General features: G+C 34.9%; 4 protein-coding genes across 15 annotated transcripts; 3 read left to right on the forward strand and 1 right to left on the reverse strand.

The window, feature by feature from the left end:
• Positions 1-15646: 15646 nt before the first annotated feature.
• On the forward strand, positions 15647-22131 carry LOC115992629 (telomere repeat-binding factor 4). Its single transcript, XM_031116855.1, has 6 exons — positions 15647-15988; positions 17640-17839; positions 19792-19876; positions 20901-20984; positions 21447-21726; positions 21825-22131. Exons 1-6 carry the CDS (start codon positions 15839-15841, stop codon positions 21854-21856), a joined length of 831 nt encoding a protein of 276 aa, XP_030972715.1. The 5' UTR covers positions 15647-15838; the 3' UTR covers positions 21857-22131.
• A 1369-nt stretch (positions 22132-23500) lies between these two features.
• LOC115991961 (glycylpeptide N-tetradecanoyltransferase 1-like) lies at positions 23501-26815 on the reverse strand. Of its 3 annotated transcripts, none has more exons than XM_031115964.1 (2): positions 26678-26815; positions 23501-25083 (listed from the first exon to the last, which is right to left on the reverse strand). In XM_031115964.1, exon 2 carries the CDS (start codon positions 25080-25082, stop codon positions 23778-23780), a length of 1305 nt encoding a protein of 434 aa, XP_030971824.1. In that variant the 5' UTR covers position 25083; positions 26678-26815; the 3' UTR covers positions 23501-23777. The 3 variants fall into 3 exon arrangements, with proteins under 3 accessions (XP_030971824.1, XP_030971826.1, XP_030971825.1); XM_031115966.1 differs by having other exon boundaries at positions 23528-25118; XM_031115965.1 differs by having other exon boundaries at positions 23528-25123.
• Positions 26816-30710: 3895 nt separating this feature from the next.
• On the forward strand, positions 30711-45516 carry LOC115991570 (TMV resistance protein N-like). 10 transcript variants are annotated; one of them, XM_031115372.1, is made up of 11 exons: positions 30711-30971; positions 31843-32382; positions 32677-33760; positions 33871-34146; positions 34251-35333; positions 35412-36178; positions 36282-36348; positions 39556-39634; positions 40324-41170; positions 42789-42867; positions 43597-45516. In XM_031115372.1, exons 2-6 carry the CDS (start codon positions 31871-31873, stop codon positions 35883-35885), a joined length of 3429 nt encoding a protein of 1142 aa, XP_030971232.1. In that variant the 5' UTR covers positions 30711-30971; positions 31843-31870; the 3' UTR covers positions 35886-36178; positions 36282-36348; positions 39556-39634; positions 40324-41170; positions 42789-42867; positions 43597-45516. The 10 variants fall into 10 exon arrangements, with proteins under 10 accessions (XP_030971232.1, XP_030971234.1, XP_030971233.1 ...); XM_031115374.1 differs by having other exon boundaries at positions 39556-39610; XM_031115373.1 differs by lacking the exon at positions 39556-39634.
• Positions 45517-65193: 19677 nt separating this feature from the next.
• Positions 65194-70277, forward strand: LOC115989905. The gene is made up of 5 exons (XM_031113779.1): positions 65194-66093; positions 66208-67197; positions 67765-69228; positions 69318-69465; positions 69529-70277. Exons 1-5 carry the CDS (start codon positions 65194-65196, stop codon positions 70275-70277), a joined length of 4251 nt encoding a protein of 1416 aa, XP_030969639.1.
• The last annotated feature ends 1812 nt before the right edge of the window (positions 70278-72089 follow it).

Genomic DNA, 72089 nt, shown 5'->3' on the forward strand with positions numbered 1-72089 from the left:
CATCCCAAAGCATTCTTTTATAGGCTGGTTAGCTTTGAATAATAAGCTACTGACTAAAGAAAGGTTGGCTAAATGGGGTTATACTAGAGCTTGCCTGTATTTTCTGCAGAAACTGTCTCAAAGATAGGAACTTCTTATTCTTTGGGTGCCCATTTGCTAAAAGAATTTGGGAGAGTGTTATGAATTTCTTCCTTGTATCAGATCCTGAATCTGAATGGGATGAACAGGTAGCATGGGGGCTTGCTCACCTAAAAGGCAAAAGTTTTTAAGAGTATGTGTGTAAATTGGCTTGGTGGTCTTCCCTCTACCATATATGGCTCCAAAGGAATGCCATAATGCATGCTAGCAAAGTCATGTGTGAGGAGCAAATTTTGAAAAGCATTAGAAGAAATGTTAGTGCTCGATTGGATTTCAAAGCAAACTTCCAGTATTCTGCAATGAACTCCATTATTGGCAAAAATTGGGGCCTAGATCCTGCTGTGATGCTATGTTCTTAGTTTTATTAGTTGTTTAGCTGCTGCTTAAGTGTTCTTGGTGTTGGTGTTTTGTTTCTATTCTAGATTTGTTTAGGAAACAGAGTGCTCTGCTCTTTGTTTAGCTTTGGTGCGGAGGCCTTTAGCCTGGGCTGTGTGCTTGTATCTGGTTTGACCGTTTAAGTCTTTGAGTCCTTTTTTTTTTTTTTTCTTCAATAATATTCACTGAATTACCCAAAAAATAAATAAGGATAATGTATATAATGGTGTCTGCTAGCTATGATTACAAAACAAAATAGCTCAACCAGGTAAACATGTTCAACTAAATATAGATTAAGCATCCATTTTTTTGCTAAACAGATTAAGCTTCCATTACAAAGCAGGGTGAAGGATCAAACATATAGAGGCAGGTGGTACTATTATACAATCTTTTGAAACAACTCATACTAGACAAGTTTGAAGACCATAATGAATAAAAAAACAGGCAAAATTTTGTTGGGCTATGTGTAGCTGGTTTGTTTTTTTTGGCCCATCATGGACCCATTGTTTGGGCATTTATTTTTCACTTTAGAATTAAGATTTGCTAATGTATTGAGAAACTGTACATGCCTCTATAAAATCTCTTTGACATAGCAAAATTATTACAATCCTATGGATGTAGGCAAATTTCCGAATCATGTAAATCTTGTATCATGTAATTATCTTTGTGCTATTTTTCTTCAAATTTTCGTTTTTCACAAATCTAGGAATTTGAGTAGATTCCTAACAACTAGTATTAGAGCTTGGTTTGAGTGGGAGGCGATGGCAGAAGATGAAGGAAAGGACTTAGGAATCAAGAAGTTTGATAGCACAAATTTTGGGTTTTAGAGAATGAAAATTACGGATTATTTGTATGAGAAGAAATTACATCTACCACTTCTAGGGAGCAACCAAATGATATGGAAGATGCATATTGGCAGGTTCTTGATAGACATGTTTTGGGGGTTATTTGATTAACCCTATCATGATTAGCTGCACACAACATTGTGAAGGAGAACACCACGAATTTGATGAAGACTTTGTCTAGTATGTATGAAGAGCCGTCAGCAAATAACAACGTGCATCTAATGTGGTCTTCTCCTTCACAATATTGTGTGCAATTGATCTTGACATGGTTAATCGAATAACCCCCAAACCTGTCTATTAAGAAGTTGTCAATTAGCATCTTCCATATCATTTGGCTACTCTCCTAAAGTGGTAGTTGTAATTTCTTCCCATATATATAATCTTCAATCTACATTATTCAAAATCCAAAATCTGTGCAGTCAAACTTTTTGATTCCTAACGCCTTTTCTTCATCTTTAGCCGTTGTTCCCACTCAAATCAAGCTCTAATATTAGTTGTTGAATTTATCCAAATTTCTAGATATGTAAGAGATGAAAAAATAAAAGAAAAATAACACACAAAGACAATCACATGACACAAGATATACATGGTTCGACAATTTACTTACGTCGACGAAGTTGTAGAGAATTTACTGTGTCAGAGAGATTTTACAGAGGCATGCAATATAGTTTCTCAATACATTAGCAAACCCTAAATCTAAAGTGATAAATAAATAACCTTGGGCCAAAAACAAACCAAACTCCACATAGCCCAACAAACTTAGCTATAATTCCTTAGTTGTAGTTCGTTAGGTTCCCAAATTAAATTCAAACACAGCTGTATTGCAGTGTTATCTTTTTATGAGAAATAAATTTAGTATAATTATTTGTTTGAATATAATTAAAGAACTTAATGTACAACACCTAAGAAACTTAGATAGCAGAGGAAGGGGATCTTTTTAAGACAGTCCAACTTAAACATACCTTGAATAAGGACTCTCCAAAATGATGTTTACCAAGGAATTAATGCAATACCCCTTTATCTATTTCTATTATTTTAATTTGCTTCCTTCAGCCAGAAGAACGGTTTGCAGTCATCAATCTGCAAAATCAGAAAAAATGTGTTTGATCTGCACTACTTCATATCATTCAACAGCCGCTTGCTTGCACAAATGAATGAGATGAAATGAAAGATTTTTTTAAAACAAAATCAGGCTGATACCATCAGCACTATATATTATCTACATGCCTCAATCCTCCCACCTTACAGATTGTACAAATGATCACAATAGTTCCTAACTTTTCTTGCCCACTAAACAGATTAACACTAATCACAATCAACTTGGGTCCTTCAAATCATTCCCAGTCTAACATAAACTAATCCAACCATAATTAAAACCCAGATCTGTATTTGCAACTTTATGCATAGACATGTCAAATTTCACATCATAATCAATAAAAGTAACCACTGCTAATAGTACATAACCCGTATGGTTCTCAACCTAAAGAATAAAAACCATATATCATAACAGTATTCAACAAAAGAGAAATCATAAGTTTTTCAAACTATCACTTTGTTTGTTTTGATGTAAAATATTTTCAAAAAAATATTTTCCTATTTTACTGTGTTTGTTTTGCAGTAAAATATTTAGTCAAAAGTAAAACATTTTCAGTCAACTAAATCAACTAGACAAATTTTGGTAAAATATTTTACACTTAAAATTTTGATAAAACATTTTACATTTTCTTTCAAGCTCTCACCCCGATACTCCATCAGACCTCACTCCACTGTCCCTCTCACGTTCTCTCCCTTCTCACTCTCAAGTTCTCCCTCTCCACTCTCAAGTTCTCCCTCCCCACAAACCAGAGCCACCAAGCTACTCTCAGTTTTGTCAACACCACTCATCTCCGGCAGCTCTCATCGCCAGCTCCACCTCTGCCATCGTCGCCTGACTCGCCTCCACACCTCCACCCACCGAGTTTGGTTCAACCACTCAAACCCATTGACTCTTGTTTCGATCTGACCATACACCAACTCTTACTCCACTGATTCTCTTAACACCACCACACCGGCTCTACCTCCACCTTCATCAATTCACCCACCGGTTCTCAGATCTAGTTTACTGAAAATATTTTACCAAAATTTGTCTAGTTGATTTAGTTGACTAAAAATATTTTACTTTTGACTAAATATTTTATTGCAAAACAAACACAGTAAAATAGGAAAATATTTTTCTGAAAATATTTTACGTCAAAACAAACAAAGCGATAGAAATTGCAACAATTAGGAACAAAGATCCGCTATCTTTGGCCTGTTTCATTATTTTTCATATAAAACAACCAAAGTATATAAAAGGCAAAACTAATTAAACACATGACATACTGCATTTGGTGGAGACGATTTTTGTTCCAACACTATTTTTCTCTGATTCTGGGAGAAAAGGAATAGGAATAGGCCACCATGGGTACACAAAGGTGTTAACACTGCCCCACGGATAAAAGTTCATGTCAGAAACTGTACAGATCACTTCTTGAGTGTGACTCTGCATGTTACAGATTATCAAGTACTGGTTCAATTCCAAAGATTTTTCATATAAAGTGTGGCATAGAAAACTTGGATATATAAGATTATAATCCTAGCCACGCCGCCACATAGATGATAGAAGTAGAACAGCAAAAAAAAGGGTATGCATGATTCGGTCATTAAAAAAGATTTTTAATACTAAAATAATCTATATATATATAAAACCGAAGCCGTAGATGCTCCCACAATTTTCCACATCATCATTATTTTTAAATATCAGCATTATAAAACAAAAATTCTGATTTTAATAACTATTTCTCCCCGCTACTCCTCCTTCTCCTCCCTTATAAAAACCCGATCAACTCTTTCTCCTCCCATCTTCCTCTATATCCCCAGCGCAGCACAATCCAAAACCAAATCAAAACAGTAAGCATAAGCACAAACCCAAACCAAAAGTTTCATCAACTCTTTCTCCTCCCATCTTCCTCTATATCACAAGCGCAGCACAATCCAAAACCAAATCAAAACAGTAAACGAAAGCACAGGCCCAAACCAAAAGTTTCTCCCCCCCAAAAAAAAAAAACCCCAAAAAAAAACCCATGTCCCTCTTCGTCATCTTCCTCCTTATTCCATCCACCCAGAAACTCCATTAAAACACCTCTGAAATTCCAACGACCCAAAAACTCTATTAAAACACCTCTGAAATTCCAACCACCCAAAAACACCCACTAACAGCAAAACCCATGGCCATCCATGGCTACCCACGACCCCATGGCTACCCACGGCCACCCACAACCCCACGTCGGTCTGAAGCCACCCACGCCGATCTGGAGCCACCCTCGCCGATCTGAAGCCCTCCTGAAGCTCACCCACCCAAAGCCGATCTTGAGAAGAGAGAGGCTTCACCGTGAGTCATGAGAGGAAGAGAGTAGAGAGTGTGAGAGAAAGAGATGAGAAAAAAAAAAAAGAAAAAAAAAAAGAGAGGCTTTACCGTGAGCCGTGAGCCAAGAGAGGAAGAGAGCAGAGAGTGTGAGAGAAAGAGATGAGAAAGAAGAAGAAAATAAGAAGAGAGAGGTCAGAGGAGTCTGAAGTGAGAGGAAGAGAGAAGGTAGAGAGAACGCAGAACAGAGAGAAAGAGAAACAGTGAGAGAGATGACATTTATGACACCATCACATGCCTTATTATTCACAAAACTGCCATTACAACATTTTATAAAAATATTTCTTTTAAATAAATAATCAGATAATCATTTTTAAATATTTTAACTTAATAATAACAATAAATAAATTATGGCATAAAAAAAAGTAGTAAATAGATGACTTTATTTCAATTTAGGAAAAAAAAAAAAAACTTATTTCAGCCCAAAAATAATAGAAGTAATAACCATATTATTATTGTCTAAAGTCTAATTGAAATGCACAAAAAAAAATTGCATAGATAGGTGATAGCTTAAAAACTTCATTCATTGTTTTTTTTTTTTTTTTTTTTTTTTTTTTTTTTTTTAATTTAAGTAATAGCTTAAATTCTTCATTCATTATTGAAATTTTTTTCATAATCAATAGTTTTCCCGTGCATCGCACGGGTTAGCGACTAGTTTATTAAAAAACAAAGAACAAGAAGAAAAAAAATACCATTCAGCAATAATAGATCCATTCTAACCTCAACGGGTTTGTAACAATTATACTTTGGTAAAACCTACTGCACATGCAACCACTTATAACTGAAAACATGGACAAAGCCATTTATGAATTGCCCCCTTTATTTTTTATTTCTTTAAAGAATAGAACTATTTATATAGATACTAATTTTAGCTTACATTTTGACCATCTTAATAATATTATTTATTTTTCTTTATACAAGATAGAAATTCTATTTTTGCCTAATCTAAGTGTATATGTGTGTGAATTTCCTTACTAGAAACTGAAACTTAGACCATTGTCTCCTACACCTCACAAGTACTTATACTTGTAGAGTTATTGATCATTATAAGAGAAATGTTATAGTTACAACATTTTTATAAACGATTGAGGTAGCAAATCCTTATTAGTTGATATCTGGACCTACTACATACATCACATTTTTACTTACTAATAACCACTCATCACAATAAAAATTTGTAAAAAGTTTTTAGATATAGTATTTTCCTCTTTTTAAAAGCCATTTTTAGATCTAAAATCTAAAACAAAATATAAAAATCCAAAAAATTAGTCTAATAACAAAAATTATCAATAGCAAAACTAAAAAAAAAAAAAAAAAAAAAAAAAAAAAAGACAACTGATTTAACCAAAAAAAAAAAAAAAACTTGGTCCTTTAAAAAATGTTAAATAATATAATTTTATCATTGCCAACAAAAGACGCTACACATAAAAATAATAATAATAATAATAATAAAAGAAAACTCTTGCTGGCTAAGGCGACCACGCAAGCTAAAGTCACTATGGCATCCATGTAACTAACCGCAGAGCCACCACTTCTAACTCTAAGTCATGACTCCGTCTTTGATTAAAAATGTGACTTTAAATCATGATTTCAAACTTAAAAAATGTTTGGTTATAATAGGCCGTGTGTGTATGTATGCACATAAACATTGCCCTTTATACTTTTCTCTCTTTCATAGTAATATTTTGTGGGAGAGAAGGAATTGGAGTTGGGCACCATGGGAGCACAAAGGTGTAGATACTGCCCAACTTATAAAAGCAATCATCAGCAATATCATGGATCAGTTTTAGCCTTTTCTTCTTTATGTTGCTCATTATCAACTACTGTTTGATTTCCAAATACACAACATCACCATCTCTAGGATCATGAGCTAGAACCCTTAATCCATAATCCAATAAATCTTTCTTCTTCACAATCTCTCTCAGCCAAGCGTTTGCTTGAATCCATATCCTGGAACCCAAACATGTGCTCCGAACGCCACATGGCGCCTTCCTTATAATCCTTCAACTCCAACACAGTTAACCCTAGATGATCAAAGAATCGTAAAACCATGCAGATTCTCAGGCACCCATTACACACTCCCATGCAATCCACCATTTCATCAAGGCCTATCCCTAGATTAATGAAACAACACTCACAATTGTTTGGATCAAACCCAAAAATGCTCCACTTTGAACTCTGCCAGAAAATCATTCTACCAAATGCAACAACACCACCAGTACTCCTCAAAAGCAGTCTTTTATGGCCACGTATATCCATATAGCTGCGCTCTCCAAACCAAAAGGTTGTTGTTGTGGGCGTGATGACATCTGTACCTCACACCATTCACCTGTATCAGATGAGAAGATTTCCACTATGATATTATTATGAAGATCAAGAATTAGACGTACCACTCTGTACCAACTCTCCATTCTATCATGGTTATTATAACCAGAATCACAAACCAACCCAACATGGAGCCTTCCAGGTACTTCACGAACAGGAGGGAGTTTCAGCCACTGCATGGTAATACAGTTTACGATGTAGTAATTATTAGAAGAAACTCTACCGAGGCACAACAAGATGTCTTTACATGAAGCTACTACATCAACAGATTCTCCGATAGTACTAGTATTGAATTCACCGTACTTGAATTTTTCCTTGATTACATAGATTTTTTTGCTGAGTTGCTTATCTGGGTACTGAAAAAGAAGTGTCACTGGCAACTCGTTGTGGTGACGAGCCGCGAAAACTCTAGGCGTAGAGGTTATTAGAGTGAGCCAGTGCTTGGAGATGCACTTGCATAGAGCCAAGGATTGAAGAGGGAGTCTATAGAGAATTTCGACTTTGAGACTTTCTAGTAGGGTATCCATGAGAAAACTTTGAAAAAAATTATTGTGGGTTTAGCGCATTCACGTTCATATTGTTAACGTATATTGTGTTATGGGCTTTAGGCCCAACTAGGTTACTTGTATAGCACACTTGTACTTGTACTACACTTTACTTGTACTGCACACATATGCCTCCTATATAAAGGTACTGATGTATATTCTTTGATTTGAGAAATACAATACTATTGCATTCAGTATTTCTAACATGGTATCAGAGCCATCACTCTGACTTTTTCTTTGCAGTCTTGTCTCTCATTGGTGTTATTCCAGACTCACAATTGCTTCCGCTATTACAACTGCTGCTGCAACCATTCGCCGTTAAACCTCTGACGCATTTCAGTCATCGTCTCTGGTTCCGGACCTGCAGTTGCCGTCGTTCAGAGTCTCGAGACCACTGCCATACCGTCACCGTCGTGATCCTTGCCCCGATTGTGTTTTTGCAGGTACCACTAAGATCGTCCTTTGCCGATCTACCACCTCGTGGAATCTGACCACCATCGGAGCTCACACGCGCCGTCACGCGCTACCTAAATATTCTGCGCCAAAGCTCACGCGTTCCACGCACCTCCACGCGTCGGTAGCCTGCCGCACGCGCTGACACGCGCCTCCACGCGTCGACATCCTTATTCACGCGCCTGCACGCACCAGATCTGCACCTGCTGACGTCAGCCCTAAGTGACGTCATCACTGCCACGTCACCTGCTGACATCATCGTCCACATCTGCTGACGTCACCCACCAAGTCAGCGTTGACTTTTCGTTGACTATCAGTTGACTCTGACCGTTGACTTTGACTGAGGGTTGACTTTTTTGTCAGAGTTGACTTTTGTATTGCAGGTGCTCCTTACCCAGTTTTTCGCGTAGATTTCATTTTTGCAGTCCATTTTTGCATATTTTGCTTCTAAATGAAGAATAAGGACAAGTCTTCTTCCTTTTGCAACAATCGTCGTCGACAATCCAGCAATCGTTTTTGCAATTTATGTAAACGATTTGGCCACAGTATTGGGACTTGCTATCATCGCAACAAATCAGCTGTTTCAATTTCTGCTGCTACTGTTGCTAACACTGAGAGTGACCAACCAATGACTCCCGTCTTTGCACAGTCTCAGTCTTCTGGATCCACTTTCACCATTTCCAGAGATGACTTTATAAACATCATCGCTAATGTCATTCGTATGGTTGGTAATGCATCTTATTCCTCTTCTCTCTCAGCTCTATCTGGTATGTCTCCTACCTCTTGGCTTATGGATTCTGCTTGTTGCAATCACATGACACCGCATTCGTCTTTATTTTCTGAACTTAAACCTGCACCACACCCTCTTAATATTCGCACAGCAAATGGTTCCATAATGTCTGGTCATAATATAGGCTCTGTTTCGACCTCTAACCTCTCGGTTCCTGAAGTCTTTAATGTTCCTGACCTTTCTTACAATTTATTTTCTGTGGGACAATTAGCTGAGTTGGGTTATCGCATTATTTTTGATTATTCTGGGTGTATTGTGCAGGATCCAAGGACGGGACAGGAGCTTGGGGCCGGTCCCAGAGTTGGGCGTATGTTTCCCGTGGACAACCTTCATCTTCCACTTGTTGCTCCTGTTTCTGTTGCTGCAGCTATTGTAGTTTCTTCTGTTCCTTCCCTTGCACTTTGGCATGCTCGACTTGGTCACGCATCTTCCTCTCGGGTACAACAATTGGCTTCTAGAGGTTTGTTAGGTTCAGTGTCTACCGAAAATTTTGATTGTGTCTCTTGTCAGTTAGGAAAACAACCAGCTTTGCCTTTCAATACTAATGAATCAATATCAACTGATATCTTTGACCTTATTCATTCTGATGTTTGGGGGCCTTTCTCTGTCTCTAGTATTGGTGGGTCTCGATATTTTGTTGTCTTTGTTGATGATTACTCTCGCTATAGCTGGATTTTTAATATGAAACATCGTTCTGAATTATTGCAAGTATATTCTAATTTTGCAAAAATAGTTGAAACTCAGTTTTCCAAATGCATCAAAATTTTTCGATCTGATAATGCTCTTGAGTACACTCAATATGCTTTCCAAACTGTTTTGCATTCCTATGGCACTGTTCATCAACTAACTTGTCCAGGTACCTCTTAGCAAAATGGTGGAGCCGAACGAAAACTTCGTCATATTCTTGACACTGTTCGTGCTCTCCTTCTCTCTGCCAAAGTTCCTGCTCCTTTTTGGGGTGAAGCTGCTCTTCATGCTGTTCATACTATTAATCGCATTCCAAGTCCTGTTATCCAAAATCAAACTCCATATGAGCGCCTTTTTGGGTCACCTCCAAACTATCACCACCTTCGCTCCTTTGGTTCTGCTTGTTTCGTTCTTCTTCAGCCACATGAGCATAACAAACTTGAGTCTCGGTCAAGGCTTTGTTGTTTTCTTGGCTATGGCGAAACTCAAAAGGGGTATCGGTGTTATGATCCTGTCTCTCATCGTCTTCGTATTTCCCGTAATGTTGTCTTTTGGGAACATCGCCTCTTTGTCGAGCTCTCTCACTTCTGTGCCTCCCTATCTTCCTCCTCTGTTTTAGATCTTTTTCCAGATGAGGCACATGTTCCTTCTGTAGCTGCTCCTGATCCTCCTGTGGTTGCTCCTGATTCTCTTGTAGACTTCTCTGTCCAACCACCAAATATCACTGATCCCTTTCCTAGTTCACCCTTTAATGAACAGGTGGAAGATGAACAGGTTGAAGACGAGTTACCCAACCCCAACCTTGAGCTTAGGTCCCCTGCTCCTGCTCCGCCTGAAGATCTTGCACAAGACATTCCACCTCGTCACTCAACTCGGGTAAAATATATTCCTGCACATTTACTTGACTATCATTGTTACACTGCTCTTGCTACACTACACGAGCCTCACACCTATCGTGAGACTTCCACTGACCCTTTATGGCAGATTGCAATGAAAGAGGAACTTGATGCATTATCTAAAAACCATACTTGGGACTTGGTGACACTCCCCCCCGGGAAATTTGTGATTGGTTGTAAGTGGATCTACAAGATTAAGACTCGCTCTGATGGGTCCATTGAGCGCTACAAAGTTCGTCTTGTTGCAAAAGGTTTTACACAGGAGTATGGGATTGATTATGAAGAGACCTTTACTCCAGTTGCTCGTATCTCATCTGTTCGAGCTCTCTTAGCTATTGCTGCTGCCAGAAAATGGGACCTTTTTCAGATGGATGTCAAAAATGCTTTCCTTAATGGGGATTTAAGTGAAGAAGTTTATATGCAACCTCCTCCTGGTCTCTCTGTTGAATCAAATAAGTTTGTTACCTTCGGCGTGCTCTTTATGGCCTTAAACAAGCTCCACGAGCTTGGTTTGCCAAATTCAGCTCTACCATCTCTCGCTTAGGTTACATGGCCAGTCATTATGATTTTGCCTTATTTCTTCGTCGTACTAACAAATGCACTATTTTACTTCTCCTGTATGTGGATGATATGATCATAATTGGTGATGACCTCAGTGGTATTCAAGAACTCAAGGATTTTCTCAGTCAGCAGTTTGAGATGAAAGATCTTGGCCATCTCAGCTACTTCTTGGGTCTTGAAATCACTCATTCTACAGATGGACTTTATGTTACTCAAGCCAAGTATGCTTCTGAACTCTTGTCTCGAGCTGGACTCACTGATAGCAAGACTGTTGACACTCCAGTTGAGCTTAATGCGCATCTGACTCCCTCAGGGGGGAAACCATTGTCTAATCCCTCTCTTTACAGACGATTGGTTGGCAGCTTAGTTTATCTCACAGTTACTCGTCCAGACATTTCTATGCTGTTCATCAGGTGAGCCAGTATCTGTCTGCTCCACGATCAACTCACTATGCTGCTGTTCTGCGTATTCTTCGGTACCTGAAGGGCACCCTCTTCCATGGCCTTTTCTACTCAGCTCAGTCTCCTCTTGTACTTCGTGCATTCTCTGATGCTGATTGGGCAGGAGATCCCACTGATCGCTGGTCCACTACAGGTTATTGCTTTCTCCTTGGTTCTTCTTTGATTTCTTGGCGAAGTAAGAAACAAACTTTTGTGGCCCGCTCCAGTACTGAAGTAGAATATCGTGCCCTTGCTGATACCACATCTGAGCTCCTTTGGCTACGATGGCTTCTTAAGGATTTAGGTGTGTCCACATCCTCTGCTACTCCCCTTTATTGTGACAACCAGAGTGCCATTCATATTGCTCACAATGATGTCTTTCATGAACGGACTAAACACATCGAGATTGATTGTCATTTTATCCGTTATCATCTTGTCCATGGTACTCTCCAGCTTTTCTCCATCTCCTCCAAAGATCAACTTGCAGATATCTTCACCAAGTCACTTCCTAAAGGACGCACTCGTGATTTAGTTGACAACCTCAAGTTGGTCTCACATCCACCTTGAGTTTGAGGGGGGCTGTTAACGTATATTGTGTTATGGGCTTTAGGCCCAACTAGGTTACTTGTATAGCACACTTATACTTGTACTACACTTTACTTGTACTGCACACATATGCCTTCTATATAAAGGCACTGATGTATATTCTTTGATTTGAGAAATACAATACTATTGCATTCAGTATTTCTAACACATATAATCAGTTTTTTTCAGAAAGACTTATATAGATCTAGTTTTTATAAGCTAGACTAAAACTAATCTTATCTTCTCTTCTCTTCTCTTCTTAGTAATAAAGGGGTGGATAGAATAGTATTTTTAGAACAGTTTCTTTGTTTAGTCGTGTACGTAGCTAATATTATATATTGTTTATAATTAATTGTTAAACATTAGGAAAAACAATAATTTTTCTACAATCTCTCGTAAAAAAAAAATAAAAAAATACAAATCCTATCAAATTAACAATTGTGGGATGTATAACATCATCAATCGATCCTATCGAAGAAAGAATTGTAGGATGTATCATATCATCTTTGAAATGTATAAATTGGGTCTTAGAAGCTATGTTTGCATCAAAAATAGCTATCTTCTTTGCGATAGGTACACTTTCATTAATTATTAGAATAATGTAATTTATTAATGCTCCATTACCTTGGTTTCAAGGAATTAAAAATCCTACTTTAACGAAAATTCTATTCATTTGTTAGGGTTAAACTTTCTTGAATTATTAAATTAGTTTATCTTGGCCAGGATAGTTTTATACTTTTATTTAGTTAAAGCTCTATGAGCTAAGTTTGAAGAAATTAAAAATTATACTTCAACTAAAATTCTATTTATCTTTTTAATTGATATGATAATTTTAATTATTTGAAACTCTATTATTTAAGTTTCAAGAAATTTACAATTCTACTAAAATTTGAGGAAGAGAAACATTGTACTTGTGAGAATTGGTGTTGTACGTGGAAGGGTAGTGGAGAGAGATCACTTGATGTTGCCTTGTCATGTTGAAAGAAAATTGTGGAATATGGATTTTGCTATCTTTGACATTGGAATAGTCCTAATATGGAGGGCTATCCTTCACTACTTACTGTGGTGCATATGAAGATGCAATAAGCTTTACGGGTTTCAGAGGACAATTCTAGAGTCCAAAGCGGATTTTTTAAGAACTCCATTTGAATGGGTGACAACATCAGTATGATGTCCATAATAGCATCAGCATTTGCGATGCCAAAAAATTTAGCAATTTGGTACTATAAAAAGCTACTTTATCACTTCATTTTACAAAACACTCATCAGTAGTTTTACTTTAGCATTCAACACAATAAAATAATATAAATAATATAATAAAATAATATATCTACTGCAATAAACAACAATTAGTGTGTGTTTGGATACTAATGAAAAATTAAAATTATTTTACTATTCAGCTTATTTTTGCTACTATTCATGAGTTCACTGTACTTTTTTTACTATTCATAGGCCCCACTGTACAATTTCAACTAATTTTTACCTTTATCTACATTATAAGTTTTCAGTTTCAGGCTTTCAACAAAATAAGCGGTATCTAAATAGACCCTTACTATCACCAATACAATCAAATAATATTTTTTTTAATATTTTTTTTTCTTTTACCATCTTAGCTACCTTGCACAACCATCTTTAATTGGTTGTGCACTGTGGCTCAAAGGTCAAAAAAATTGGCTTTACCTCTATTGATGTAGTCCACTTTGCTATATCTTAATGATAAATTTAGCATTTTAGCAAAATGCCTACACCAATACTAATGCTTTAAGTCTCAACTGCGTACTCAATGCTTTTCTAGTTTCTAATAAAATTATTACATAAAAAAATGAATTATATCTATTGACACTAATAATATCACCTAACTTTTCACACTATTCCCTTTTTCTTGTGTTTTTATTATTTAATCCTAAACAATTCTGTTGAATATACGAAAAACTATGAGTTGAGTTATTAAGGGGCCATTTGGTAGAGGAGTTTAACAACATATTTTCAGTTTTTAAACAATATTACACTCATTTCTACACATTTTTTCATCCACACGTATTTCCAAAAAATACAAACAACATTAGTAAAATAACGTTACCAAATAGCCCCTAATATTCTAAAAGAGGCGATAAAGATGGTATATTATAATCAATCTATAATAAAAGTAATATAACAATAAAAACTAGTAAAAATAAAAGGGAATGAAAACCTTTGGATTTTTATGTAGCAGTGCTAGCTAGAAATTGAATTTAAAACTTGGTAGTTGGGGATGAAGATTTGAATCTTGATGTTAAAAATACAAATAATAAAAGTAGAATAATGCTACATACTTAAAAATTTTCACAATATTTTTCATAATGGTTAAGTTGTTTGCTTTTACTTATATATTCTCATACAGGTCCACCATTCATAGCATTTTTTAACCTATCACAAAGAGCAATAGTAGCAGGTTACCTATATTTTCTTCCTATTTGTTACTTTCCCTATTTTAGCCAACCACTTTTTTCTCACCTATATTGAATTTTCAATTCTAGAACATATTTCATTTTAATGGGCATCACATCATATTCCCCAATTATTGGTAAATGGGTATGGGTTAGTTAATGACTTTATAACCAATCTACCAAAACTAACCTGAATCAACTCAACCCATCAGGTTGAGTCAATTTTTAGGGGTTGATGAGTTGGTTAGGTTGTGAAATTTGTTTTTACAGTGGTTCGGGTTAGGTTTGGGTCATAAGATTCACAAATTCACTTAACCCGATGCAAACCACCTATATTTAATATATATTATATAATTTATTATTTACTTTTTTTACCCTTCTTTCTAAATAAAACTCAAACCTTGAGTTCTTCTCATATAGTTTGTGTTGATTTGGTGTTATGTTCAAGATTATTTGGTTATAAATTTATTCTTTTTTGTAGTGATGTTGTTCTAATTCTCAATTTAATATTAATAATAATAATTAAAAAAAAATATTTCCAACCCATAGATCCAATCTAATTCATGTGGGTTGAGTTGGATTCCTGTGATGAGTTGGATTGGATTAGAATTTTTTTAACCTGCCAATGAGTTGAAAAAAGTTGGATTAGGTTAGATTTCTTTTAACTTGCCAATGAATTGAAAAAACCTCTCAACCTGACCCAATCCAACTCATACACACCCCTATATAAGGTTTTTAGGTGTTTGATAACATATTTTCATCATTTTATCCCATTTTAGGCAATTTGCTACTAATGCTAACTAGATGCAATGTCAAGCAGTGTCAAATTTTATGTGTATAGACTCTGAAAAAAAAAATAAAATAAAATAAAAAATTGTGACTCATAAAAGTAACGTAATATATATGAATAATGATAGTACTACAACCAAAATTCACAATTTTTGCAACAATCCATCCACGTGGTAAGCCGTGAGTATTAGAATAAAAGTGATGAATCTACAACATTACCACTCATAACTTCACGTGATCAGGTTGTGAGTTTTGTGGTGGTAATAACATTATTCCGTAAAATATTCAACCAGTAGTATTTTGCCAGGTCAGCAAATCAAAATTTAAAATGGTAATGAAAAATTTTAACTTTTGTTTTTATGAGTTTCTTTTCTGGCAGCGGTGCTCTGCTGGCTACGGTTACGGACCACGAGGAACGGGAGGGGAAGAAGGAGTGAGGAATAGTACTACACACCCAAAACAAACGCTCTCACAAACAAACTTCTTCTTCTCTACATATATATAGAGAGAGAGAGAGAGAGAATTTTTCTAGAGAGAGAAAATGGGGAATCAGAAGCAGAAATGGACGGCGGAGGAGGAAGAAGCACTACTGGGCGGAGTAGCGAAGCACGGCCCTGGAAAATGGAAGAACATTCTCAAAGATCCTGAGTTCGCTCCTTTCCTCACTAACCGTTCCAACATTGACCTCAAGGTCACTCCTTATTTACCTTTTCATGCCACTCCCAATGTCTTAGCTTATCCACTCTCACTTTTAGGGATTTTTTTTTTTTTTTTTTTTGGTTTGGTTCTGAGGGAAAATTGGATTTTTTTTTTCTCGGGAATAGTTTTTGGAAATTAGGGTTTACTAGGCCTGTAATGGTGTCATCAAACCCTAAATTTTCAGCATTGTAGTGTCGTTACTTGAATTCTTCTATGCTCATGAACGTAGAGTAATTTTAGTTATATAGAATGAGTTCTCAGCTCTTAATTTGTAGGATTTTTGTTTTATTTTTGGCAGCTAAGGTGCTGTTTGGTTCGAGGGATATTTGGATTTTTTGTTTCTCGAGAAATTTTTTGCAATTTACGCTTCTATTAGGCCCCAGTGTGAAGCCTTGAATTTTCAGCTTTGTAATGTTGTTACTTGAATTCTTCAGGATTGTTGTTTATGCACAAACACATACTCTTATATAATAGAGCGAAAGAGTGAGAGCAATTTATTTATATAAAATGACTTCTTAGCACTCAATTTGTAGGATTTTTTTTTGGCAGCTAAGGTGCTGTTTGGTTCTAGGGAAAATTTGAATTTCTTTTTTTTTTGGAGAAAATTTGTGCAATTTACGCTTGTATTAGGCCCCAATGTGAAACCTTAAATTTTCAGCTTTGTAGATTTCTTAATTGAATTCCTTAAAATGTTGCACATACAAGTTAGCAAGTTGTGAAAATAGGGGTTTTCAGTTTCCATAGCATTATTGATTTTGTTATATGTATAACGACTTATCCGTGGGGCAAATTTGGAAATAATTTCACTTTAATATTAATTATTTAAATTTGTCACTTTGACACTGTTTTGAAGGTTTTTGGGATCTAAAACTTTTCTAAAGATCATGTTAAACTCGATCTCCTCACTTTAATGCTTAAAATTGTATTTTCAAAACAAGATTTTGTAAAAAAGACCATTGCCAAATTCAAAACAATGTCTATTTAAATAATTATTAAAATAATAATATTTTGCAAATTTTCCCTTATCCACTCAATTTTAGGGCTTTTTTCGGTTTACATTTTGGACCCTAAGGTGTGTTTGGTTATGAGGGAAAGTGTTTGTTTATTTTGCCAGGAACTTTGGTGTAGTTTATGGTTCTGTGTATTTATATTGATAGGCTGTGATTGCTTAGAAAAATCCTAGGTATTTGGCTGTTTGAGTCTGAGCTATGTGTGTTTTAAACCTAACATGGAAATGGTATTATAGAATGCATGTAAAGCAAAAACCCTAAATTTGTTCTCATAACTGAGAACTCCTTTATTCTAGGTCGAAATGTTAATCCTAGACTGTTTTACTTGAAACTCTAATTTTTCAGCATTTTAGTTTTCTTAATTGAATTTATTTATATTTGTTATCTAGTTCTGAGAAACTTTAATGGTGTCATAAAATCAGAAAAAAAAAATGTTATATATATATATATATATATATTAGTTAAGCTTTTGTGAAGTAGAGCTAATAAGGAAAGGAAGAAGTGTGTTTCAAATATGGAGAAGTGTTTCAAGCCTTTGAGTTATTGTATTATTGTAGTTTATTTCAATTTACTTAGCACAAATCGATTTGAACCTCAGTGCTGTTATCTGACTCATTCTTGATTACCTACCAGGACAAATGGCGAAACCTGAGTGTTAGCACTGCTGGACAAGGCTCTAAAGAGAAATCGAGGACCTCAAAGATAAAGGCTATAACAGCTGCTCCACTCCCCAATGTTCAACATTCTGCTCCTGCTGCTCCACTTCTTCTTACTGCACCCCCTGATACTGTCATGGATGATGCCCCTAATAATGAGGGGAAAAATGCTCCACGGTAAGTGTTTGTCTTCCTCCTCTTCTCCAACTCCTTTATATGACATGTATAGTATGTGAATGTTATGCCAAGAATTAGTTGTCCTTTTATTTATCTCTTTTTCCCATATATTAAGTAATGCATGAGTTGTGTGTACCTATCAGAAGAAATCTATTTCTAAAGTATGGTGTTCTCAAACTTTTATAACTGCCATTGTTTTTGTTGTTATCTTATATAATTCCTCATAACTTGGTTGGAAAATCTGGCTAGATGGCCACCAGAATTTCTAACAACTGCTTACCAAAATATCTTTAAATAAGGGCGTAGTGTCACTTTGACATTTGTATATAACTAGCAACTCATGCAATGCACATGTAGTTTTCTTTATTATTTAGTTTTAAATATCTTGTCGACAAAATATGTAAAATCCGATTCTTTTATTTGTATGGTTAATACCTAAAAACCAAAATGAAATCTTTTTTGTAAAATAATGTTATTTTCACCAAGTATCTAGACCCATCACCATCAAGATCATTTCAAAGATATATAAATCAAAGCAAGCAAAGGGGAAAATTTTGCAATATAAATATAAAAGAAATCAAACAATTTATCAGTTATAATTGTTATAAATTTAATGATTGTCATAATTTAGTAAATATTAATCAACATGTGTCTTGATCTACATATCAAGAATACTGAATTAAAAACACAATATCAATAATCAAGATGAATTGCATTATTCAAAGTCGAAAAAAATTCATAGAAATTAAGCTGTAATCAAACTATTTTAGTATTAATCCACACAACCTATCTTAATTTCAAAGATGGGATCAATTTTTGCAGTTGTTAGTATGATAGGAGTAGAATACAAATTTACATGTGTTTCCAAAACATCACCTTTTGTAACTTAGTTTAGGTAGGGTTTAAAGTGCGAGCCCATCCAAGTATCCCATTATTTTTAGCCCATATACCCAGTTTTTATGAGCAGAAGTAGTCGCAAAAGTGTTGATCAAAAGAAAAGGAAGCAAAACATAAATTATTTGTCTCCTTGAAAATAAAATTTTCTTTAAAAGATAAAATAAAATTGAAATTTTGGAATGATAGTTGTTTATTTGATTATTATAGAACTAAGAGTTATTTAAGTCTTATCACATCCATATGAATCATAAATCTGAAGGATAGATTTATTGCTATTCGAAGCGATAATTTTAAATCAGAACAATGATTTTAATTTTCAATTAATTATTGGTAGAATAAGGGTTGTCAATTAAGAAAGTAATAACTTATCCTGGAAACTCACTCTATCCTTTCTCAAAATAATAGAGTTTTAGTTAGCTTGGTTTTTTCTTTTTTTCTTTTTATAAGTTTTTTAATTGTAGGACGATATTTTGTGTAAAGTTAGCTATGCCACTTTGCAGAATGTATGACACTCTAGAGTTTAAAATTGAACTTTCTCTCAGCTTCCACTTTAATATGCTATAATAGATAATAGATATGATCTGATGGAAGGTACTTACTAGAAGGTTAACAATGGAAAGGAATGGGGAGCTAACTATTTGATTCCACCAATTTGATTACATTGTTACATGCAGCTATTATTACAAATCAGATTTTAAATTACTCTGCTTTTCATTTCACATGTTCAATCCAGGATTTGGAGACAATTCATATAATATATGATAATTTGATTTCATCATTTGTTATTCTTATTCTTTTGAAGCATGTCATGACTATGAATCTAGTTTCAAACAACTTGAAGTGGAAAGCCTGTTGTTTATATGTTTTTGACATGCTACAACTTTGCTACCTTACTGTCACAATTATACAACATTTACATAACTATTATATTCTCTTTGCATTTAGTTTGAAGCCATCCGGCTATGTATGAGAATGACAAACATCTTTTCACAACTTTTTTATTTTATCAAGGTCTCTTCACGGGGCACTTGATGCTGTTTTCTTTTTCTTACCAGGTACAATGCAATGATTTTTGAAGCTGTTTCAACAACAAAAGATACAAATGGATGTGATATAGGTGCCATTGTTCACTATATTGAGGTCAGATGGAGGTCTCTTCTTATTTTTAATCCTTGTATGTCTTGGAAAATATTTTGTCCTGAAGGAAGCTCCATTAGGATGTAGAATATCCCTGCCATGGTTGAAAAAACCATCCCTGCATACAATTAGAATCAGAGAAGAAACCAAATTCTACCAAACATTGAAGTTGTGCTAGAAAGACATGAAATGCACTTCTTCAAAGCCTTTCAAGATGACAGGAACTTAAAATCAAACTGATTTGGTTGCACACTTTGAATCTAATTCTGCAATCACTATTTACTGCAAGCTTTGGCATTAAAATACAATGTTGTGAATATGTTGGCCAAATGTCCCAGCAGAGCCAGTGAATGCTTCACAGCTTAAGTATTGTCTAGTGCTCTCTTGCAAGAGAGTAAGTAGAAGTCATTTCCTTTAGGATGGGGTAATGTTGATGATATCAGATCAAGTGAAAGGATATGCTAACTTTTTGCCTTTTATGAGATTACTTATCAAAGATCAAGTGAAAATATATGCTATCTTTTTTCCTTTTATGAGATTACTTATCAAATCAACTACAGAATGTTTAGACTTTGGAACAGTGTTTTCTTCATAAAAGCAAAACTCTTACCATCAGCCGAAGTGATTTCTATATATTTCTCTCTTTATTGGCCACATAATGAATGATGAATTCTTAACTTCAAATGTAAATTGTAGCGTGATGGGGTTATTAAACCATCATGGATCATCTAGGAGCACCTTATGTATACATCCAGTGTACATCGGTAGCTCCTCTTCAATAAAAGTTTATTACTTATCCCAAAAAAAAAAAACATTGTCATGGATCATCACCTATCTATTACCTTGATGTGATTATACTTAGTTGAGCTGAGTATTGGCTATAAGAAAAAGAAAATACATTTGATCAGATCACTTTGTTTCATGCATTTCACTTTAATTTCCAATCAACAAATACTCTCTCTTGCAATCAAATTTTCATTATACGTGAGTTTGGAAGAGATTGTAACTCCTGATTTACATATTGCAGCAAAGGCAGGAGGTGCCACAAAATTTTAGAAGATTATTGAGTTCAAGGTTGAGGAGGCTCGTTGCACAAGGCAAACTTGAAAAGGTGATTGATTTTCTTGAATATTCTTCTCTCACACATTCATCAAATTTTAGAAGATTATTCGAGGTTGAGACCTGCAAATATTGTCATCTTCACTTCTTTTATATCAATATGACAAAGATTTCTGTTTCTCTTTTGGGGTGGGATTGGAATGACAGCTGCCGCTTCATGATACCAACGACTTGAACAACCTTACTGATACACAAATTCTAATTTATTTTTATGTTTCATTTATACAATATATATGATTAAGGTCATATCACAATGAACCTTTTGTGTGTGTGTGTGTGACACGCACAAGGTTCATTGTGATATGACCTCAATCAAAGCAACTTTCAGATTTGTCATGCATCTGCAGCGTGTTCTGTTCACATATTTGAATTAACATCAGCATCAATAGTGTGGAATTTCTTGACAGGAAGCCTGTTTTTTTGAAGTTCCAACTTTCTTCCATATAAAATGCAGGTCGAAAATTGCTACAGGATCAGAAAAGATACCTCGTTGGGAACAAAAACACCTGCCCCAAAACAAAAGGATGTCAGGCCACGGCAGCTGCTGAGCTCTGGGCTAATGACTACTAGTGAGAGTGTGGATGATGCAGCTAATGCTGCTGCCTATAGAGTGGCCGATGCGGAAAACAAAGCGTATATGGCTGCTGAAGCAGTTAAAGAGGCAGAAAGAATTTCGAAGATGGCAGAAGATAGCGATTCAATGCTACAGCTGGTGAAAGATATTTATGAAAGATGTAAAGCTGACATTGCCCTCCCTACTGTAGTCATTGTTATGTTTCTAATGTCTTAATTTATTTAACCTTGATATGTTTCTTTGGGCTTATTGTTGCAGGTTCGCGTGGTGAAATTGTCCTCTTGGCCTAGGTTATCAGTTGTAATTTGTTCTTTCTTAGGGGTAAAACATCAATAGAATGAGTAGTGAAATTGTTGTAGTTTTTTCAATGTGTATGTAAATTTCATTGATCCAATGCAACAGTCTTAAATTGTTCATGTCTCTATGCCTCAGCATTTTTATAAATACAGCCAGGTTGGGGCAAGGGGGAAATTGGAATTATTCCTGAGGGAGCTACATAGAAGAATCTAACTGCTTGTTGTTTGTCTTTTGCATTTTGGTTATGCTTATTTTTTAATTTTTAATATCCCCTTCCTGGTTGTAATTCTCCCCAGATTGAAAGCAAAAGGCGAGGTACACCTACCTTACATGTAAATAAATGTGGGCAGTTATGTTCCAAGATTTTGATCGACAGGCATCATTTCCGGCATGTTGGTACTATTAATTTCTTATGTGTAATTCTATTCTTTTACCCATTTTTTTCTTTGGCGGGTAGATAATACCAAGCCATCTGCCATGTCTGTGCTTCAAATCTCTTTTTCCCATTTTGCACCCAATCTGAAAATTGCATTGGACATGTTGAAGAATGGCAGCTATGCTGTGCAATCCAATATCCTTTTCCGTATCCCTTAATATTTCTTACAGACACGAATTCTACTAAGTACAAAATATAAGAATCCATTCTGAGCAATTCTGCCCAAAACAAAATAGAAACAGGCAAAAGTTGAGGCTTCCCAGAAGTTGCTTTAACAGTTTCTTTGTTGACCGAGTACAAGTTATAAGAATCCATTCTGAGCAATTCTGCCCAAAACAAAATAGAAACATGCAAAAGTTGAGGCTTCCCAGAAGTTGCTTTCACAGTTCCTTTGTTGGCACTTGGCAGTGACAAGGACATGGGAAGTGGGAGCAAGTTCCGTGCATCTTTTTCTGCAATACATCTCAATTCTAATAATTTCCGATACAAAAAGTTTTAAGTACACATTTATTCACACGCAATATACCTGTGTAAAAATAATGCTAAACCAATCATAACTTACTATCAAGGTAAGCCCTGATAAAGATGTGTTTAGCATAGTTCTTTACCATACATCACACTTGATAAGTATACCATACACGATAAATTTCAAACTAGTGAATACAGTCTCATCTCCCAGCTGTTAGCTTCTTCAATAGGCAATGTTATCTTGTCTCCCCAACCACCAAATACACAGAAATATTCTCCAAAGAGCCACAGCATTCTCATTAAGAATGCTAAATGCTATAAATGCTAAATTTTAACATCAAATTAGTAAAAAGCACCAAAAAGCAAGCTACAACAAACATGTTGAACTTAAAAAAAATAGCAACAAAGATGAAAGCTCACTGTAGCTTCAATCTTTAAAAAAATATTATTATTTTAATGCTTGTGGTGGAAAAGGTGGTTTGTTTAGTTGTTTTTTATTATTTTAATGAGTAGTTTATATTATTTTAAACGAAATGGTAAAAAAATAGAACCTTTAATGTTAGGTGTATTGTAAAATGAGTTATTAAAATTGATAAAGTGGTTTTTTGAGATGCTAAATGCTAAAATTTTTAAAAGCTTTGATGGGAATGCTCTTATGTAGTAGAATTGATAGTAAAATTGTTCAAAAGATATCAGTTCAACCAAAATCTAACATAATTCAGCAAGGCAACAATGAATAAATATGACAAGCAAGCAGCAATTACTAAGAACAAAATTGATTTTCAATTTTCCAATCATCTTTCGGTCCTAACAATACATGAAGCGCATGAAATTCCACAATTTCCTAGAAAAATCAAGCAAAAAAAAAAAAAAAAAAAAAGTTCACAACATTTGTTAGTTTCAATGGCACAATAAAATCTACATTGATTTCCAAAAACAATGCAACCTTAAAACAAACTTTACCAAAGGTAGTTCTAATCCTTGCCACAATCAAAATTTCAGAGCTCAAACTATAAAAGCACAAGTCCAAGCTCCGATGACTTCAGTGCTTGTTTTATCCGATAGTTGTAAAGATAATAGTGCAGTTTTCCATCACCTGGACCAAACTTCAGTTCCTTCAAGAAAGATTCATTTTGCATGACATCCAATGCATTGAAAACATCATAGTCCTTCTGTTTTGCCATGATAAGAGCATCATTCATCAGTTGAAGCAAAGGAGTGCTCGTGGCAACATTATAATATGAATAAGCTGCCTTCAAAATTGAATAATTCTGGTTCCCCAGGATAGATGAAGGAAGTGTGTAGAAACTGCTGAAATCAGTTATTTCATGAGTTTCAGGACTTTCAACCAGATAACTATCCACGACGTCCTCCTTTGGAAGCAACCAATGCTCCACATCATTTTCATCAAAATCCGGTGCAACAGCAAACTGGCTCAAATAGGTCCTAAGTAGCCGTGTAACTGCAGGAACATCATGGAGCTCCATCTTTCTGAAACCTGGAGTAACTGTTGACTCTGGTAACTTGTAGAGCTTGATTGTTCTACTCATTGTCATCCTCGCACCAAGTCTTGAAAACCCAACATCAATCAGCTTTTTTGGATTCAAAGATCTATGCCAATATTGGCAAGTTGAAATTGGTGTTGGAAGAACCACTCCTGCAGTATAGGCTGCTTGCCACATGTTCTCCAAGTGGACCCTCCTGGTCACCTCTTTGATCATGACAGGAGCAAGTCTCTTTGATCTAAGCTTCTTATGCACACAAAGGAAATTAACCTCTGCCATGGTGACAATATCATCACGGACCCGGATTCTGGCTGGAACGCCAGTTATAAAAGCAACCAACTTCTTTGAACTTTTGACACGGACACCAATGTGCCAACTCCTGAAATAACCAGGAGGGCGTAAAGCCCAGCGAAGAAACTCTTTTGAATAGTTAAATCTGAACATGCTGTCATCATCCTCAACATAGTTATTAGTGAGAAGGATATACACTTCATTGCACGTCTCTTCGGAATCCATATCACAAGTAACCCATTCATAAAGGTTGGGAAGGTTGTAGGGTTCTTGTTTGACTTCAGATAAAGGAGTTGGGGGTTCAATCGGGCCCTCAGGCAAATTGGAATCCCCTACATCCTTAAATTGCCCAACTGGTTGGGTTTCCCAAAACTTATGTTTCTTTCCAAGAGAGAGAGATTCTTGAACCTTTCGAGTTAAAGCATCAAGTGTGAGGTCACTCTCAGAAGGTTCGTTCCCATCAGGATTCGGGTTTTGTGTTTCTTCAGGTGATCCAGATGATGCATTGCTATCAACCATTCTGAGTTATTTTGAAGACAACACCACCAAAAAAACCTTCACTATACAAATTATATTCATTTAGCACAACAACTGAAACAGTGATACAATTTAAACATTGTTCCATTGCTGCAGAAAATCAAAATAAGAAAAAAATGACATACTGTCCTAGGTTTCTATTATAATATGAGCCTCCACTCACATGTGCCTTATGGAACCATTTTGGCTCAGCTGAGTCTAGGCTGCACCATTTTTCATCGATGACCTAACAGAAAGTAACATAGCAGCATTCTATATTTCCCTCAATTTTCTAGAGGACACAACAAAGGATACATAAACAGCGATTTTAAGTAATAGTCTACCTATACAAAACGATCCCAAAATCTACAGAAAAGTAAGAACAAAATTAAAGAAAAGTTTCAATCAATTGCCGAACAAGTGAACCATTCACTTTCATGTTAGGTTATGGTGCCGCATTAAGCACTTAATTTATTTATTTAGTTATATTTCAGTCAGGAAACAAAAACAGCTAAAATAAGATTCTAAGATTCACATTTCTATCTTTTATATATATATATATATATATATATATATATTCCTCCATATTTTTAGCTACAAAACTGACGCTAAAGGCTTTTCAATCCAAGTTTTGTACTTGGATCAACAAATTTTTAAGACCAAGGAGCATCAATTTTAAATAAAACCAAAATGCTTATAAATATGAGCAACCCCTAGTGTCCATTTTAATTACCTGACTGCATTCCAAATGAGAATTCACTATAGTGATTAGTGACCCTATTCTAACCATTTAGCTAACCAACATACACACAAAACCAAACTGCTCAAACAGTAAAATCCAATTCAATTCTTTGACTTTCCTTCTCTTTTCCTTAACTTTCTCAGCAACCAAACCGATATTAATGGAGCCAATAAGATTAAATCCACATTTCCATCATTTTCATTCTCCATACATCACAAAACCAAACAACTCAAATAGTATAGTTCTTTCCTCAATCAAATTCTTTTACTTTCCTTCTCTTTTCCTCAATTTTCTCGGCTACCAAACAGAGAGTAAAGAAATCAATAAACCCTGAACCGAGAGCAACAAAACGAATATCCATATCACAGAAAATAAATTCAAGAATTGAATCAAATCACCAAAACAAAATCCAAGCACCACTGCAATCACAAAACCAAATCAACAAACAGCAAAACAATCAAATTCCTCGAATCAATTCTTTTACGTCATATTCTTCACTTTTCCTTGCTTTTCTCAGCTACCAAACACATCTTAAATTAAATGCAACTCCAATTTGCACATATAAAAAAAATTTAAAAAAAAAAAACACTACTTCCAAGATCTCCGCAGTACTAATCGCCAATACAACGCCATTAACACGATCATGATTAACTCTTAGTTTCTCATTATTTCAAAAACACCGAAAAAATAAACCAAAGGCACAAGATTTAACATGAAATACTTTCGCTTTCTATTTCAATTATTTAATTTTCCTTGGTTTTCTGAGTAACCAAACGTAACGTTATAAAAAACTATTCTAACAAAATATAAAATATAAAAAAAAAATGAAAAGAATGAATTAAATGATTAATAATACCTGTAATTTCTGTATGAGTGTGCGATTGAAAATTAACGAATCAAGCTGATCTCTTTGAGCTCTCAGAGATCTAGGTTTTCACAGAGAGAGAGAGAGAGTGAGGGTAGCATTGGAAATAGTGGAAATGAAAGCGTGGAAATAGAGCTAATTTCTTATTTATTAATTTTAGACTAATAGAATGGGTATATTTGTCATTTTGGATATTTGAGGGTGGATTTGGTGGTTTATGTGATAATTATTAATTAATACTAGTAGATTAGTGGTTTTTTTTTTTTTTTTATGAAAAGATTAGTGGTATTTTTTTGATTAGTAGTAATTAATAATTATCATAATCAAGAGGTTCATAAGTGTCCAAATTGAGTAAACTAGGATTGTTCACTAATTGGGTTTGTGCCCAACTTGCAATCAATTTGATCAAATTGGGTGGAGAATTGCCAGACCCTAAGTTGACCTATAAGGGTATCAAGTTGGTTAGTTCAGGCAAGGCCTTAGGTGTTGGTCAGTTTTAGGTGAAGCCAAAAACCGTAAAAAATAAAAAGTGGAGTGATGAGATCTCTTGCTAAATCTAATAAGTTTTCGTTAGATCCGAAGATATTTTTGCCAAATCAAGCGGAGAACTCTTCAAATTTGATGAATATATGCCTGATCTAGTGTTTTCTCACCAAATTTTCTTTGCGTTTCGGTTGGGTTGGTGTGCTTGGGTTTTGGAGGGGAAACCCACAACTGGCCAGCCGTAGCAATTAGATCAAGTGGAGACAAGTTGGGTATGGTGAGGTTGGGCAAGTCTAGGAGTGGCATGGGCACCCTTAGAGTAAACACTTTTTTAAAAAAAACACACACACACACACACACACATATATATATATATATATATATATAATTTCAATAGTTATAATGGGAAAGAAAGATTTGAAGGTTTCTGTTGAAAACACCAGCTCTTGGCAAATGAGTAAACTATTTAAAAACATTACTAGTAGTATATCCTTGAATTAATTAAAAATTTTAAGTAAAAAAGAGAAAATATTTTATAAATATTATCAAATTTTATTAATAATTAATTATTGAGCCACTTTACGGGATGTAGAGGATTCTAGTCATGCTCATGTTGTATATGAGTTTGAACCTAAAACCCATATAAAGAAAGTCAAAAGGTTAGATAAAAAGAAAAAGAAAAAAGTAGACCATAGTTTTTACTTAGTGGATGTTGAGCTAATTTTTTATTCATGTTTTCTAGAGGAAAAAATTTATTGAAGTCCATTGAATTCTAACGCGTCTCGTAATAGAATTCTCTTCACTTGATTAATTTTACTGTTAATAATTTTATTTTTTGAATTTAACAGTGTACAAAAGTATCACTCATTTAAAATTTTAATAATAATCTTAAATTTGTATGCCCTTAAATTTTAAAATAGGGTCATTTTAAATAGAGACAATAATTTTCCATAAAAGAGAGTAAGGTTTTTAGCGTAAGTAATTTTATAATAAACTTCTTATTTATAGTCATATCTTACAATAAAGGGAATATTTTTCATTTCTGAAGGTGCATAAAGGGAATATTTTTCATTTCTGATTTTGATTTGATTGTCAACTTGATGGGAAAGCAAGCTTTAAGATGCCTACAATTAATTAATATTGATGGTACAAGGGGTATATTTGTCATTTGAGGTTCTGATTGTGAATTTGATTGGAGGAGATGTTAGAGATCGAGATGCCATTATTGACAATTTGTTTGAAATTGATGCAAATCTTGAAGTTTTTCTTTAGAATAAAAAAATAAATAGAGTCGAATTCTTCATTACAGAAAAACAATACTGTCATAAAGTGTAATTTTAAACTAGGAATTGTATTTTAAATTAGATTTTTCTCTACAAATTTTTACATTTTTTACCTATTCTTTTGTATTATTTTTCATATGTGTCTTTTGTAAAGAATTAGAATTAGTTATTTGTTAACTAGTTTGTTAGTATTGTTTATTTAATTGTAGTTGTACTTCCTCACTTCTTCTTCTTCTTCTTCTTTTTTTTTTTTTTTTAAAAAAAAAAATACTATTATGGAGGCCTCTTTTATTAAAGTTCTGATTCCTAATCGATTTTTTTTTTTGGTAATCAATCGAAATTTCATTAATTGTTTAAATGAATCATCTTTGTCGAACCTCATCAAGGTTCTTGAATATAATACTCACAACAATTTCTATGATTATGTTATGATAGTTTTATATTTATTGTGGCCAAATTCCATCTACCAAGAAATAATTAATTTATTAGTAAGTTTTTTACTTTTGTTAGTAACATTACTTATAAATTAAAGTAATGTTAGAGCCAGAAGTATTTGACTTTTGTCATAACTTGATAAAATGGTAAGTTTTTTTTTTTTTTTTCATTAATTTTTTTTATAGAATGATAAAATAGTAAGTTGTGATTAGAGTAAGATTGCTTTTACTTTAACTTAACATTAATACCATTTTTATTATACATTAATTATAACAAGTCATGTAAGTAATTATGAAAAATGTATCAAAACAAAGTAATTACAAAAAAAGTTAAATGTCGTTAGAGTTTTTATTTTTTTATTTTTTTAAAAAAATTGCTAGTATTTACCACAAAATTTGATGGTAAGGCCAAAGTGATCTTAAATTATGAAAAAATGACATTTTAATGTGTGTTAATTAAATTAAGTGGACAACTGCTGAGAGTCTTATATCTCAAATGCTACCCTTGCTGTTTCTAATATAGATATTTAGAATTTAAATCTCCCACCCCAATTATCAATATATTAAAAAACAATTTAAGCGAATAACTATCAAGAGTCTTGTAGCTCAAATGCTACCTCTTGATATTTCTAATATAGATATTTAAAATTCAAATCCCCCATTCCAATTATCAATATATTAAAAAAAATAATTAAGCAGATAACTATCAAGAGTCATGTAGTTCAATAATATGATTGATTTCCTTTATGTGGAGAAACAAGATTCAAGTCTCCCCTCTTCCATTTGTTATATATATATATATAACCTCTACCTTAGATCCACTTTTTGGAACTCAAAAGGCACACACAAACGCCTATGGAATAACAATGCTAAGACCACAATAGATTATATAACTTTTAACACAACACACCACTTAGCACAATAGATTATACAACTTCCAGCATAACTCGCCAAGTGGCAAAAAGTTGTGTTCATAGCATTTTTTCCTATGGAATACCTATGGATTTAGGATAATTATATTGTAATGATATGTGGTGAGTTGTAGCAAAACTAGTGTAATTTATTATAATTTTAGCATTTTTTTTTCCAATGAAATACGTATGGATTTAGGATAATTATATTGTAATTATATAGTTTAGTGGTTAAACAAAGTTCTTATTTCTGTTTTCTACCATGTAGTTAGGAGTTGAAGAGGAGGTGGTATTAGACCACGTATGGGGTGTATGTATCGTCCTACCTCAATGTGAAAGAGGCAATACATGTATTGGATGTATAGTATATCCTTTTATGAAAGAAAAAGATAGATATATATTGTCGTCCCATGGGCTTAACTTTAATTAAACATTAGAAGGGCCTTGCGTGTCCTTTTTCAATTTAAAATGTTCACTTACAAGGTAATTGCGGGCAAACTTCTTGTACAATTGGGTCTCAACTGTGTTTGGGATAGTCACATTTGGGCCTAGACAAGCCGATCGAGTAAGGCAATTGATGGGTCTCATGAATATTTTGTGAATGATAAGGAACCACAGTATCTGGATATTTTCTCAAAGATTCCATGGAAATGCCAAGGCTATAACATGCCGAACCTAAAAGGAAAAATGTGGCCATCAAGTAAATAAAATAAAATAAATTTGGCTACTAAAGTATTTCCAAGTGCCACTAGCTTTTTAAAAGCATAGTTGAACAGTAAAAATAAGATGCGCAGAAGTCAAGAAAAGTGAGCTTAATAATGGTGGATGACTCACATGGTGTGTCCTATTTCGTCATTACACTGGGCAAAGTACTCTCTTTTTTTTTTTCCTCCTCTTTTCGTTTGCTCTGTAGACTATTGAACATAATGGAGAGGAATCTTCCCACTAAAGAAAAAGCCAATAAACTAAAATTAAACAAAGATGAATTATTCGGTCCCACGAGTAAAAGCAATTCCAATGACGAAACTTCATACAACTTTCCTTGACTCTCCAACTTTAACTATAATAGTGTTCCTCTTCAATTATTGTCTCTCTATATTTTTTTTTCTCAAACTGAGCACACGGAAAGTGTTTTTTTACCACCAAATCGTTCAAGCCTACTAGCATCCTCAAGGTCCTATCTCTTCTCTTATGCAATGTTTTGTGTGAATTCTCTGTTTTATTTATTTCTTTCTTTTTATATTTTCGATTTCTTTTGGATGATGAGAAAGCAGAGGGAAATGGGAGGAACATACAGATTTTTTTTTCTTGGGTTTGGACATTTTGTTTTATAGTATATGAATTTCTCCTCTTATACCAACAGTGATTGTTAAATTACAAATAAATTTCTGCAATAATTTAATGTTAGTTAAATAGATTTTTTTTTCCTGGGTTTTGACTTTTTTTTCCTGGGTTTTGCTTTTGTAATGATTTAATGTTAGTTAAATAAATTTCTGCATAAATAATAATCATAATAACGTAAGTTATCCAATTTGTTTAAAAATAAACAAACAAATTTTTTTTGACTTCACTGAAAACAGAGGATAGAGGATGTGAATACCCAACAAGGCTAGGATCACTGACACAAGGGTTTTTTTTTTTTTTTTTAAACAAAATTAAATGGTGCGAGGTAATTAGCAAATTGGGTGTAGTTGAAAGATTGTTGTGACCTTAGTTTTATTAATGCCTTTCGTCTCTCTTTCACATACAAACAAAAGAAAAAATAATGGTCATTCCTTTATTAAAAAAGCAATTATATGATAGGAATTGAATCCTGTGTTGTTTCTGAGATATTTTTGAACTTTACAATCACTGCTGCAAATTCATTTCTCAAAGCTGTAAGTTTTCATTTTTCATACACGTCCATCTCTTTTATTCTATACTTTTACTCCCTCCTTAAAATAAATGATCCATATCAAATCATTCCTTTTTTCTCTAATGTTTTTTCCTTATAATTTTTCTTTCAATTTTAATTGAAAACTACCTTTCTCTAATCTTTATTGTAGTTCAATACTTGCCGTCAACATATTTCCAATGTCTTCTATTAGCTCTCAGAAGACCTCCTCTTCGTCATCATTTTCACCTTCAACACCTTGGTGGAAATATGATGTCTTTCTTAGTTTTAGAGGTGAGGACACTCGTTCTAGTTTTACGGACCATCTATATGTTGCTTTGAAACAAAGGGGCATAGTTACCTTTAGAGACGAGGAAAATCTTGAGATAGGAAAGTCTATTTCACCAGAACTCTTGAAAGCAATAAAAGAATCGAGATTTGCAATTGTCATTCTCTCAAGAAACTTTGCGTCATCAACATGGTGCTTGGATGAACTTATAAAGATAATTGGATGCCTAAAAGAGAAGACCACGACTGTTTTACCAATTTTTTATAATGTGGACCCATCTGATGTACGAAAACAAACAGGCACCTTTGCCCAAGCCTTTTCTAAACATGAAGAATCTTTCAAGGACGACATAGAGAAAGTGCAAATGTGGAAAGCTGTTTTAGAAGAAGTGGCAAATCTCAAAGGGTGGCACCTACTGGATAGGTAATCCAATTTGACATATTACTTGCTTCTAAATGTTCAAACTTCAAATAAGTACTCTTATTTTCTTAAGCCTTGTTTTGAACTTTGAGTAAAGCAACATAGATGTTCACACTTCATTTTTATTTTGACTTGATCTAATTAATTTAAATTTTGTATTTCTTTCAAATTTTTCTTGCACAAAGTTATTTACATTTTTTTGGTTTAGCCAACAAAATAGAACATTGGATGTCTACTTTCTTTTTTGGTACTATTTAGGGGTGGTACTGACTAGATATCAATCTCCTATCATTGCAGGTCCGAGGCACAACTTATCCAAGATATTGTGGGAGAGTTATGGCATAAATTGAATTATGCATTCTTTGAAGATACTAAAGACCTTGTAGGAATAGAATCTCGAGTGAAGGAATTGGAATCATGTTTGGCTATAGGGTCTAATGATGTTCGCATAATAGGGGTTTGGGGGATGGGGGGAATAGGTAAAACAACTCTTGCTAGAGTTGTTTTTCATATGGTTTCGAGGGAGTTTGATGGTTGTTGCTTTCTCCATAATGTTAGGGAGGTTTGTGAAAAAGAAGGTTTACTTCCATTGCAACAACAAATTATTAGAAAAATATTAAACGAAAGTATACAAGATGTTGATGAGGGAGTTTTCGTGATCAAAAATAGATTACGTCATAAAAGAATTCTTCTCGTTCTTGATGATGTAAGCCAATTAGACCAGTTGGAAAAGTTAGTTGGGAAGCATAATTGGTTTGGTTTTGGTAGTAGAGTTATCATAACAACAAGGGATAAGCATTTACTACATACACATGAAGTAGATGAAATATGCGAAGCTGAAACATTGAGTGATGATGAAGCTCTTCATCTTTTGAGTTTGAAAGCTTTTAAAAAAGACCGCCCTCCCAAAGATTACCTACAGCTATCCAAAGATGCCGTACAATATACTAAAGGTCTTCCTTTAGCTATTGAGATTTTGGGTTCCACTTTGTTCAATAGAGACATCAATCAATGGAAAAGTACATTACTTAGGCTTAAAAAATTTCCGGAATGTGCAATTTTCGAAGCACTTAAAATAAGTTATGATAGACTACATGAAACAGAGAAAAAAATATTCTTGTATATTGCATGTTTCTTTAATCATGAGTACAAAAATAGTGTAGTGAGTAAACTAGATTATCTTGACCTTTACCCTGCTATTGGATTAGTGGTTCTAGTTGAGAAATCTCTCATAAAAATCAATGATCCTAAAGTGTGGATGCATGATTTAGTGCAAGACATGGGCAGGAAAATAGTTCATGAAGAGTGCCCTGAAGAGCCTGGAAAGCGGAGCATCTTGTGGTCATTCGAAGACATTAATAGTGTACTAACAAAAAATACGGTAAGAGGTTACATATACCCTATAATATTATTCAAAAACGTGCAACTTAGAGTAGCTTTGGTAATCATACATTTTGCAATTAACTAATCCCTTTTGTTCATGATTATTAGGGAACAGAAGCAATTCAAGGCATAGTCCTAAAGTTGCCTGAATCAAAAGAGGCATATTGGAATCCTGAATCTTTCTCAATGATGCATAATCTGAAATTGCTCACAATTGATAATGTTCAACTTCTCCATGAACCCAAACATCTTCCTATTGGCTTAAGATTTCTTGAGTGGAGGGGATACCCTTCAAAATCTTTGCCATTAAATTTCCAATCAAATGATCTTGTTGAACTTTACATGTGCTGTAGCCACATTGAACAACTTTGGAAAGGAGCAAAGGTAATTTAAGCATCCTTGTACTTATTTATATTTAAGTTCCATTAAATTGTAGGGATTTGTTGAAGCTAATTGTTCTTCTTTTTTTTTTTGGTTGCTTTTAATAGTCTTTTGAGAAGTTGAAAATCATCCAAATGAATGGGTCTCCAAACCTTATAGAAACCCCTGATTTGATCAAAGTCCCGAATCTTGAGAAAATGTTTCTTGAAGATTGTTTAAATTTACGTGAGATTCACCCTTCAACTTTGGTTCATAATAGGCTTACTCTTCTCAATCTAAGAGGCTGTGTAAATGTCAAAACTCTTCCAAGCAAGTTTGAAATGGAGTCTCTTGAGGTTCTTATTCTTTCTAGTTGCTCAAAACTAAAAAAGATTCCAGAATTTGGAGAAAACATGCAACATGTATTAGAGCTTTATTTGGGTGGAACTGCTATTAATAAATTACCCACATCAATTGGGCATTTGACCACCCTTGTTTTATTGAATGTAAGAGATTGCAAAAGTCTTACATGTTTGCCAAGCAGCATTTTTAATTTGAAATTGCTTAAAGACGTGAATATTTCGGGATGCTCGAAACTTGAGAGATTGCCAGAGAATGTGGGGAACGCGGAAAGTGTAGAGGAGTTGGATGTGAGTGGAACTGCTATAAGAGAGGTGCCTTCCTCCATTGGTCTCCTAAAAAATCTTAAAATGCTCTCTTTCAGTGGATGTAAGGGGCTATCATCATTTAACTATACATCTTGGTATGATCTCCTCCCATTTTCTTCAAGGCCAAAAATTGCAGATCCCATGGGTTTGTCCTCTCTATCGGGTTTGTGTTCTTTGACTAAATTGAAACTACGAGACTGCAATCTCAGGGAAATCTCTAATGATATTAGTTGCATATTCTCTTTAAAAGAAATAGATCTAAGTGAGAATAGTTTTGTTTGCCTTCCTGATAGCATCAGTCAACTATGTAAGTTGGAAATCATGCATTTGGAGAATTGCACGAGTCTACGAACATTGCCAAATCTTCCAGTAGATATCATACGAATTTGGGGAGATGGTTGTACCTCATTGGAAACGGTACTAGATCTCCAAAAACCTAATTCTTTTTGTAAGGGAGAGCTTTATCTTTCAAATTGCAGTAAACTGGCTGAAAATCAAGATTTCATTGACATATTTTTGGCAGTGATAAGAAAGCACCATCAGGTCTCTCTCTCTCTCTCTCTCTCTCTCTTTGTGTGTGTGTGTGTGTATGTTATAAACAACTTGCTTTGTTTGTTTTAGGGACTCTCTCGTCACGATAGCTATGATAATCGAGAATACAATTGGAGATATGACATGATTATTCCAGGAAGTGTAATTCCGAAGTGGTTTATCCATCAAAGTATTGGGGCTGAAGTGAATATAAAAGAACCTTCTTCTCATTTGTGTGATGACTGGATGGGGACTGCTATTTGCGTTGTATTTTCTTCTCTTCTCCATTTTTCAATATCCTTTCGGTTGATAGCAAATGGAAAAGTAATGTCTGCTAAGTTAGGCACTACGTATTACAGTTTTGTTGATTTATTATCAGATCATATTTTTCTATGTTATTTGCTTCCTCAATACTACAAGGAGGACATAAAATTACTGAACGAATGTGAAGCAAATGAATTGAGTCAGATTGGCATTAAAATTATTATTGAAGATTCAGAGGTGCAAGTGAAGAAATGTGGGTTCCGTGTGGTATACAAGAAAGACTTAGAAGAACTCAATTGAACTATGGCTTAGAGTAGTAGCACCAGCATCATTCCTTATGAGGACTTGGGTGTTCTCCATCATAATTTCAAGAATTCGGTAGTGGTTGCGGAAGATAACAAAGCAAAGCAAATTCATGACAATTTCGACAGGGCTGGGCCTAGTAGAGACGGAAGTTGTAATGATGTGGCACACCCAAACAGGATTGAAAGGCTCCATGGTGGCTTTGATTGTGAGGAGTACTTCGAATGTGGTGAGGAGATCAATGATTAGCAGGAATCTAGATGGAATTGGGAACTGGGTTCAAATACTCTGTAAGTCAATGAATCCAAATTAATTCCTATTTGTTTTATCTTTTGGTATATATTTGTACTTTTGTTTGATTTGATTTTAAATTCTAAATCATATATTGCTTAGCTTCATTATTCGCACTTATTCCAAAAAGGGGCATCATTGAAGATTGTTGAACTCCTTGTCTTTGCCCGTAAGTCACTGTTTTTCTTCTTGATTAAAATTTTATTGAATTTACCATCGTTTTATTGAATTTTCCATCTTTACATATCATATATGTGAACTCATGTATAGATCACAATCACAACGATTAGTGTATATATATATATATATATATATTCCTGCTTTGCTCTGAATTTTATTTTATTTAAAGTAGGATACTAATGTGATTCGTGGTTCAACTCAGTTGATTCGTGGGTCAACTGAAAAGGATCTATATCTACACAGTAGCTAATGGGTCACTAAAAAAATCAAATCATCTCCAATTCGTCCATAAGAGTTGTCCAGAGCCAAAGGTCGTCCGTGGGCATAAGGGTTGTCCATCAGGAAAGCGCCTAGACAACCACCCAAAAGTCCTTTCTCCAAATTTTACCTTAACTAGTCACAGACCCGCGCGTTGCGCGTGATTATTTTTTATGGTGATGTCATTATTATTATTATTATTTTGTAATTTGAACTAATTTAATGAAAAGTAATGCATTTCATAATCATATTTATCACAAAATAATTTTTTATTATTGTAGAATTGTTTTATTTAAAATTTGAAACCTTAATTCTACCATAGTTGGTTGACTAATTTTTACATCTTTAAGTCAATTAAATACGTTTTGCATGCTACATGTAAACCTTCTTTTCCATAAGGGTTGAAATAATGTGTAATATTTTTTTTCTATGGAAGTTAAAAAGAATAAAATTCACCTTGTCTTGATGTTTTTTAAAAATTAAATTTGGTGATTCTCTTTCAATAATTGTGAAAATTCCAAGCAATAATTCAGAAGGTAATACATGTTACATGTTCATGCTTTGATTGTGTAATTGTATGATTGATTTGGGTTGTAATTTATAAGTTGAATATGATGGTGTATATCCAAAAGAGTCTAACTATGTTGTTTAGGATATTGAATATAGTGTTGTGTGATTTATAGAGTAGCGATGGTTGTAGTAATTAAAAAATTGGTTTTTCATTGTCTTTTAAGTTAATAAAAACCTTACATCTATTTTTTTTTCAAAAAACCTTTACATATTTTTTTAACGTGAATCTTTACATATACCTTAATAAGTAAACCCTATACATTTCATTTTCTTAGATCCATATAAAAAAGACATCTATTCCATAATAATAGTGGCTAATTAGTTTTTTTATGTTCTCATTTATAACGTTTCTTACTATTATCATATTTTACTGACTGTTGATTTTCATAATTGAGGCATTAAATGAGAGTTAAATTCTTCAAACCTTTCATTAGATTTTAAAAGTCATGGTGTGTGAAGAATATAAGCATTTAAGGATTTTTTTTTTATATTTTATTATTTTTAAATAATGGCAAAAAAAATATTTTGAAAATTTTCATCTTTATTTCTTATATATTTCTATTATTACTTAAGAACGTTTTCCTTTTAGTTTTGATAATAAATATGATTTTCTAGATTAAAGTTTGATTAGTTTCAAATTTAAATTTTGTATGATTTTATTTAATTTTTGATTATATGATTTAATTAAGTGAATTTAATGATTTATTTATTTGCATTGTAAAGTTTATAATAACATTCGTAGGGTCATCTTTAATTAAATTTTTACTCCTTTAACCGTCGGTCTCTTTGTTTTCCAATTAACGGTTACTAATTAATTTATTTAATTCACGTTTGATTTCTTTTACTAATCTCTTTCTCTCCCTCTTTGTTAACATCCTATTATTTTCCCAAATTTAATGATAATTCTAATGTACTAAATATGCATATTGTAACGTTTATTTTTATTTTTATTTTACTCCATTTTGCTACCATGAATTTAGTACATCCATAACTATTAGTTTATTATTTTATGATATGTTTGGTTTGATATTATTATTATTATTATTATAAATTTAGTGTTTCTAAAATAGCATGTGTTTTGTATTCTCTTTTTCTATTTATGCATTGTAACGTTTTATGGGAATACTTTATAAGAAAATTGTTTATTCTTTTGTTTTTTTTTTTTAAATTGAGTGTTCCTAAATTGATATTTGTATTGTATTTATTTTTCCATTGATGCATTGTAACATTTCATGGGAAGACTTTATAAGAACAATTTTTATTTATTGAATAAAATATTATATGTTTAATTTTTTTAAAAAATGAGAAAAATATAAATAATTATGATATGGAGGATGTTGCTAAATTTAAATGTTGAATAAAATAAGATGAGAATAAAATAATAAAAATGAAGTGTATAGCAATAAACACCATATTATTTTAGTTATGCTAGGTAATAAAATAAAATAATATTTTTATATACTATCTTTATAATGTAATAATATAACATTTAACAACCAATGAGAATAAAAAAGGTAACAACATAAAATATAAAACTAAATCGTATCAAGCTCGATTACCTGTCAATTCCAATTTTAGCAAACTAACTGACTTCTAGTAGTCTAAAATTGATTTCTGCAATGCATTTGATGGAGCTTTCAATACTGCATCAGTATGTTTTGATAGTCAACCTGTTACACTAAAATTAGAAAATATATATATATATATATATATGCCAAAAATTGAAGGAATATATATATATATATATAGAGAGAGAGAGAGAGAGAGAGAGAGAGAGAGAGAGAGAGAGGCTTTTGTGTGTGGAAAAATAGAAATTATGCATGGAATAAGAGGGAGAATGACAATTTTATAGCATGAGGATAAGAATAAGAAGAGTAAAAAATAAAGAAAGATAAAAAGATAGAATAATATTAATATTGAGAGTAGTGGGGATATGAAAAGTTGAAATGGAATGAGAAAGGTTGAAGAAAGTTAAGGTAAAGAGTAGTGAGGATATGAAAAGTTAAAATGGAATTGAAAATTTAAAAATAAATAAGAATAATTAAAAATAAGATAAATTAAATATGATATTTTGATTGTAATATAATAGAGTTTTTAATTCACTTTAAATGTTAAAAAATTATATAAAAAAATGGGAAAAAAATTGATAATGAGATGGCTGCTGACGTGGCTTAATGGGAGCATAGCAACATTAAATGCTACGCTTCAGCTTTTAGTAATATATTGATTGATTAGATTATACCTAGCAAAGAGACTTGACTAGAATTCAAATTAAAAGGACAGCAATAGACGGTAGAGAACCTGACCATACAACAAACTTGATTATATATTACTAAGCATATCATCTGAGACATATTCATCTTTACAGTAATCAGACTCGAGAAGGCAAACAACTGTGTTGACAAGGTTGAAAGTTGTAGAAGGTAGCCTGCTTAGTGCTTAGATTGGTAACCCCTCCTGTTTTACTTGCTATCATTGTTGTATTACATCTAGAATTAAAGTTTTCTCATATTATTCCCATTGGGTTTATTATTTAGAAGGATGTATCATAATCATAGTGGAAAGATGTTAAACTTTCATAATCATTGTCATTCATTTTTTGAAAATCTTATATTTTTTGTCATTCAAAACAATCTGCATCTGTTAATAGGAATTTAAAGTTATCTTGACACTTCGACTTGGAAACAGCACCAAGTTAGGGAGTGATACTCTCATGAGGTGTTTGGTCAAATTTTAGTCACCCCTATCTCAAGGTAAGGAGCTATTGATAAGCTAATATGGCCTCAATGATATAAGGTCAAAATAAGCTACCATTGGGGATTGAAGCTTCCTTTGAAGTTAATAATTTTTGTGTGGAACTCATGAGGACTTACTCATCAAATCAAAATAGTGAAATGAAACATAGTGAGTGACGGCATGTCTTATGCAATGAGGTAGAGGAAAACTTGGATCTTTTATCCCTTAAGTGCTCATGCTATCTTGTTTGGATTAGATTTGAGCCTTGGAACTAAGTTAATTTCTCCTTGCTCTTTGAAGCAGTGGTTGGCTCAATGGATGGAGGATCCATATTTGTATAGATTGATGTTTAATGGTGCAAAAGAGTGTGCTTAAGAAGTGATAATACTTTGTTTTGCAGGTATGCAAAAGCCTCTATTGCACATCAGGCAGATCAGAGTGACTGCGGGAAAGTACAAAGGCAAGTGTATCCAATTCTGGGGGGTTGTGGATGTTGTTGACAATTGAGGGACACTAGCAGAGATGGTGTGGATGGGGTGGTTTTGGCTATGAAGCCAAATCATGTGATGGCAAGCTGTTGCAGTTCTTCCATATGCAACCAAATGGCATGTAGCTAGATGCCTGACTGTGCAAAAAGCATCATGAGGGACTGCTGTTTGCTTTGTATTTTCTTCTTGTCTTGAATTTACACTATCTTGTCAGTTGATAGCAAATGGAAAAGTAATGTCTGCTTCAATAGGCCGTGATTATGAAATTGTTGGTTTATCAGATAATATTTTTCTATGTTATTTGCTTCCTCAATACTACAACAAGAAGGAGGACATAAAATTATTGAACGAATGTGAAGCAAATGAATTGACTCAGATTGGCATTAAAATTGAAACTAGAAGTTCAGGCATGGAGGTGAAGAAATGCGGGTTCCGAATGGTATACAAGAAAGACGTAGAAGAACTCAACTGAACTATGGCTCAAAGTAGCAACACCAGCATCATTCCTTATGAGGACTTGGATGTTCTCCATCATAATTTTGACAATTTGGCAGTGGTATGTAAACAAGCAAAACGAATTTGTGACGATTACGAAGATGCTGGACCTAGTGGAGAAGGAAGCTCTAATGATTTGCCACACCCAAAAAGGATTGAAAGTCTCCATGGTGACTCTGATTGTGAGGAATACTTCGAATGTGGTGAGGAGATCAATGATTAGCAGGAGCATAGATGGAATAGGAAATTGGGTTCAAATACTCTGTAAGTCAATGAATCCAAATTAATTTCTATTTGTTTTATCTTTTGGTATATATTTGTACTTTTGTTTGGTTCGATTTTAAATTCTAAACAGTATATTGCTTAGCTTCGTTTTTTGCACTTATTCCAAAAAGGGGCATCATTGAAGATTGTTGAACTCCTTGTCTTTTTTCTTAATCAACTTTTTTCTCTTGATTGCCTGTAAGTCACTGTTTTTCTTCTTAATTAAAATTTTGTTGAATTCACCATCGTTAACTCATGTATAGATCACAATCACAATGATGAGTCTAGCTAGACATAGCATCTTGCTTTCTCGAAGGTTTTATGAGGTTGTTTGCTAACTATCAACCAAAGAAAATGCTCTTTTTCTGTTTAAACGAGTTCAACTGATTTATATACATACACACATATATATATATATATATATATTTTTTTTTTTTTCTGCTCTGCTCTGAAATTCTTATTTTTTTAAAGTAGGATGTTAATGTGATTCATGGTTCAAATGAAAAGGATCTATATCATCTACATTCTTCATAATTGATCTGTGGGTCAACTGAAAAGAATCTATATCCACATCAGTAGCGGTTTTGGTAAAATTCTTAAGCTAGCATAATTAGGAAGCTAAGCTCGTACCCATATGTGAACAGGTGTTTGATAAACAACTAAATGAAAAGCTCTCACCGGAGACAATATTTTATGCTAAAAGCATTTACTTTTGATTTATTTGTCACCACAACATGTTTTGAATGACTACATATTGCTCAATTGTTAGACATGCCATGATGAATCAGTGATTTATGATAATAGAATATGGAATGGTAGGTAGTATTAAATGACCTCAGCTATGTGCAGCTTTTGTTCTGGAATGTAGGGAAATCATCATTCACATCATTGTCCTATCACCTATGTATTGCTTGTGTAGAAGCATTGATGAGACCTCGATTGAGTTTAAAAGAACATGGTTGCTACAACATGAATTATGTAAAATTTGCTGTTTAAAAGTTTTAATTATGTAAGTTTTTACCATAAGATTTTTGTACTTTTGCCTCTTAGGTCTGTTTGGATTGAACTTATTGTTGCTGAAAGTGAAAACTAAAAACTGAAAATTGAAAGTACTGTAGCAAAATAATTTTTAAATGTGTGAATAGTATCGTGAGACTCATTTTTAATATTTTTTAGTGCGTGAACAGTGATAAACAGTGCTGCTACAGTACTGCTACAGTGCGCTACAGTGCTTATTGTCCCTAGAACATGTGAAGTGAAAAAAAAAAAAAAGGGTAAAACGCAGCTTGGATTCAGCGGAAAACGCTGAATCCAAACGGCACCTTAATGTACTTGAAAGTTTTTCCACGTTTTTCCACCTTTCTAAAACTTTCACCCTAATCAAATTATTGGCTTAAGGTTGTCCATACCCATTTCAGATCATTACCAAACCAGGCAGAGCTGAAACAAACCAAAAGTCCTATCTCCAAATCGTACCTTAATTAGATTATACCCAGCAAAGAGACTTGACTAGAATTTAAATTAAAAGGACAGCAGTAGACGGTGGAGAACCTGACCATACAACAAACTTGATTATATATTACTAAGCATATCATCTGAGACATATTCATCTTTACAGTAATCAGACTCGAGAAGGCAAACAACTGTGTTGGCAAGATTGAAAGTTGTAGAAGGTAGCCTGCTTAGTGCTTAGATCGGTAAGCCCTCCTATTTTACTTGCTATCATTGCTGTATTACATCTAGAATTAAAGTTTTCTCATATTATTCCCATTGGGTTTATTATTTAGAAGGATGTATCATAATCATAGTGGAAAGATGTTAAGCTTTCATAATCATTGTCATTCATTTTTTGAAAATCTTATATTTTTTGTCATTCAAAACAATCTGCATCTGTTAATAGGAATTTAAAGTTATCTTGACACTTCAACTTGGAAATAGCACCAGGTTAGGGAGTGATGCTCTCCCGAGGTGTCTGGTCAAATTTTAGTCACCCCTATCTCAAGGTAAGGAGCTATTGATAAGCTGATATGGCCTCAATGATATAAGGTCAAAATAAGCTGCCATTGAAAGTAGGGGAACTTAGGTTATAGGAGACATGTTTGTGGGGATTGAAGCTTCCTTTGAAGTTAATAATTTTTGTGTGGAACGCATGAGGACTTACTCATCAAAATAGTGAAACAAAACATAGTGAGTGACAGTGTGTCCTATGCAATGAGGCAGAGGAAATCTTGGATCGTTTATCCCTTAAGTGCTCATGCTATCTTGTTTGGGTTAGATTTGAGCCTTGGAACTGAGTTAATTTATCCTTACTCTTTGAAGCAATGGTTGGCTCAATGGATGGACAATCCAAATTTGTATAGATCGATGTTTAAGGGTGCAAAAGAGTGTGCTTAAGATTTAAGAAGTGATAATGCTTTGTTTTGCAGGTATGCATAATCCTCTGTTGCACATTAGGCAGATCAGAGTGACTGCAGGAAAGTACCAAGGCAAGTGTATCCAGCTCTAGAGGGTTGTGGATGTTGACAATTGAGGGACACTAGCAGAGATGGTGTGGATGGGGTGGTTTTGGCTATGAAGCCAAATCATGTGATGGCAAGCTATTGCAGTTCTTCCATATGCAACCAAATGGCATGTAACTAGATGCCTAGCTGTCCAAAAAGCATTAACTGAGGCTATACAGCTTGATTTTTGCAGACTTATTTCAACAATATCTAGAGTGGAGGACCTCTTTTTGAGAAAGAAAGTCCCTTGGCAAATTTTTGTGCTGATTGAAGACCACAAGTGCTTGGAAGTTGGTGAATGCTAGTGGTTATGAATGTTGTGCATAAGAGAGTCCTTGCAGATCTTGGGGCCCTGGCTACTCTTGCTTTCTAATCTTACAGACATTTTTGGACTCTACTAATAGCCAACCATTCTGACATTATTGTATCTAAAAACCAAACCAGAAAAAATGTTATCTTTATACCTTTTTTGGACTCATTTAAGCCTTGGGCATATGTCTGTGTGCATTCATTAACATTTTAAGACATTACATAAGAGATTTGTTTCTTTGTGTAAATTCCTGTTAAAGCAAATAAGAGCAATTGACTTGACCATTTAAAATTGCTTGAGACCAGCTTTTCTTGCCTCATGAAGCTTGTGCCATCCTGGGCATTCCACTGAGTCGTCACTACCCTCCAGATAAAATTGCTTGGGCTTACTCCCCATCAGGTTTGTTCACCACAAGCAGCGCCTATAAGCTCCTTGTTTCCAGTGATGCTGTCAGTCAAGCAGGAAGGTCGAATGTGGATACTCAAAAACATTTTTGGAAGGGAGTTTGGAGGCTACAGTTTCCTAACAAGATTAAACATTTCATTTGGCGAGCTTGTAATGACGCTCTGCCAACTATGAGCAACCTCTTTCGCAGGCAGATTACGTCCTCTGATAGTGTGAACTTTGCCAACTCTGCCCAGAAGATCCGTTGCATGCCATCTGGTCTTGCAAGGATGTTGAGAGTACTTGGAGCTCAGTTCAATGCTTCCACCAATCGAGCACCCCCCAACCCCCGAATTTTTGTGACTTACTCTCTCGGTTTTTGCAGGTTCAGGAGGATTATAGAAAGGAGGTGTTTGCTATATCAGCTTGGTTCTTGTGGAATCAGAGAAACGCTATCCATTTTGGCCGACCGGTGCACCCTTCGGTTCATATCATCTCATTGGCGGGTAACTTGCTGCAAGATTTCTTGGCTATTCAAGAACTGGACCCGGTGGTGGCTCGCTCCCCCATCCTGCAACAATGGCGCCCTCCGGAGCTAAACCAGCACAAAGTCAACTTTGATGCTGCAATATTCACAGCTACAAATTCGGCTGGAATTGGAGTGGTTGTTAGAGACTGGAGAGGTGAATTTGTTGGCGCGTTTTCTATCTCTGTGCCGCTGTCTCATACCGTTGCTGATATGGAAGCCTTAGCATGTCGAAAAGCTGTCGAATTTGCTGCTGAGATTGGTCTGCAGGGAGTAAGTTTTGAAGGGGATTCAGCCATGGTTATCAATGCTTTAAATCAAGGTAATGCTGGATTACCAACCTATGGAGTCGTCATTGAAGACATTCGCTGTCAAGCTATGGTTTTTCAGTCCTCTGTTTTCAATCATGCTAGTCGTTCTTGTAACTGTGTTGCTGATGCTTTAGCAAAAAAAGCTAAAGGCAGTCGAGGTACCCAGGTGTGGCTCAACGATCCACCTAAGGATATTGCCTCCTTGTTATTTGATGTTCATTAAGTTCTTGTTCTTATTCAATAAAATCCCAGGCTTCTTGTCTGGTTTCTCAAAAAATAAAAGACCTGACCATTTAATGGCTCTAGCCGAGTAACTATTGTATACATTTTTTGTTGTGCATCAACAAGATATGCGTCTTTTGAGTCACGTTATATAAATTTCCAATAGAAAAACTTTGCTCAAATGGGTTAGAATGGTAATAATAAGAAGATAAATGAAGTTTAGAATAGCTTCTCTTGTTTGTTAATGGAATGATGAAAATTGCATAATTAGTTCCAATTTAAAAGGATCTAGGGCAAAACCATCTAGTCTTAATAGTGAATTATTGCTATGCTGCATAACATGATCATTTTGGTTTCAGCCAAGGAACACAAACAGTTGTAGAGAATTCACAACACTTGGTAATGTATTGAGAAATCTCATTAGTGCTTAGAGAATTTAGAAGTCATTAGTGAACTTATTGAAACCCTCATATACCTCATGATGCAAATCCATTTGCAAAGTCATGAATTTTGAAGATGGGGTTCCCACTAAATGTTTTTAGATTACATTTTCAATCTTCATTTATTATTCTTCATTTTTAAAAATGGTTACATCTAAAATCATTAATAATGTCTTCAACTGCCTTTTGTTCATCTACCAAAAAAAAAAAAAAAACTTCAACTGCCTTTCAAAATCCCCTGCCTCTTTCTTATCCTTTTTCTCTCTTTCAACGAACACAACAAGCTTTCTCTTCCTGTCCTATCAACAATTTCTAGGCTTTTGCTATACCTTTTGGATTTGCAATGCAACAAATCACATAAACTACATTACACATAAAAAATTTCCTAGTCTGTAACAATCATCAATTCATTAATGGAAGTGAAATGCAGCAAAGGAACGATTGCATGACATAATCCTTTGACTTTCAAAGAACTTGGGTGCAATTGTGAGACCAAGATAGCTATTGTTTGAAACGATCGAAACCAAGATATAACAAACGCTCAAATTCCCAAATTATTGCTAAACAAAAAATTAACAATTAAGAACAACCAAGAATCCCCCAACACTGCAAAAGGGCTAGTACTACTGACAAAGACATGATCTTTAAACCACCAATAGCAAGTAAACAAGAAACTAAAGAATTGGGTAACCAAAGAAACACAATTTAATACAAGTAATCATGAATTCTCTCAACTGGGTTAGCAAAAATAACCAAGAAATAGATATGAAAATTCAGAAAATTGAGAGCTGAAAGTTGTAGCAGAGCTGGGGGTCAATCTTGACGATGGAATCATCATCGTTGTCATCATGGTCGTGGCGTTTGGATTTGTCTTCTACCAAATTCCATTTATTCATTAATAGTAAAATTCCATTTGGACTTGTGTGTTGTGTCAAATTAACAGTAAATTTCTCGTGTTTATGAAAGTTTTTACATATTTTTATATAACCTTTTTTTTTAGAAAGATTTTTTTATAACTTGATAAAATGCTAAGTTGTAATTGAAATAAAATCACTTTTATTTTTTTTTATTTTTTTGTTTTATAAGAATTTTACTTTCACTTTAACCTAGCACTATTATTACTTTTATTATACATTAACCACAACAAGTCACCAAAGAAATTATGACAAAATTATAAAAAAAATTTGGTATCATCAGATTTATTTTTCATTCACTAGTATTTACCATGAAATGTGATGGTAAGGCCAAAAGTGATCCTAAAGTCTCAAAAAAGTGACATTTTAATAGGTGATGGTAAGGCCAAAAATGATACCTTCTTTTATTTTTAACAAAGACATCATGTAACTAATTCCCTTTATGATGAGAAAAAAAATTAAAATTTCCCCTTTTCCATTTGTTTATAAAAATGTGGCTATCAAGTAAATAAAATAAATAAATTTGGCTAGTAAATAATTTCACACGTGTTACTCAATATTTTCTTCTAGGTAGAGAGGGACAGACCTTCAATTATCCTCTTCTTACTTATCTCTTAAGCATTTCCAAGTGCCACTAGCCATTTAAAAGCATAGTTGAACAGTAAAATATGATTTACAAAAGTCAAGAAAAGTGAGCACAATAATGGTGGATGACTCACATGGTGTGACCTATTTCATGCAGCCATAGGACCAGGTGTTGAAATTATAATATCGTATCATCTAATCACTGAGCAAAGTACTCTTTTTTTTTCCTCCTCTTTTCTTTTGCTTTGTAGAAAGCCAAGACCTATGTTGCTAATTGGTTCATTGGATAAGGATGGCTATTAGAGCTGCACCACATGTAAGCATTGCTTATCTTATCATGACTTTTTTTTGTTTCAAGAATTTTTTTCCTAAATCATGTGAAGATGTCTTTTTTTTTTTTTTTTTTTTTGAAGTAAACCATTGTGCATTATGAAGTGAAGTATCATCCACGTATTTAGCATATATATGTTAGGGAGGAGAGAATGTATGAGTTTAATATCTAAAGTTTTAAGGGTCTTTTGAAAACCAATTCGAACTATACTTATATATAATCACAAATTCTAAAAACCAAGGGTTTAGTTCTTAAATTGAAAAGCATGATTTTAATTCATGGTAATTATGTCGATGACTAACTTGATAATTTTCTTTATTAAACCCCATCAAATTCAAATGGCTAAAATTAAAGATGCCTAGTATGCAAATTAAATGCCAATTCATGTGGTAAAGGCAAATGTCGATCTAAAAAGATATGCTAAAATGCCATTCACACAACCTAATTTAAGATTGCCTTCAAATTGGTTGATTAATTATAAAGTATGCAATTTGCATGAGAAATTATTCCCTAAATCTGGAATATTACACCTCTTTCTTATATAAATGTGAGTCTTTATATGGATTTCATCTTTTATATGATAAGAAGGTGTAATACACCAAATATATTAAATAAATTTATAATTTACACAATCAAGTATTAAAATAATATCAATTTGCCATTTTTATCAACGTTCATTTGAATCTTGTCTTTAATACACTCAAAAAAGATAAGATATCACTTTGAATAGGAAAATATAACAAAAAAATATATATTGTTCTAGGTGGGTTAACCACAAAAATGTGATGGACTATGATGAAATTGCCACATTGATATCATTATAATGGTAAATGGTTTAAATTATAAGTTTTTAAAGCTAATGAATCGATTTAAAAGTGATCCTGGACTTTGAGTGTAAAATGTATTTTACCTTAAAATTTAAGATGCTACATAGCCTTAGAAATATAAATTTTTCATTACAAATATTTGTAATTGATCCTATTAATGAGAATTAACCCCTTTATGAATATAGGCTAATATGTAACAGAATTGTGATCCATTTAAGGTGTAATTAAATCATCTTTCATCTATATGTCACTTCAAGGAATATTTTTGAAAAAAAAAAAAAAAAAAAAGGATCACCCTAATAAATTCTAGAACATGTCATCGTGCTTTGTGATAGATTTTCAATTTTAAGTGTTTTACTAAATGTATTGAGAAATCTCATTGGTGCTTAGAGGGGATCATTAATGAACTTACTGAAACCCTCATATAGTTCATGATGCAAATCTGTTTGCAAAATCATGAATTTTGAAGATGGGGTTCCAATTGAATTTTATATTACATTTCAATCTTCAGTTATTATTAGTTTATTACTAATTTTGTAAAAACGGTTACATCTAAAATCAGTAATAATGTCTTCAACTGCCTTTTGTTCATCTAAAAAAGAATCTTCAACAGAAAAGTAAGAAAAAAAATTTAAGAAAAGTTTCAATCAATTGCTGAACAAGTGAACCGTCCATTTTCATGTGAGGTTATGGTGCTGCCACATAAAGCACTATTTTTTTTTTTTTTGGTGAGAAAACCACATTAAGCACTTAATTAAAGTATTTAGTTATTTTTCAGTTCTCAAGAAACAAAAACAGCCAAAATAAGATTCGAAGATTCAAATTTCTACATTATATATATTCCTCCATATTTTTAGCTACAAAACTTACACTAAAGGATTTTCAATATAAGTTTTCTCCTCGGGGATCAACCAATTTTTAAGACCAATGAGCAATATTTTCTCCTAAATTCAATGCAACTCCAATTTGCATGTACAAACACACTAATAATGGAAAGTGAATAATATAATGGAAAAGAATTGATTTGAGGAGTTTGATTGTTTTCTCTGTTAGCTGATTTGGTTTTGTGATTTCAATGGTGCTTGGCTTTTGTTTTTGTGATTTAATTTAATACTTGAGCTTATTTTTTGTGATATGGATATTTGTTTCATTGTTCAGGTTTTATTGATTTCCTTACTTTCTGTTTGGTAGCCGAGAAAATTGAGGAAAAGAGAAGGATTTAGGGTAAAAAAATGCACAAGATTTAATATCATACACTTTATTTTTCCTTTTCAATTATTTAATTTTCCTTGGTTTTCTGAGTAACCAAACGTCATGTAAAAAAATAAAATAAAATAAATAAATAAATTCTACCAAAATTTTTATTTAAAAAAATACACAAAAATAAAAAAGATTGAATAAATTAATACCTGTAATTTATGTATGAGTGTACGATTGAAAATTAACGGATCAAGCTAATCTTTTTGAGCTCTGGAAATAGCGGAAAATGAAAGAGTGGAAATAGAGCTACCATTTTTTTTTTTTTTTGGTGGTAATTTTAGACTAACAGAATGGGATACGCGTCATTTTGAATATTTAATGGTGGATTTGGTGGTTTATGTGACAATCAATAGTAGTGTTAAATATTAGCATTGATACACCGTGTTGAATATGCTAGTATAGATGCGGAAGCGAAAGCATAAAGTATAAAATAAAATAACACACGAGGGTTACGTGGTTCAGCCTAACGGCTTACATCCACGGAGGAAACCCTAAAGGGTTACATCAATAATATATTAGAGTGTAGTACAAATCCTGTGTTACAATGAATCATAACATGTGTATATATAGTAGACTAAACCCTAGACTAATAGACTTCTAGTACAAGTAGGAAACTTGGCTTGCACACAAAGTAGAATTAGACTTGGGCCTATACTAATGGGCTAATATATCTCTAACAAGTAGATTAGTGGTTTTTTTTTTTTTTTTTAAGAAGAAGTAGATTAGTGGTGTTTTTATAAGCATCCATTTGAGTAAACACTGTTTTTTTTTTTTTTTTTTTTTTTTTTTTTTTTTTTTTTTTTTTTTAATATATATAATTTCAATGGTTATAACGAGAGAAGAAAGATTTGAAGGTTTCTGTTGAAAACAGTGGCTCTTGGCAGTTGAATTGAGTAAACTATTTTAAAACACTACTAGTAGTATATCCTTGAATTAATTAAAATTTTAAGCAAAATAGATAAAATATTTTATAAATTTATCAAATTGTATTAATAATTAATTAGTTAATGAGCCACTTAACGAAATGTAGAGGATTCTATTCATGAAGTTGTTTAGGAGTTGAACCTAAAACCCTTATAAAAGAAAGTCAAAAAATTAGATTAAAAAAAAGAGTAAACCATAGTTTTAACTGTGTGGATGCTGAGTTAATTTTTTATTCATGTCTGTCTAGAGGAAAAAATTTATTTAAGTCCATTGAATTCTCATGCATCCCGTAATAGAATCCTCTTCATTTTTTCAATTTTATCGCTAAGATTTCTATTTTTTGAATTTAATAATATGTAAACTATCTTCATTTAAAATTTTAAATAACTTGAAATTCATATACTTTAAATTTGTAAAATTTAATTCATATACTTTAAATTTGTAAAATTTAATTTAAATTTGAAACAGATTGATTTTAAATAGAAAGTATCATTAATGGAAGTGGTAGCAGTTGCGGTTGCGGGTGGTTGTGATTGTTGTTTATTGTAGTGGATATATTATTTTATTGTAGTAGATATATTATTTTATTTTGATGTTTATATTATTTTATTGTGTTGAAAACTAAAATAGATCTACTGTTGTAGTATATGTGTAGGTAAAATAGATAAAGTAACTTTTTGTAGTGTCAGATAACTAAATTTTTAACTCTACTGCTGTGGATACTTTAATTTTATAATAAACTTCTTATTCATAGCCATATCTTACAATAATTTAGCACTTTATACAATATATGATTCATGCATGCAACCTTTTTCAAACGATAATATATTTCCACGTCATATGGAATTTGACGAAGGAGAGAGCTTCCTTGAAGGTGCATAAAAGGAATATTTTTCATTTGTGATTTTGATTTGATTGTCAACTCAACTTGATGTAAAACCATGCTTTAAGACCTTTCAAAGAAAAAGAAAAAAGCATGCTTTAAGATGCCGAAAATTAACTAATATTGATAATAGGGTATGATTGTCATCCGAAGGTTTGATTGTGAATTTGATGGGAGGGGTTGATTGAGATTGAGACGTCATTTTTGACGATTTGTTTGAAATTGATGTTAATCATGAAGTTTATATATATATATATATATATATATATGTCAGAGACTCATAATTCAAACTCATTATTATAGGAAAACAATACTATCATAAAGTGTACTATTAAATTTGAAATTGTATTTTAGATTAGATTTTTCTCTACACATTTTTATATTTTTACGTGTGCTTTGTATGTTTTTTTAGAGCATTCACATCTAGTTTCTACAAAATATTCTATCTTACCATCTTAAAACCTACTTTATCACTTATACTATACTAGGTCTGTCTACGGGTTGGGTCGGATTGAGTTTATGCTCAACCCGCATCCAACCCGACCAGATTAGGTGGATGAACTTTGAACCCACTGCTAACCGAGAGGATGATCGGTTCGGACGAGTTGGAACATCAACGAGTGGCGGTCGGATTCGGTTGGAGTCGAGATCTGGAAAATAGAGGAAATCTGATGAGAAAACGATGAAAATTGGCCAAAAACCTCTGAGATTTCACCGGAAATAGCTAAGATCTCAACTAGATTTGGCGAAATCTCATCGGATCTAGCCAAGAACTCAACTAAATCCAACGAAATCTCGCCGGATCTAGCCAAAAAACATCTCAAAACTCGCTAGAAGATGAAAATCGGCCAAAATCCTTTGAGATTTCATCGTAAATAGCCAAGATCTTGACTAGATCTGGCAAAATCTCGTCGGATCTAGCCAAGAACTCAACTAGATCTAGCGAAATCTTGCCAGATTTGGTCAAGATCTAGCCAAAAAACATCTCAAAACTCACCGGATTTATCAAATAATGCCGGAATATTTGTGGGTCGATTGGATCGGGTTTCTTTGAATTTGAAGAAGGAGAGCCGATGTCTGACCCGTCAAAGTCGGGTTCTGGAGGAAGCAATCCGTCGTTGACCGTCGGAGAAGTCAGTTTGGTCGGCGGCGAGTCGGGTTCGGTCGGCAAAGGCAGGTGGGTCGGGTCGATCGGTTGACTAGACAACCCTATACTATACCATTTTACAACACCCCTAACATCCCAACTTTTATTTTCATATTCAACTCATTAAAATAATATATACTACCCAATAAAATAATATAATCCAATCTCTCTCAGTCCCTTCTCTCCCTCAATTTGTTAATCTTTTCCTCATTGTCTCTCTCTTTCAACCACCCATTACCACCACCTTTGCCACAAGAAACCCACCACCACCGATAAAGAAACCCACCCCTACCACCAGGAACAAAACCCATAAAATCCATCACTACCACCTCCACTATAACGCCCCAAAATCATAAGCAATAGAGGTCTATTTAATCTAAATAATTCATAAAAATATTAAATAAAAGAAACTAACAACCTAAAATCTCATCACAAATGTTAGAACTCTAATCCACCAAAGACAAAACATCCTCAAAATAATTCTCCAGTACAATGTTTAATGCCATAAAAATCATAATAAAATCCTCAGTTTCACAAAATAATTCATAACTGTTATCTTCCAAGAATCTCTACTCCAATAATTCCTCTAATGTATTTGCGATAGTCTCACGTTCAGTTGCAAAGCAGAAAAGAAATTTAGATTGTTCAACCGGGTGTTGCTGCTAAAACAAAAGAAAATCTTTTATATATATGTGTGTATCTTAAGAGGTAAAAGGCTAGGGTTTTTTTTTTTTTTTTTTTTTTTTTTTAAGTTTATCAAGGCCCATATATTTACTTATGCCACCTCACTTGGGCTTCATATTTCATGGTATTTATCTTATTTTTAATATCTTAGGCCCAAATCAATTAAATCCATTTAATTGTGAGCCTCCTTTTTTAATTTACGTATAAGAATTAAATTAGTATCAAACTTATGGGGTGTTACATCCACCCACAAAACCCACAAAACTAGCATGGCAACAACGCAAAAAATAAAAGAAAAATCCTCCACCAGCATGGCAACAACACAAAAAATCAAATAAAAATCCACCACTACCACAGCAACAACACAAAAAAATCAAGGAAATATCCATCACCACCACGGCAACAACACATAAAAAAAAAAAAAAATCAAAGAAAAATCCACATCAGAACCCATTAGAATCCATCGGAAATCAAACCCATCAAAACCCACGCCGGAAACCCACATCGAAAATCCACATTAGAACCCATGCTGGAAACCCACATCAGACCAATGTCGGAAATCCATATAAGATCTCACCATGCTGTGCCCATGTTGTGAACACTTCAAATCCAACTCAACTTTGATGTCAAGTTTTTAGAGAGAGAGAGAGAGAGAGAGAGAGAGAGAGAGAGAACTAAGAACTGAAGAAAGAGAGAGGGAGTGAGAACTAAGACCTAAAAAAAGAGAGAGAATCAGAGAAAAAAAGAAAAGAAAAGAAAGAAAGAAGTAGAACTGAGTGAGAATTAGATGAAAAAAAGAAAAAGAAAAAAAGAAGTGAACTGAGGACGAAGTAGAACTGAGTGAGAATCAAAGAAAAAGAGAAAGAAAGGAAGAAGTAGGGCTAAGGAAGAAGAACTGAGTGAGAATTAAAAAAAAAAAAGAAAAAAAAAGAAAAAGGAAGAAGTACACCTGAGTGGGTGAGAGATAGAAAAAAGTAATATAATACTAGCCTTATCACACACGCTTTACGTGTGAAATGAGGCTCACGCTTTGCACATGAAATGAGGCTCTTTTTGTATATATATTTTTTTAATAGGAACTTGGGGTAGTTTTGGTTGTGTACATGAGGTAGTGGGAAGTTTTAAACATACATAAGATATATTCAAATAGAGAATGTGTGCTGATTTTTAGGGAAAAAAGTTTCTCTGGTAGTTTTTTTGTTTTTGAATTTTGCTGAATTACAATTTTAACTCTATTTTTTATTTTTCAGGAATAAGAATTATCTAATTAGATTAGGGGAATTTTTAACATTTTTTGAAGCTGTAGCTAACTTCTTAAATCCTCTAAATATATAGAGATTATATACAAGATGCTACAGTACCATCATAAAAGTAAGACGATACTGCAGCACTATTGTAAAAATTTATACAATTAAGAGACCGGATAACGAGGGATTTTGGAGCTTTAATGCTAAATATTACCAACATTTGGCATTTGCAAGACCCAATATAAATGCTCTTATTTGTCTTTTGTAATGAGTTAGAATTAGTTATTTGATAACTATAATTTATTTAATTTTTAATCCTCTCTTCTTCTTCCTTTTTTTTTTCAAGGCTTAAGTTAATTATTATGCAGGCCTCTTTGTTAAAGTTCTGAATTCCTAATTTTTTCAAATTTCCTTAATTAAATGAATCATCTTTTCCTAATCTCATTAATCTTCCTGAAAAAAATACTCACTACAATTTCCATGATTGTGTTATTATAGTTTTATATTAATTGTGGCCAAATTCCATCTACCAATAAATAATTAATTTATGAGTTTCAGAGACAAAATTTTTTTTTAACTTTTGTTTATAATTGTAGGGGCGGTTTTTGGGGCCCAGGCCTAGCAAGTAAGTGGTTCTGACCTAAAAGACCCTAGACAATGAATTTGTAGAGAGCGGGTTACAGAACTAGGGCTGAACGAAGTGAACGTTAATTAGTTGTATGCCATGCAATAGTCTGAACGTGAGAATATTTCATTTATGTTCACAGGATACCGGTCCGAGGAGACGTATAAGTGCACCTCTTGCTCTGATTAAAGATTACAGAATTCTTTAATCTCTCTCTCTCTCTTTTCCCTCTAAATTTTCCGATCCCTTCTTCATGGGGATTTCATTCTCTTATATAGCCTCCTTAAATTGATAAGAGTCTTACATTTGTTAACCATCTGGATCTTCACTTGAGTGCCTGTCCCATCGGACATCCACCTTATCTTTCTGTGAGTTGCATTGGCCAATGTAACACTGTTCGCCTGTCTTCTCCACATTAATGCGGCTGAAAAAGTAGCTTCCTTGCATTTAATGCGGCAGTTGTGGTTTCTCCCTGGACGTCTTACATTTTCCTCTTTTTTCCTGCTGTGTGAGGCTCATCCTACTACCCACGTTTGTTTGGGATGGTTCTTCACTATGGAGGGGGCGCACATTGGGCCCGTATTTGTGTGTCCGAGGAGACATTCCTCTTCGGACGTCTTTTTAAATAAGCTGGGCTCAACAGGATTGGGCTAGAAGTCTTTTGGTCCCCCTTTCCCCTTTTGGTCATGGTTGGGCTCCGTACGGGGCCCAAGGCCCATTGTTGACTTTGGGAATTTTACCCCTACAATAACTTAATAAAATGGTAAGTTATGACTGCAATAATATCACTTTCACTTTAAACTAGCACTAATACTACTTCTATCATACATCAACCACGCCATATCACGTAAGTAATTATGAAAAAAGTTATAAAAATTTTGGTGTCACTAGATTTATTTTTAATATACTAGTTCTTACTACTTACCATGACATGTTATGGTAAGGCCAACAGTGATCCTACTAAAGTCTAAAAAAATGACATTTTTTAATAGATGTTAAATTAAGTGGATAATTGTTGAGAGCTTTATAACTCAATTGACAATATATTTTTTCAAAAAAAAAAAAAAAAATAATAATAATAATAAAAGTGAGTAGATTCTGATTGTTATTAAAAAAAAAAAATCTCAAAACCCATTAGCCCATTAGCCCAATAGTTACAAAGCAAACCACTGGCTTAAAAGTTTTTTTTTTTTTTTTTTTTCCTCATCTTCTATGGTATTTCCTATTTCTATTTCGGTATTCACAGTGCAAATTTTATAATTTGTGGTTAATTTTGTTTTGTGGGCAGGGCAGTTATCAACAAACGTTTTGCTAAGATTATCAACTGTCACCCTCATCTGTTACTGTCACAGCACAAAATCATGCATTCTTTTGTCCCATGTCATAGGGTGAAACCTAAAGAGTATTGGCCAAACACTGCCCACCTCAAAACTGTATTTTGTTAACGTAATTCATATTGCAAAGAGAAGAAATGTGAGCATTTTTGAAGTATTAATTGACATCATTTCAAATATTTAGCCTGGCAAATAATTACGTGCTTCATATTTTTAGATTTGTTCTACATCCTTCTATCCAAGAATGTAGAATGTCCCACAGCCGTCAAAGGATTTGTTCTGCATATCAAATTCAAAAAATGTCTAAAAATTAAACTTAAAAAATATATATATATATTCACATAAACTTTAGAAAAAACAAATTTGTTAACATTAACCTCTTTTAAGATTAATATCTATTGAATAGTATTCCATTTGTGTATTAATGTACAAATATCAAGAAAGACACACATAATCACATATGAATTATTGGTGCAACCCACAAATATTCAATCATATATATTATATTTCATTTCTAATTGTTATATAATTTCACACCATGCGTTAAATTTTATTTTCTTAATTTTGGAGTTAGGAGACCAATCATAATACTCGACATGAAGATCAAGATGGTCACGTTACTCACTTAGGTAAGACCACCTCATCATCAAAATTGTTGAATGTTTTTATGCGTAAGTACGGATTACAACCTAGTGAATAAATAATGTCAAAGACTTATAAGCCGAATTCTTCATTACAGAAAAACAATAATATCATATAGTGTATTTTAAAATTAGAAATTGTATTTTAGATTTGATTTTTCTCTACACATTTTTACATTTTTTTACATGTGCTTTTGTATTTTTTTTTCATTTGTGTCTTTTGTAAAAAGCTAAAATTTGTTATTTGTTAACTAGTTTGTTAGTATTGTTTGTTAGTATTGTTTATTTAGTTATAGTCTCACTTCTTCTTCTTTTTTCCCTTTCTTTTTCATGGCTTAAATACTATTATGGAGGCCTATTTGCTAAAGTTCTAAATTCCCAATCAAAATTTCATTAGTTATTTAAATGAATCATCTGTTCCTAACCTCGTTAAGCTTCTTGAATAAAATACTCACTGCAATTTCCATGATTATGTTATAATAGTTTTTTATTATTGTGGCCAAATTCCATCTACCAATAAATAATTAATTTATGAGTAATGTTAGAGACAAAAGTTTTTAAATTTTGTCATTACTAAGAAATAATTAATTTATGAGTAATGTTAGAGAATAGAGAGTGGAGATAAAAGTTGTTGACTTTGGTCATAACTTGATAAAATGGTAAGTTGCGATTAGAGTTCACTTTAACCTAACATTAATACCACTTTTATTATACATCAACCACGACAAGTCATGTAAGTAACTATGAAAAAACTTAAGTGTCATTAGATTTATTTTTAATTTACTAGTATTTACCATGAAATGTGATGGTAAGGCCAAAAGTGATCTTGAAGTCTCAAAAAAGTGACATTTGAATAGGTGTTAATTAAATGTGACATTTGAATAGGTGTTAATTAAATTAAGTGCCACTAGCTATTTAAAAGTATAGTTGAACAGCAAAATAAGAGGGGACAAGATCTTCAATTATCTTTAAGCCCTTCCAAGTGCCACTGGCGATTTAAAAGCATAGTAGAACGGTGAAATAAGATGTACAAAAAGTCAAGAAAAGTGAGCATAATAACTTCGATTTTTTTAAGGAGCTATCCGGTCCCACGAGTGACGTCAATTCCAATAACAAAACTTCCTACGACTTTCCTTAACTCTCCAACATAAATCTATAATAGTGTTTCTCTTCAATTATTGTCTCTCTATTTTTTCTTTCTTTCTCAGACTGAGCACACAGAAAGTTTTTTCTACCACCAAATCGTTCAAGCCTACTCGCATCCTCAAGGTCCTCTCTCTTATCTTATGCAATGTTTTGTGTGAATTATCTGTTTTATTTCTTTCTTTCTTTCTTTCTTTTTATATTTATTTATATGTTTCGATTTCTCTTTGGATGATGAGAAAGCAGAGGGAAAGAGGAGGAACATACAGATTTTTTTTCCTGATTTTGACTTTTTGTTTTAAAGTATCTGAATTTCTCCTCTCATACCAATAGTGATTGTTAAATTACAAATAAATTTCTGCAATGATTTAATGTTAGTTAAATAGATTTTTTTTTCCTGGATTTTGACTTTTTTTCCTGGTTTTGATTTAATGTTAGTTAAATAAATTTCTGCATAAATAATAATCATAATAACGTAAGTTATTAAATCTGTTTAAAAAAATAAACAAACAAATTTTTTTTGACTTCACTGAAAACAGAGGATAGAGGATGTGAATACCCAACAAGGCTAGGATCACCGACACTAGTTTTTTTTTTTTTTTTTTCTTCTTATTATTATTTAAAAATAAATAAATAAATAGTGCGAGGTAATTAGCAAATTGGGTGTAGTTGAAAGATTGTTGTGACCTTAGTTTTATACTTTTATTAATGCCTTTTGTCTCTCTTTCACATACTCACAAATAAAAGAAAAAATAATGGTCATTCTTTTATTAAAAAAGCAATTATATAATAGGAATTGAATCATGTGTTGTATCTAAGGTATTTTTGAGCTTTACAATCACTACTGCAAATTCATTTCTCAAATCCGTAAGTTTTCATTTTTCATACACGTCCATCTCTTTTATTCAATCCTTTCACTCCCTCCTTAAAATAAAAGATCCATATCAAATCATTCCTTTTTTTTTTAATTTTTCTTTCAATTTTAATTGAAAACTACCTTTTTTATTTTTTATTTTTTATCTTTATTGTAGTTCAATACTTGCCGCCAACATATTTCCAATGTCTTCCATTAGCTCTAAGAATTCCTCCTCTTCGTCATCATTTTCATCTTTAACATCCCAGTGGAAATTTGATGTCTTTCTTTGAGGACACCTGCACTAGTTTTACGGACTATCTATATATTGCTTTAAAACAAAGGGACATTGTTATCTTTAGAGACGAGGAAAATCTTGAGATAAGAAAATCTATTTCACTGGAGCTCTTGAAAGCAATAAAAGCATCAAGATTTGCAATTGTCACTCTCTCAAGAAACTTTGCATCATCAATATAGTGCTTGGATGAACTTATAAAGATAATTGGATGCCTAGAAGAGAAGACCGTGGGTCCGTTTGGATACAGCTGAAAACTGAAAACTGAAACTGAAAACTGAAAAACACTGTAGCAAAATAATTTTTAAATGTGTAAATAATACCGTGAGACCCATTTTTAATATTTTTTTCTGAATAAAATGATTGTGGGTCCCATGAACAGTGCTCAAACAGTCTCTGCACAGTAAAATTTGTCTCCCGCACAGTGTATAAACAGTACTTTTATTGTTCATTCGCTGAAAAAAAAAAAAAAATTCTTAAACGCACTCCATGACTGTTTTGCTAATTTTTTATGATGTGGACCCATTTGATGTACGAAAACAAACAGACACCTTTGCGCAAGCCTTTTCTAAACATGAAGAACGTTTCAAGGACGACATGGAGAAAGTGCAAATATGGAAAGCTGCTTTAGAAGAAGTGACAAATTTCAAAGGGTGGCACCTACTGGATAGGTAACCCAATTTGACATATTACTTGCTTCTAAAAAAATGTTCAAACTTCAAATAAGTACACTTCTTATCTTAACCCTTGTTTTGAACTTTGGGTAAAGATACACCATATGCCATTTTGTTTCCCCTCAACATCTACAGCAATCTGGTTTGATCTGTCCCTTAATATTAATTTCATTCAACCTTAATCGATTCAAGCATGGATCAAGAGCTAGCTGAAGGGGTATCAAGGGCAATTTAGAGAACATAAAGTACTTCTCCCTGTCTCTTGTCTCTATTTTATGGTCTATGGATTTCTAGGAACAAGGCAATTAACCATGAAGAGAGAGACATTCTCTGCCACTAATTTTGTACTCTTTTCTTCTTGTGTTGTTTTTGTTCCTTTTGTTTCAATGTGCCAAAAAACAATTCATTATCCTTGGCATTCTTTCTCAAAACAATAGTATATTTTAGGGATTAAGTGCGTTTGATGGACCGACTTAGCCAGTGCGAGCCCCATGAGTTTAATCCACCTACTTCCTTGCTGTTGTACTATTCTCTATTTTCTCATTCAAACCTAGACATGGCAAAACGGGCGGGTCGGATCGGGTCAATCGGGTTGCAGGTCAAACGGGTCACGGGTCAAAATGGGTCATTTTAATCGGGTTAAAAACGGGTTCGGGTCAATCGGGTTGTGGGTCAGGTCGGGTTGGGTCGAGTTGACCCGTATTTTTCACATGAATTTTTTTTTTTTTTTTACTTTTTATAAAGAAAATAATATGTATTTGCCATTTGGAAAGTTATTCAACATATTACTTGATGTAAAATGCATTATTTTGAATTCAATACTTATATCATGAATGAACTCAGTTAAACTTATTAATACTTATTCAATAATTTTAAAATTATACAAATCCTAACATTGCTATCTAAAACAAAATAACACAAAGATAAGTAAAACAAATACATAAGTTTTATTTTTACACAATATCAACATTCCAAAATAAATAAATAAAAAATTGCAAATGATTTATTGGATAACTCATTTGATAAAGAATACAAACATATAAGAAAGTTACAGTTGTGAAAATTAATTTTATAATCTATTATCAATTGTGGTTAACACTCTATTTCAATTTGAGATATAAATTAAAGTTTGATTGTTTACTTATTTATATATGGTTTATTTTATGAAGATCATATCATTGTTAAGCAGCACACACTCTAGGAAATATCATAATTTATTTTGAAAAGCTGTTTATTTTGAACATAAATTGTTAAAAAATAGGTCTAAGCATTCATAATTTATGCTAATTTGATAATTTGGTTTTACTATTTTCACACTTGTGAATGTGTCTCACACATATCTACAATTTTAAATCTGTTTTTAACTCTACTATAACCAAATTATCTTGGCATGTACTTTGCTATTTGATATCTAAAATCTTTATTAATTACAGAATGCTTAACTATTTATCTTTCAATTAATTTGCATGTAGTTATGTAAATGTATCAATTGTTTCCTTAAAACTCACAATAAACAATTAAACCAATATTGTCTTAATTTCACTATTTTTTTTACCAAAAAAAAAAAAAGTTTAAAAAAAATGGTTCGGGTCGGGTTGGGTCGGGGTCGGGTTGACCCGCAAAAAAACACGGGTCGGGTCACAGGTCAACCCGTTTTTGCTTCGGGTAAAAAAAATCAGGTTCGGGTCAGGTATTTTTCGAGTCGGGTTAGAAAATTCTAACTCATTTTGCCATGTCTATTCAAACCTGACCAAAGAACTGAATGAAAATACGACTTTTTAAGTGTGGATTCTTGCGCACAGCTCACATTTCCAAATCATCCTTTAAAAAAAATCACAAACTATCAAAAGAAAAAAAAAAGAAAAAGAAAATATAATCTATTTAGAAACAACCAGGAACTACCCAACATTGCAAAAGGTGCATACTAGTATTGACACAGGAACTTTAAACATTATAAAAAAAAAATTTTTTTTTTAAAAAAAAGTCAATAACTTCGATTTCTTTAGGAGTGGAGTAGATAAGAGAAAATAAAACAAAGATTAATTATCCGGTCCCACGGGTAAAGTCAATTCCAATAATGAAACTTCCTACAACTTTCCTAACTCTCCAACAATAAAACTATAATAGTTTTCTTCTTCAACCATTGTCTCTATTTTTTTTTTTTTCCTCTTTCTCAAACTGAGCACACAGAAAGTGTTTTTTCTACCACCAATCGTTCAAGCCAATTCGCATCCTCAAGGTACTCTCTTTTCTCTTATGCAATGTTTTGTGTGAATTCTCTGTTTTTTCTTTTCTTTTTTTTGTTTTGTTGTTTCTTGGTCTAGATGGTTTTCCTTCTGATGAGCCTGTTCATGTTGTTGCTCCCATAGGTGCCACCTTTCTTAGGCAGAGGGCTGCTCACTTGAGAGTTGATCCGTTGCGTCCTAGAGGTGCGTCATCTGGTGCTATCCCTCCTCCCTCTTCTACAGGTGCTGATGCTGCTGAGGCGTCTGGTGCTACTGCTGCTGATGTTGATGTTCCTCCACCAACTACTTCGGATGATTCGGACATTCGACGTACGTTGGATCATGTCTTGACTGTTCAGGCGGCTCATTGACAGATTTTGGTGGACGTGCTCGATGAGATCCGTGCTTTGCGCGCAAAGTTGGCGCAGTTTAGACGATCTTCACTGCCACCTCCCTTTTGATGATGGATTTTGATTGCCCTTTGGCATTCCGTCACAAAAAGGGGGAGTACTTATTTAAGTTGAGCTCTTGTAGAGTTTTGTTTTTAGGGGGAGAGTATTTTTGTTGGTTGGAGCTTGTGGAGTTTAGATTATATCTAGGTGCTTCACATTGTATTTTCTCTTTTTAGCTCTTGCCATATTTTTGTTGGGATATTCATGTTAGGGGGAGTTACTTTTATTGCTTTATATGTTTCTTGTTTTCAACTGCTTATTGATTTATATTTATGAGTTATTCATTGATATATGTCTTTATTATGTGTTGTTTGAAATCAAGAATTTATTTTGTTTATTTGTATTTTCCACACATGCGGTTATGCATTTTGTTTAATGTTTCAGGAAATATACAGGTTGATTCAATTGAGCTGCTGTCTACACTTGCAACTGATAGATAGTAGTAGGATTGAGTTTGTTTTATGAGCATTTGTTTTGTAAAGGGCTTTTCTTTGTAAACTTTGAGTTTCTAGTTGTGTTTTGTCACGGATTGCCAAAGGGGGAGTTTGTTAGGTTCTAAAGACTTAGGTTTTTATGTATTTAGAACTCTAATGTGTATTGTTGGCAAACCATGATCAAAACAATATGTTTAGTAGTGTTTAGACTTGCTCAAAGTTGTATCATTTATGTAAAGTTGGAATCATTTGATGCAGAAGGCTTTTATGCTTCTTGGCCTGGTTCAATCGATCGAGGCTTAGGCTCGATCAATCTAAGAAGCGTTTTTCTGTAGAATTCCAACTCAGCCCTAGTTTGTTTAAAACGTTTAGGGTTTTCTAATCTGTCCTAAGTATAAAAGGCAAACCCTAGCCACGTTTTAGTGTTGCTCATATTGCTGTTTGTGTAAATCTCTTGTTAGATCTAGATGAGCTTTCCTTTACACAAACTTAGGGTTTTCAAGGAGAAGATATTATCTACACCTTGATGATCAATTCAGTTGCTGCCATTGAAGTTTAAAGAAACACAAGCAGGTTTGCTTGTATCTGGTGGTAAATCCAAGAAAGAAGGAGTCCGTGCATTCGGAGCTTGCACGTGGTCGTGTCAGTAAGTTCTACTGGTGGGTAGCAATAAGAAGTCGAGCGTGGGGGCTTGTAAGTCTTATTGTATGAACTTCGATTCTTTCTAGTGGATTTGCTTTTTACTTTGAGGATAGCTAGGTTAAATTCTCCCCAGGTTTTTACCGGTTTGGTTTCCTAGGTGATCATATCTTTGTGTTATTTATCTTTCCGCTGCTTTGCATGATATGATTGTTTGATTGTGATAACCTAGATTTGGAATTTAAACTAAGTAACAACTTGGCTAATTACCTAGGTTAATCCAATTGTATTTTTAAGGGGTTTAAAAACCATCAAACTCTTTGATTAGCTGGGAAATAGATTTATTATTATCATTAGGGTTTATAAAATCAGTCATTCCAAAAGTTGTTCCCTTTGTTTTTTTTCCTCTCATTTGTATCAATGCCAATTATGTTTGTTGCCCCTTGCACTCTCGCCCCCTGTATGGCCTACAATTTTCAAGGACATAATTTTAAACTTCCTTCATCCACCATTCGAATATTAAAAAAAATCAAATTTAAAGATTTTACTTTTGCATGTCAATTCCCAATTATTAGGAATACCAATTGATGGGATCGACGAGAACACGTTGTAGTGACGAGGCCACAGTAATGACGAGGATATCCCCTGATGACGAACAAACCGTCAACGACGAGGAAATGAAAGTCATTCAATGGTGCTAGTAAATAACCTGGGCAGTTACGAAACCAGTAAAGCAGACCGTTGGGGACTAATAAAAGCCCCATAATTGGGCTTGAGGCGTTATGAAAGAAGAGCATTTACACTCCAACGGCTAGCAGTCTAGCTCACAGGTATAAAACTCTCACATTTCGCAGCATAAGGTACGATACTACAATTCTGAAAAGACACTTCTGACTGCTAGTTCTATAAACATCTTGATTGCTCTAACTTTGGCATCGGAGACGTTGTGGCAGGCACCACACCGGTGACCATCCTTCTTGAAGAGAATCAGACGCTAACGGGAATTCCATCTGCCTCCTGAGACTGACGAGTTTGCACCTCATCAGTTTGGCGCCGTCTGTGGGGACGATATTTTCAGGTTCATATCTGAGAGCGTAGTTCCCATCAACCCTCTACATTCAGATGGAATCCAACCCAGACTCAGCAGCCTTGGCCCAGCAAGTCCAGGCCCTTGCAGCCACCATTGAAGAACTCACCAAACAGAACCAGAAAATGAAGCTGCGGCTCCAGCAGGTTCAACAAGCTCAACAGGAAGAAAACCGGTCCAAGGGTAACACGGAGGGAGAGGGGGATAGCCAGCAGAGGGAAACCCCCCGGAGACCAACTACCCCAGACGAACAGAACTCAGATCTTCTTCGGGAAATGAGGAAAGAGATGGACGAACTAAGGAGCGCTATCAAAGAAAAGACGGACCGGAGCGTAGACAAAATGATAAGGGCTACAGATTCACCCTTCACTGCAGCAGTACTTGATTGCCCCGTGCCGTCAAAGTTTCGCCTGCCTCAATTAGAGCCATTCGACGGACTCAAGGACCCTCAGGATCATCTTAATACCTTTAAGACGACTCTGGGTCTCCAGCAGCCACCTGATGAGATATTGTGTCGGTCATTCCCTACGACTCTCAAAGGAGCTGCAAGAGAGTGGTTTACTAAGTTGCCAAACTCGTCCATAGACAACTTCGATCAGCTGAGTAGTGCTTTTTTGCGCCACTTCATAGGGGGACAACGCCCAAGGAGACCAGTAGATTACTTACTCACCATAAGACAGGGAGAGAAGGAGACTCTGAGGTCATATGTCAAGCGATTCACCCGGGAAACTCTGGAAGTGGACGAAGCTGATGACAAGGTGCAGCTGACGACCTTCAAAGCAGGTTTGAGATCCAGAGACCTTGTGGCCTCTCTTGCAAAAAACCCCCCGAAGACAATGGCTAAGATGCTCCTGAAGGCACAAAAGTACATGAACGCGGAAGATGCTCTAGCTGCCATAAAAGATACTGACAGACTAGGGGACAAATCCAAAGGAGAAGACGACCGCAGAGGGCAAAAGAGAGACAGACCAGAACGTCGGAACAACGACGGGAATAGAAGGAGAGACGACAAAAATCCTCGTCAGGTAAAATTTACCCCTTTGGTTATGCCTGTTGACAAGATTTTCACGAAGATCAAGGACGAGCATTATCTCAAATGGCCCAGGCCATTACACTCGTCCCCCAACGTACGTGACAAGAACAAATATTGCCGGTTCCATAGAGACCACGGCCACAACACAGAAGATTGCAGAGACCTGAAGGAACAAATAAAGGAATTAATACGGAAAGGAAAGTTACAGAAATATGTGAAGAAAGGAGAATATAGCAAGTTCAGAGACGACAACAGGACCCAACAAGAATCCTTTACTCGGGATGACGACCATCCGTCCCAGTCTCCACGCAAAGTGATCGGGGAGATAAACACGATCGCGGGCGGACCATCCTCAGGAGGATCGTTTAGATCACTCAAAAAAGCATGCCACAGACAGGTGAACAGTGTCCACACCATGCCTCCGTCCAAGCACCGACGAACATACCAAGACATGTCCTTTAATGAAGGAGACGCCAGGGGAGTAAAGCAGCCTCACAACGATCCCCTGGTCATAGTGCTGAATATTGAAGGGTTCAATACCAGAAGGATCCTTATTGATAACGGGAGCTCAGCGGATATCATCTACCTTCCAGCCTTCCAACAGTTGAGATTAGATCCAAAAAGGCTCCGTCCTTTTGACTCTCCGCTCGTCAGCTTCAGTGGAGACAGGGTCTACCCCAGGGGAATAGTGACTCTGACGGTGACGGCAGGGACCTACCCATTGCAGTTGACCAAACAAGTAGACTTCCTGGTGGTAGATTGCCCCTCGTCCTACAATGTCATCATTGGGAGGCCCACCCTAAACAAGTGGAAGGCGGCGACGTCAGCCTACTGTTTGAAGGTGAAATTCCCAACAGACAGCGGCGTGGGTGAAGTGAAGGGTGACCAAGTCCTGGCAAGGGAATGCTATCAGGCCGTACTGGCAAAAAAGGAGAACCACACGTGGACGATTGAAGAAAAAGAGGAGGACGGGATGGAGACCCTAGAAGCAGTAGAGTTGATAGAAGGAAATGCGGACAAGACGACCAGGATAGGGACGACGCTAAGCCCCGAGATGAGAACGAGACTCATAAAATTCCTTAAGGGGAATCTAGATGTCTTTGCATGGAGTCACGAGGACATGCCAGGCATATCTCCAGAAGTCATCCAGCATAGGCTGAATGTGGACCCCAACAGGAAGCCCGTTCAGCAATGACGAAGAACCTTCGCTCCAGAACGAGATCAGGCAGTAGCAGAGGAAGTAACCAAACTCTTGACGGCTGGATTCATCCGGGAGGTATATTATCCAGAATGGCTCGCCAACGTCGTCCTGGTAAAGAAAGCAAACGGAAAGTGGAGAATGTGTGTAGACTTCACCGACCTGAACAAAGCATGCCCAAAGGACAGCTTCCCTCTACCAAGGATAGACCAGCTCATGGACTCCACCGCCGGACACAAGCTACTGACATTCATGGACGCCTTCTCAGGGTACAACCAGATAAAGATGGCTGAAGAAGACCAGGAGAAGACTGCCTTCATCACAAGCCAAGGACTCTTCTGTTACAAGGTGATGCCTTTTGGGTTGAAAAATGCTGGAGCTACGTACCAAAGATTGGTAAACAAAATGTTCAGCCAACAGATTGGCAGGAACATGGAAGTATACGTGGACGATATGCTCGTTAAGAGCAAGGAGGAGCTCGCTCACCTGGACGACCTGGAGGAGACTTTTGCAACCCTGAGAAAACACCAGATGAAGCTGAATCCAAGCAAATGTGTTTTTGGAGTAGCCTCGGGAAAGTTCTTGGGATTCATGGTTTCCCAGAGAGGAATAGAAGCAAATCCAGAGAAAGTACGAGCTATCATCGACATGGCTTCACCCAAGACCGTCAAGGACGTACAAAAACTTACAGGAAGGATAGCAGCCCTGAATAGGTTCGTCTCTAGGGCCACAGACATATGCCTACCCTTCTTCAAAACCCTCAAGCAGGCTTTTGCTTGGACCGACGAATGCGAAGTAGCGTTCCAAGAGCTGAAGCAATACCTGAGCAGTCCACCTCTCCTGAGCCCGTCCAAAGGAGGGGAGAACTTATACTTATACCTGGCAGTGTCAGCCTCGGCAGTAAGCGCAGCCTTGATTAGAGAAGAAGGCAAGAAGCAACTCCCGGTGTACTACGTCAGCCAAGCCTTTCAAGGAGCTGAGTTCAGGTACCCAAGGATCGAAAAGATCGTGTTTGCACTTATAGTAGCCTCGCGCAAGCTCAGGCCGTATTTCCAATCAAATCCTATCCTTGTGATGACGGATCAACCAATTAAGAAATCAATGAACAAACCAGAAGTAGTAGGGAGAATGGTCCAATGGGCAGTCGAACTCAGCCAATTTGACATCGAGTACCATCCAAGAGCAGCTATCAAGGCACAAGCTCTGGCTGACTTCATCGCTGAATTCACTCTGCCAGACGAAGATGGAATTACAGACGAAGTTGATAAATGGACAATACAGACAGATGGTTCGTCAGCCCAAAAGAGAGGGGGAGTAGGGGTCGTCATAACCACCCCCGACGGAGAAGTGATGAAATATGGGGTTCAACTGAAGTTCCCAGCCACCAATAACGAAGCCGAGTATGAAGGAATATTGACGGGCTTGAGGCTTGGGAAAGCTCTTGGTGCCAAAAACTTGCTGATCCAAAGTGATTCAAAGCTGGTAATCGGACAGATCAGTGGGGAGTACGAGGCAAAGGAAGAAAGGATGCAGAAATACCTTAAACTGACTAGGCAACTAACTCAAGAGTTCGACACAGTGGAGTTCGTCCAGATACCAAGAAGCCAGAATATTGGAGCCGACGAAGTATCAAAACTAGCGTCATCAGAAGAAGGGGAAACGAGCACAGACATGGCAATAGAGATCCAGAAACACCCGAGTATTGAAGAGGTGGCGGTGTTCTCCATCCAAAGCACAGACACCTGGATGACGCCCATAATATCCTTCCTCCAGGACGGGCACCTACCTCAAGACACTGAAGAAGCCAGGAAGATCAAGAAGAGGGCAGCCAGATTCACGATCTTGAATGACGTCTTGTACAAGAGAGGCTTCTCAATGCCCTACTTGAAGTGCGTCGACGAGGAAGAGGCCAAATACATCTTGGAGGAGGTACACGGAGGAATTTGTGGCGACCATGCCGGCTCCAAATCCTAGTAAACAAAGTGGTAAGAGCAGGATACTTTTGGCCAACCATGCAGGTGGACGCTGCTAACATCGTCAGAAGGTGTGACAAATGCCAACGATACGGGAATGTGCAGCGGCTTCCAGCAGAGAAAATGACGACCATAGCTTCCCCATGGCCATTTGCACAATGGGGAATCGACATCGTCGGTCCTCTGCCCCAAGGTAAAGGTCAGGTAAAATTCCTTCTTGTTGCTATTGACTATTTTACAAAATGGGTTGAAGCAGAGGCCCTAGCAACGATCACTGAGGCTCGGATCCAGAACTTTGTGTGGAAAAACATAGTATGCAGGTTCGGGATTCCCTCGACGATCATATCAGACAATGGAAGGCAGTTCGACAGTCAAGGCTTCAGGGAATTCTGCTCAAGCCTTGGGATCAAGAATCAGTTCTCATCCCCAGGGCATCCTCAGGCAAACGGACAGACGGAAGTGACGAACCGGACGCTGCTCAAGATTATCAAGACCAGACTGGACGATGCGAAAGGTGCCTGGCCAGAAGAACTACCAAATGTCCTATGGGCTTACAGAACCACCGCCAGAACCCCAACGGGAGAAACCCCCTTCAGGCTTACCTATGGTACAGAAGCAGTAATCCCAGTCGAAGTAGGGGTCACAAGTATCAGGCGTGGAACCTTCAACAAAGAGATCAATGACGACGAACTACGACTGAACCTAGATTGTCTAGACGAAGTAAGAGTCAACGCATCCAGCAAGATGACGAGGTATCAAAGGAAAATGGCCGAATACTATGACAAACGGGTCAAACTGAGACGCCTGGACATAGGAGACCTCGTCCTACGCAGGACCACCATGGCAACTAAAGACCTTACCCAGGGAAAGCTAGGTCCTATATGGGAAGGTCCCTACCGAGTCGTTCACTACTCAAGACAAGGAAGTTATCACCTGGAAACCATGGACGGACAAAGGCTCCCTCGACCATGGAATATTGAGCATTTAAAAAAGTACCACCAGTAAATGTAATAGACAAAGGCAGTCGCTCTTGAATTCAATAAAAATTTCTTATCCCTTGATGTCTTTATGCAGACAGGTCCAGTCAATTGTGAGTCAAACTAACAATAGTCCACCTTGACGAGTGTACGTCACTGACGACAACACCAACGAATAAGATAAAAAAAGGGTTAAGTGATAAGATTCCGCCAAGACGGATGTAAATCACTGACGAAGCCCTAAGTGACGAGATTCCTTAATAGGATGTAAGTCACCATAAAAAAAGGGCTAAGTGATAAGATTCCGCCAAGACGGATGTAAATCACAGACGAAGCCCTAAGTGACGAGATTCCTTAATAGGATGTAAGTCACCATAAAAAAGGCTAAGTGATAAGATTCCGCCAAGACGGATGTACATCACAGACGAGGGACACGCGAATAGCAAAGTCCCACTGAATGAACCAAGGACACTGGCGAACCAGCAAGGAAAAGAACAAAAAGAAAAAGAAGAAGGATAGACATCTACAACAAAAGATAAAGGATGACGAGCAAATCACAAGAAATTTGCACTAAGTACCAGCTAAGTACAAGGTACGCTAAGAAGTTTATGCTAAATCACGTACATATGCACAAACATAGATAAACAGTGTAACAATAGAAGCAGATAAACATTAAATCATAGAAAAGCCCAAAAACATAGGGCAATTATCCTTGTTCTCATAACAGGACCAAAAAGTATTGTTCTGAAAATGGAAATAAAAACAAAAAATTTTTTTACATCACCAAAAAAAAAAGGGCCTAAAACATAATAGGCAAATATAAGTGATAAATTTCCTAAGGATCAGGCTCGGGCGTTTGGGGCGTCAGTAACAGTGTCGGCAGCAGCCGGAGTGTTCTCAGCGATAGGAGCATCGTCAGCAGCAGGGGCATCACTGTCAGGAGCAGAAGATTGGGCAGCCTCGTCAGCAGCCATCACTTGATCCACCACTTCTAGATCTAGACTTGGCAGATCAACCCCTGTAGGGTACTTGACGAGGTACCGGCGGAGGAGTTCGAATCCCTTGAAATACCAACTGAAAAGTACAGTGGAATACTCCTCCGTCTGCTGAAAGGCCTCGACGGACCTGGCAGCAACTGTCTTCAATTTCTCCTTGGTTGCCTGAAGCTGGTCATCCTTCTCCAGATTCAGCTAACGCTCAACCCTTAAGTCAGGGTTAAGAGCCTTGACCTTCTCCTTCAAGGTAGCAGACTCGTCCATCGACTGTATAAGGTCCTTCTTCAGAGCTGAGTTCTCCTTCTCCAGAGCCTCCATCCTAGAGGTCAAGGAGGCCACCCTAGCCTCCTGAGTAAGACACTTAGAAGCCAGATGGAGGCTCTCCCCCAACACCTGACGAAGCAAGATAAGAACGTCAGTAAAAAAAAAAAAAAAAAAAAAAAAAAAAAAAAAAAAAAAAAAAAGGAGACCAAGGAAAAAGTTATAAACAGCCTTACCTGCATTATCTTGTGGACGTGCTGACTCGCGACGACATTCACAGGAATCCCAGAAAAGACCTTCAGGTCCTTAGCTTTCACAATGTTGTGTGCCCGCTCTACAGCCACACCCTCGTCATCAAATATGGATGAGCCTGTTTTCTCCTTCTCTTTGTCCTTGGCTGACAGCCTCTGCCTCTTTGATGATGGAGTTGGGATTTTCTCGACAGAGGTGGCAGGCTAAGCTACTCGGGCACCCTCTACCCCCGGGACAATCGGAGTAGCATCCACGGCGGATGGACCCTTCCCCGTCACGCGAACTACTTTCTTGCCGATACTAGCCAAGGGTTCGTCCTTCTTGGCTCTCAT

Source organism: Quercus lobata, chromosome 5, assembly GCF_001633185.2.
Source record: "Quercus lobata isolate SW786 chromosome 5, ValleyOak3.0 Primary Assembly, whole genome shotgun sequence".
Classification (NCBI taxonomy): Eukaryota; Viridiplantae; Streptophyta; class Magnoliopsida; order Fagales; family Fagaceae; genus Quercus; species Quercus lobata.

Bases quoted from the DNA above. Each gene is read 5' to 3' on its own strand.
- LOC115991570 (XM_031115372.1), top strand. From the start codon at position 31,871: ATGTCTTCTATTAGCTCTCAGAAGACCTCCTCTTCGTCATCATTTTCA. The intron at 32,383-32,676 runs GTAATCCAATTT...CTATCATTGCAG, and splicing joins GGGTGGCACCTACTGGATAG to GTCCGAGGCACAACTTATCC. The intron at 35,334-35,411 runs GTCTCTCTCTCT...TGTTTGTTTTAG, and splicing joins TGATAAGAAAGCACCATCAG to GGACTCTCTCGTCACGATAG.
- LOC115992629 (XM_031116855.1), top strand. From the start codon at position 15,839: ATGGGGAATCAGAAGCAGAAATGGACGGCGGAGGAGGAAGAAGCACTA. The intron at 19,877-20,900 runs GTCAGATGGAGG...TACATATTGCAG, and splicing joins CCATTGTTCACTATATTGAG to CAAAGGCAGGAGGTGCCACA. The intron at 21,727-21,824 runs GTAAAGCTGACA...TTATTGTTGCAG, and splicing joins GAAAGATATTTATGAAAGAT to GTTCGCGTGGTGAAATTGTC.
- LOC115989905 (XM_031113779.1), top strand. From the start codon at position 65,194: ATGAAGCTGCGGCTCCAGCAGGTTCAACAAGCTCAACAGGAAGAAAAC. The intron at 66,094-66,207 runs GTAAAATTTACC...GTACGTGACAAG, and splicing joins ACGACAAAAATCCTCGTCAG to AACAAATATTGCCGGTTCCA. The intron at 67,198-67,764 runs GTCTTTGCATGG...ATGCTCGTTAAG, and splicing joins TCCTTAAGGGGAATCTAGAT to AGCAAGGAGGAGCTCGCTCA.
- LOC115991961 (XM_031115964.1), bottom strand. From the start codon at position 25,082: ATGGTTGATAGCAATGCATCATCTGGATCACCTGAAGAAACACAAAAC.